This window comes from Cetorhinus maximus, chromosome 1, assembly GCF_964194155.1.
Source record: "Cetorhinus maximus chromosome 1, sCetMax3.hap1.1, whole genome shotgun sequence".
Lineage (NCBI taxonomy): Eukaryota > Metazoa > Chordata > Chondrichthyes > Lamniformes > Cetorhinidae > Cetorhinus > Cetorhinus maximus.
In genome coordinates, this window is record NC_135879.1 from 239,930,652 (window position 1) to 240,002,740 (window position 72,089).

A 72,089-nucleotide genomic window follows, 5' to 3' on the forward strand; every position below is an offset into this window, starting at 1 on the left:
ACATTCCTTCAGTGTGCAATACATTCCTTCAGTTTGCAAAACATTCCTTCAGTCTGCTGTCGTTCCATCAATGTGCTGACAGTCCTTCAGCGTCCTGACATTCCTTCAGTGTGCTGACATTCCTTCAGTATGCAAGACATTCCTTCAGCTTTCATGACGTTCCTTCGGCGTGCATGACATTCCTACTGTGTGCTGACATTACTTCAATGGACTGACATTCCTTCAGTGTGCATGACAATTCTTCAGTGTGCACGGCATTCCTTCAGTGTCCTGACATTCGTTTACTGTGTTGACATTCCTTCAGTGTGCAGAGGACTCCATCAGTGTGAATGACATTCCTTCAGGGTCCTGTCGTTCCTTCATGTGCATAACATTCTTTCAGTGTGCTGATATTCCTTCATTGCACATGACACTCCTTCAGTGGGCTTGACATTCCTTCAGTGTACTGAAATTCCTTCATTGCACATGACATTGCTTCAGTGTGCCTGACATTCCATCAGTGTGATGAATTTCCTTCAGTGTGCTGACATTCCTTCGGAGTACATTACATTCATTCAGTGTGCATGTCATTCCTTCAGTGTCCTGACATTCCTTCTGTGCGCAAAACATTCCTTCAGTGTGCATGACATTCCTTCATTGCACATGACATTCCTGCAGTGAGCTCACATTCCTTCAGTATGCTCACATTCCTTCTGTGCGCTGACATTCCTTCAGTGTACCGACATTTCTTCAGTTTGCATGACATTCCGTCAGTGTGCTGACATTACTTCAATGGGCTGACATTCCTTCAACGTGCAATACAATTCTTCAGTGTGCAAGCTGAAGTGTCCTGACATTTCTTCAGCGTGCTGACATTCCTTCAATGCCTGACATTCCTTCAGCGTGCTGACATTCCTTCAGTGTGCTGACATTCCTTCAGCGTGCTGACATTTCTTCAGTGTGCTGACATTCCTTCAGCGTGCTGACATTCCTTCAATGCCTGACATTCCTTCAGTGTGCATGATATTCCTTCAGTGTGCATGACATTCCTTCAGTGTGCATGATATTCCTTCAGTGTACATGTTATTCCTTCAGTGTGATGATATTCCTTCAATGTGCTGACATTCCTTTAGTGTGCAGACATTCCTTCAGTGTACATGTTATTCCTTCAGTGTGCATGTTATTCCTTCAGTGTGATGATATTCCTTCAATGTGCTGACATTCCTTTAGTGTGCATAACATTCCTTCAGAGTGCTGTCGTTCCTTCAATGTTCTGACAGTCCTTCAGTGTTCATCACATTTCTTCAGTTTGCATGACTTTCCTTCAGTGTCCTGACATTCCCTCAGTGTGCTGACATTCCTTCAGTGTGCAAGACATTCCTTCAGCGTTCATGAGGTTCCTTCTGCGTGCATGACGTTGCTACTCTGTGCAGGACATTCCATCAGTGTGCTGACATTACTTTAATGGGCTGACATTCCTTTAGTGTACATGACAATTCTTCAGTGTGCACGACATTCCTTCAGTGTAAATGACATTCCTTCAGTGTGCTGACATTCCCTCAGTGAGCATGACATTCCTTCAGTGAGCATGACATTCCTTCAGTGTGCTGACATTTCTTCAGTTTGCATGACATTCCATCAGTGCACTGACATTCTTTAAGTGTCATTTTTAAGTGACATTCCCTCAGTGAGCATGATATTCCTTCAGTGTGCATGTTATTCCTTCAGTGTTCTGACATTCCTTCAGTGTGCTGACATTTCTTCAGTTTGCATGACATTCCATCAGTGCACTGACATTCTTTAAGTGTCCATTATTTTCCTTTAGTGTGATGATATTCCTTCAATGTGCTGACACTCCTTCAGTGTGCATGACATTTTTTTCAGTTCGCACAACATTCCTTCAGTGTCCTGCCTTTCCTTCAGCGTTCATGACATTCCTTCGGCATGCATGACATTCCTACTGTGTGCATGACATTCCATCGGTGTGCTGACATTACTTTAATGGGCTGACATTCCTTCAGTGTGCATGATATTCCTTTAGTGTGATGATATTCCTTCAATGTGCTGACATTTCTTCAGTGTGCAATACATTCCTTCAGTTTGCAAAACATTCCTACAGTGTGCTGTCGTTCCATCAATGTACTGACATTCCTTCAGCGTCCTGACATTCCTTCAGTGTGCTGACATTCCTACTGTGTGCATGACATTCTATCAGTGTGCTGACATTACTTCAATGGGCTGACATTCCTTCAGTGTGCATGACAATTCTTCAGTGTGCACGGCATTCCTTCAGTGTCCTGACATTCCTTTAGTGTGTTGACATTCCTTCAGTGTGCAGAGGACTCCATCATTGTGAATGACATTCCTTCAGGGTCCTGTCGTTCCTTCATGTGCATGCCATTCCTTCATTGTGCATGACCTTCCATCAGTGTGTTCACATTCCTTCAGTGTGCTGACATTTCTTCATTGTGCCTGACAATCTTTCAGTATACTTACATTCCTTCAGTGTGCATGACATTATTTCAGTGTGCCTTACATCCATTCAGTGTGCTGACATTTCTTCAGTGTGCATGACCTTTCTTCAGTGTGCATGACATTCCTTCAGTGTGCATGACATTCCTTCAGTATGCAAGACATTCCTTCAGTGTCCATGATATTCCTTCAGTGTGCTGTCATTCCATCAATGTGCAGACATTCCCTCAGTGTGCATGACAATTCTTCAGTGTGCTGACATTCCTTCAATGTGCTGACATTCCTTCAGTGTGAATGACATTCATTCAGTGAGCTAACATTACTTCAGTCTGTATGACATTCCTTCAGTGTGCATGACATTCCTTCAGATGACATTCCATCTGTGTGCTCACATTCCTTCAGGTTGCATGATATTCCTTTATTGTTAATACATTCTTTCAATGTGCTGACATTACTCCACCTTGCAAGACTTTCCTTCAGCATGCATGACATTCCTTCAGCGTGCATAACATTCCATCAGTGTGCATGACAATTCTTCAATGTGCAGAGCACTCCTTCATTGTGCCTGACATTCTTTCAGTGTAAATGACATTCCTGCAGTGAGCTGACATTCCTTCAGTGTGCATGAAATTATTTCAGTGTGCATTACATTAATTCAGTGAGCTGACATTGCTTCAGTCTGCATGACATTCCTTCAGTGTGACTGACATTCCTTCAAAGTGCTGACATTACATCAGTTTGCAAGACTTTCCTTCAGTGTGCTGTCATTCCTTCAACGTGCTGACATTTCTTCAGTGTGTATGTTATTCCTTCAGCATGCTGACATTACTTCATTGTGCCCTACAATCTTTCAGTGTGCTGACATTCCTTCAGCGTGCTGACATTTCTTCACTTTCCATGACATTCCATGAGTGTGTTGACATTCCTTCAGTGTTCATGATATTCCTTTAGTGTGATGACATTCCTTCAGTGTGCTGTCATTCCCTCAGTGTGCATGACAATTCTTCAGTGTGCAAGACATTCCTTCAGTGTCCTGACATTCCTTCAGATGGCATTCCATCTGTGTGCTCACATTCCTTCAGGTTGCACGATATTCCTTTATTGTTAATACATTCTTTCAATGTGCTGACATTACTCCACCTTGCAAGACTTTCCTTCAGTGTGCTGTCGTTCCTTCAACGTGCTGACATTTCTTCAGTGTGTATGTTATTCCTTCATTGTGTTGACATTCCTTCAGTGTGCATGACATTCCTTCAGTGTGCATGACATTCCTTCAGTGTGCATGACATTCCATCAGTGTGCATGACATTCCTTCTGTGTACATGACATTCCTTCAGTGTGCATGACATTCCATCAGTGTGCATGACATTCCTTCTGTGTACATGACATTCCTTCAGTGTGCATGACATTCCATCAGTGTGCTTGACATTACTTCAGTGTACCGACATTTCTTCAGTGTGCTGAAATTCCTTCATTGCACATGACATTCCATCAGTGTGCTCACATTCCTTCAGTGTGATGAATTTCCTTCAATGTGCTGACAGTCCTTCAGCATGCATGAAATTCCTTCAGCATGCATAACATTCCATCAGTGTGCTGATGATTACTTCAGTGTGCATGACATTCCTTCAGTGTGAATGACATTCATTCAGTGAGCTAACATTCCTTCAGTCTGCATGACATTCCTTCTGTGTGCTGACATTTCTTCAGTGTGCAAGACATTCCTTCAGTGTGAATGACTTTCCTTCAATGTGCATGACATTATTGCTGTACATTCCTTCAGTGTGCATAACATTCCTTCAGTGTGCATGACATTATTTCAGTGTGCATTACATTCATTCTGTGTGCTGACATTTCTTCAGGGTGCATGACATTCCTTCAGTGTGCATGACATTATTTCAGTGTGCATTACATTCATTCTGTGTGCTGACATTTCTTCAGGGTGCATGACATTCCTTCAGTGTGCATGACATTATTTCAGTGTGCATTACATTCATTCTGTGTGCTGACATTCCATCAGTCTGCATGACATTTCTTCAGTGTGCATGACATTCCTTCAGTCTGCATGACATTCCTTCAGTGTGATTGACATTCCATCAGTGTGCTCACATTCCTTCAAGGTGCATGATATTCCTTTATTGTGAATACATTCCTTCACTGTGCTGACATTCCTTCACAGTGCTGACATTACTTCAGTTTGCAAGACTTTCCTTCAGTGTGCTGACATGCCTTCAACGTGCTGACATTTCTTCAGTTTGCACTACATTCCATCAGTGTGCTGACATTCCTTCACTGTCCATGACATTCCTTTAGTGTGATGATATTCCTTCAGTGTGCTGACATTTCTTCAGTGTGCATGACATTCCTTCTGTGTACATGACATTCCTTCAGTGTGCATGACATTCCATCAGTGTGCATGACATTCCTTCTGTGTACATGACATTCCTTCAGTGTGCATGACATTCCATCAGTGTGCTTGACATTACTTCAGTGTACCGACATTTCTTCAGTGTGCTGAAATTCCTTCATTGCACATGACATTCCATCAGTGTGCTTACATTCCTTCAGTGTGATGAATTTCCTTCAATGTGCTGACAGTCCTTCAGCATGCATGAAATTCCTTCAGCATGCATAACATTCCATCAGTGTGCTGATGATTACTTCAGTGTGCATGACATTCCTTCAGTGTGAATGACATTCATTCAGTGAGCTAACATTCCTTCAGTCTGCATGACATTCCTTCTGTGTGCTGACATTTCTTCAGTGTGCAAGACATTCCTTCAGTGTGAATGACATTCATTCAGTGAGCTAACATTCCTTCAGTCTGCATGACATTCCTTCTGTGTGCTGACATTTCTTCAGTGTGCAAGACATTCCTTCAGTGTGAATGACTTTCCTTCAATGTGCATGACATTATTGCTGTACATTCCTTCAGTGTGCATAACATTCCTTCAGTGTGCATGACATTATTTCAGTGTGCATTACATTCATTCTGTGCGCTGACATTTCTTCAGGGTGCATGACATTCCTAAAGTGTGCATGACATTATTTCAGTGTGCATTAGATTCATTCTGTGCGCTGACATTTCTTCAGGGTGCATGACATTCCTTAAGTGTGCTGACATTCCATCAGTCTGCATGACATTTCTTCAGTGTGCATGACATTCCTTCAGTCTGCATGACATTCCTTCAGTGTGATTGACATTCCATCAGTGTGCTCACATTCCTTCAAGGTGCATGATATTCCTTTATTGTGAATACATTCCTTCACTGTGCTGACATTCCTTCACAGTGCTGACATTACTTCAGTTTGCAAGACTTTCCTTCAGTGTGCTGACATGCCTTCAACGTGCTGACATTTCTTCAGTTTGCACTACATTCCATCAGTGTGCTGACATTCCTTCACTGTCCATGACATTCCTTTAGTGTGATGATATTCCTTCAGTGTGCTGACATTTCTTCAGTGTGCATGACATTCCTTCTGTGTACATGACATTCCTTCAGTGTGCATGACATTCCATCAGTGTGCATGACATTCCTTCTGTGTACATGACATTCCTTCAGTGTGCATGACATTCCATCAGTGTGCTTGACATTACTTCAGTGTACCGACATTTCTTCAGTGTGCTGAAATTCCTTCATTGCACATGACATTCCATCAGTGTGCTTACATTCCTTCAGTGTGATGAATTTCCTTCAATGTGCTGACAGTCCTTCAGCATGCATGAAATTCCTTCAGCATGCATAACATTCCATCAGTGTGCTGATGATTACTTCAGTGTGCATGACATTCCTTCAGTGTGAATGACATTCATTCAGTGAGCTAACATTCCTTCAGTCTGCATGACATTCCTTCTGTGTGCTGACATTTCTTCAGTGTGCAAGACATTCCTTCAGTGTGAATGACATTCATTCAGTGAGCTAACATTCCTTCAGTCTGCATGACATTCCTTCTGTGTGCTGACATTTCTTCAGTGTGCAAGACATTCCTTCAGTGTGAATGACTTTCCTTCAATGTGCATGACATTATTGCTGTACATTCCTTCAGTGTGCATAACATTCCTTCAGTGTGCATGACATTATTTCAGTGTGCATTACATTCATTCTGTGCGCTGACATTTCTTCAGGGTGCATGACATTCCTAAAGTGTGCATGACATTATTTCAGTGTGCATTAGATTCATTCTGTGCGCTGACATTTCTTCAGGGTGCATGACATTCCTTAAGTGTGCTGACATTCCATCAGTCTGCATGACATTTCTTCAGTGTGCATGACATTCCTTCAGTCTGCATGACATTCCTTCAGTGTGATTGACATTCCATCAGTGTGCTCACATTCCTTCAAGGTGCATGATATTCCTTTATTGTGAATACATTCCTTCACTGTGCTGACATTCCTTCACAGTGCTGACATTACTTCAGTTTGCAAGACTTTCCTTCAGTGTGCTGACATGCCTTCAACGTGCTGACATTTCTTCAGTTTGCATTACATTCCATCAGTGTGCTGACATTCCTTCACTGTCCATGACATTCCTTTAGTGTGATGATATTCCTTCAGTGTGCTGACATTTCTTCAGTTTGCATGACAATCCATCAGTGCGCTGACATTCCTTAAGTGTCCATGATATTCCTTTAGTGTGATGGTATTCCTTGAATGGGCTGACATTTCTTCAGTGTGCAAGGCATTCCTTCAGTGTGCAAAACATTCCTTTAGTGTGCTGTCGTTCCTTCAATGTGCTGACAGTCCATCTGTGTGCAAGACATTTCTTCAGTTTGCACGACATTCCTTCAGTGTGCTGACATTCCTTCAGTGTGAATGACATTCATTCAGTGAGCTAACATTCCTTCAGTCTGCATGACATTCCTTCTGTGTGCTGACATTTCTTCAGTGTGCAAGACATTCCTTCAGTGTGAATGACTTTCCTTCAATGTGCATGACATTATTGCTGTACATTCCTTCAGCATGCATAACATTCCATCAGTGTGCTGATGATTACTTCAGTGTGCATGACATTCCTTCAGTGTGAATGACATTCATTCAGTGAGCTAACATTCCTTCAGTCTGCATGACATTCCTTCTGTGTGCTGACATTTCTTCAGTGTGCAAGACATTCCTTCAGTGTGAATGACTTTCCTTCAATGTGCATGACATTATTGCTGTACATTCCTTCAGTGTGCATAACATTCCTTCAGTGTGCATGACATTATTTCAGTGTGCATTACATTCATTCTGTGCGCTGACATTTCTTCAGGGTGCATGACATTCCTTCAGTGTGCATGACATTATTTCAGTGTGCATTACATTCATTCTGTGCGCTGACATTTCTTCAGGGTGCATGACATTCCTTAAGTGTGCTGACATTCCATCAGTCTGCATGACATTTCTTCAGTGTGCATGACATTCCTTCAGTCTGCATGACATTCCTTCAGTGTGATTGACATTCCATCAGTGTGCTCACATTCCTTCAAGGTGCATGATATTACTTTATTGTGAATACATTCCTTCACTGTGCTGACATTCCTTCACAGTGCTGACATTACTTCAGTTTGCAAGACTTTCCTTCACTGTGCTGACATTCCTTCACAGTGCTGACATTACTTCAGTTTGCAAGACTTTCCTTCAGTGTGCTGACATGCCTTCAACGTGCTGACATTTCTTCAGTTTGCACTACATTCCATCAGTGTGCTGACATTCCTTCACTGTCCATGACATTCCTTTAGTGTGATGATATTCCTTCAGTGTGCTGACATTTCTTCAGTTTGCATGACAATCCATCAGTGCGCTGACATTCCTTAAGTGTCCATGATATTCCTTTAGTGTGATGGTATTCCTTGAATGGGCTGACATTTCTTCAGTGTGCAAGGCATTCCTTCAGTGTGCAAAACATTCCTTCAGTGTGCTGTCGTTCCTTCAATGTGCTGACAGTCCATCTGTGTGCAAGACATTTCTTCAGTTTGCACGACATTCCTTCAGTGTGCTGACATTCCTTCAGTGTGCAAGACATTCCATCAGCGTTCATGACGTTCCTTCGGCATGCATGACATTCCTACTCTGTGCATGACATTCCAGCAGTGAGCTGACATTGCGTCAATGGGCTGACATTCCTTCAGTGTGCATGACAATTCTACAGTGTTCTGACATTCCTTCAGTGTGCAGAACACTCCTTCAGTGTGAATGACAATCCTTCAGGATGCTGACATTCCTTCATGTGCATGACATTCTTTCAGTCTGCCCAAATTCCTTCATTGCACATAACATTGCTTCAGTTTGCCTGATATTCCTTCAGTGTGCATATCATTCCTTCAGCGTGCATGACATTCCTTCAGCATTCCTGACATTCCATCAGTGTGCTGACATTATTTCAATGGGCTGACATTCCTTCAGTGTGAATGACATTCCTTCACTGTGCTGACATTCCTTCATGTGCATGACATTCCTTCAGCGTGCTGACATTCCTTCATGTGCATGACATTCATTCAGTGTGCTGACATTCCTTCATTGCACATGACATTCCCTCAGTGTGCATGTTATTCCTTCAGTGTGCTTGAAATTCCTTCAGTGTACTGTCATTTCTTCAGTGTGCTGAAATTCCTTCATTGCACATGACATTGCTTCAGTGTTCCTGAAATTCGTTCAGTGTGCATGACATTTTTTCAGTTTGCATTACGTTCCATCAGTGTGCTCACACTCCTTCAGGGTGATGAATTTCCTTCAACGTGCTGACATTCCTTCAGCGTGCATGACATTCCTTCAGCATGCATTACATTCCATCAGTGTGCTGACATTACTTCAATGGGCTGACATTCCTTCAGTGTGCTGACATTCCTTCAGTGTCCTGACATTCCTTCACTGTGCTGACATTCCTTCAGCGTGCAGAACACTCCTTCATTGTGCATGACATTCCTTCAGGGTACTGACGTTCCTTCATGTCCATGATATTCTTTCAGTCTGCTGACTTTCCTTCATTGCACATGACATTCCTTCAGTGTGCATGACATTCCTTCAGTGTGCTTGATATTACTTGAGTGTACTTCACATTTCTTCAGTGTGCTGAAATTCCTTCATTGCACATGACATTCCTTCATTGTGCATGACATTCCTTCAGTGTGATGAATTTCCTTCAATGTGCTGACAGTCCTTCACCATGCATGAAATTCCTTCAGCATGTATAACATTGCATCAGTGTGCTGACATTACTTCAATGGGCTAACATTCCTTCAGTGTGCTGACATTTCTTCAGTGTGCTGACATTCCTTCATTGCACATGACATTGCTTCAGTGTGCCTGAAATTCGTTCAGTGTGCAGAACACTCCTTCATTGTGCATGACATTCCTTCAGGGTACTGACGTTCCTTCATGTCCATGATATTCTTTCAGTCTGCTGACTTTACTTCATTGCACATGACATTCCTTCAGTGTGCATGTCATTCCTTCAGTGTGAATGACATTTTTTCAGTTTGCATTACGTTCCATCAGTGTGCTCACACTCCTTCAGGGTGATGAATTTCCTTCAGCGTGCATGACATTCCTTCAGCATGCATGACATACCATCAGTGTGCTGACATTACTTCAATGGGCTGACATTCCTTCAGTGTGAATGACATTCCTTCAGTGTGCTGAAATTCCTTCAGTGTCCTGACATTCCTTCACTATGCTGACATTCTTTCAGTGTGAATGACATTCCTTCAGTGTGCATGACATTCCTTCAGTGTCCTGACATTCCTTCACTGTGCTGACATTCTTTCAGTGTGAATGACATTCCTTCAGTGTCCTGACATTCCTTCACTGTGCTGACATTCCTTCAGTGTGCAGAACACTCCTTCAGTGTGAATGACATTCCTTCAGGGTACTGACATTCCTTCATGTCCATGATATTCTTTCAGTCTGCTGACTTTCCTTCATTGCACATGACATTCCCTCAGTGAGCATGACATTCCTTCAGTGTGCATGACATTCCTTCAGTGTGCTTGATATTACTTGAGTGTACTGACATTTCTTCAGTGTGCTGAAATTCCTTCATTGCACATGCCATTCCTTCATTGTGCATGACATTCCTTCAGTGTGATGAATTTCCTTCAATGTGCTGACAGTCCTTCACCATGCATGAAATTCCTTCAGCGTGTATAACATTCCATCAGTTTGCTGACATTACTTCAGTGTACTGAAATTCCTTCATTGCACATGACATTGCTTCAGTGTGCCTGAAATTCATTCAGTGTGTATGTCATTCCTTCAGTGTGCATGACATTTTTTCAGTTTGCATTACGTTCCATCAGTGTGCTCACACTCCTTCAGGGTGATGAATTTCCTTCAACGTGCTGACAGTCCTTCAGCGTGCATGACATTCCATCAGTGTGCTGACATTACTTCAATGGGCTAACATTCCTTCAGTGTGCTGACATTCCTTCAATGTCCTGACATTCCTTCACTGTGCTGACATTCCTTCAGTGTGCATGACATTCCTTCAGTTTGCACGACATTCCTTCAGTGTGCAAGACATTCCTTCAGTGTACTGAAATTCCTTCATTGCACATGACATTGCTTCAGTGTGCCTGAAATTCATTCAGTGTGCATGTCATTCCTTCAGTGTGAATTACATTTTTTCAGTTTGCATTACGTTCCATCAGTGTGCTCACTCTCCTTCAGGGTGATGAATTTCCTTCAATGTGCTGACAGTCCTTCAGCGTGCATGACATTCCTTCAGCATGCATGACATTCCATCAGTGTGCTGACATTACTTCAATGGGCTGACATTCCTTCAGTGTGAATGACATTCCTTCGGTGTGCTGACATTCCTTCAGTGTCCTGACATTCCTTCACTGTGCTGACATTCCTTCAGTGTGAATGACATTCCTTCAGTGTGCATGACATTCCTTCAGTGTCCTGACATTGCTTCTGTGTCCTGACATTCCTTCAGTGTCCTGACATTCCTTCACTGTGCTGACATTCCTTCAGCGTGCTGACATTCCATCAGTGTGCTGACATTACTTCAATGGGCTGACATTCCTTCAGTGTGCTGACATTCCTTCAATGTCCTGACATTCCTTCACTGTGCTGACATTCCTTCAGTGTGCATGACATTCCTTCAGTTTGCACGACATTCCTTCAGTGTGCAAGACATTCCTTCAGTGTACTGAAATTCCTTCATTGCACATGACATTGCTTCAGTGTGCCTGAAATTCATTCAGTGTGCATGTCATTCCTTCAGTGTGAATTACATTTTTTCAGTTTGCATTACGTTCCATCAGTGTGCTCACTCTCCTTCAGGGTGATGAATTTCCTTCAATGTGCTGACAGTCCTTCAGCGTGCATGACATTCCTTCAGCATGCATGACATTCCATCAGTGTGCTGACATTACTTCAATGGGCTGACATTCCTTCAGTGTGAATGACATTCCTTCGGTGTGCTGACATTCCTTCAGTGTCCTGACATTCCTTCACTGTGCTGACATTCCTTCAGTGTGAATGACATTCCTTCAGTGTGCATGACATTCCTTCAGTGTCCTGACATTGCTTCTGTGTCCTGACATTCCTTCAGTGTCCTGACATTCCTTCACTGTGCTGACATTCCTTCAGCGTGCAGAACACTCCTTCAGTGTGAATGACATTCCTTCAGGGTACTTCATGTCCATGATATTCTATCAGTCTGCTGACATTCCTTCATTGCACATGAAATTCGCTCAGTGAGCATGACATTCCTTCAGTGTGCATGACATTCCTTCACTGTGCATGACATTTTTTCAGTTTGCATGAGGTTCCATCAGTGTGATGAATTTCCTTCAATGTGCTGACAGTCCTTCACCATGCATGAAATTCCGTCAGCATGTATAACTTTCCATCAGTGTGCTGATATTACTTCAATGGGCTGACATTCCTTCAGTGTGCATGTTATTCCTTCAGTGTGCTTGACATTCCTTCAGTGTCCTGACATTCCTTCAGTGTCCTGACATTCCTTCAGTGTGCATGACATTTTTTCAGTTTGCATTACGTTCCATCAGTGTGCTCACACTCCTTCAGGGTGATGAATTTCCTTCAACGTGCTGACATTCCTTCAGCATGCATGGCATTCCATCAGTGTGAATGACATTCCTTCAGCATGCATGACATTCCATCAGTGTGCATGACATTCCTTCAGTATGAATGACATTCCTTCAGCATGCATGACATTCCATCAGTGTGAATGACATTCCTTCAGCATGCATGACATTCCATCAGTGTGCATGACATTCCTTCAGTGTGAATGACATTCCTTCAGCATGCATGACATTCCATCAGTGTGCTGACATTACTTCAATGGGCTGACATTGCTTCAGTGTGAATGACATTCCTTCAGCATGCATGACATTCCATCAGTGTGCTGACATTACTTCAATGGGCTGACATTGCTTCAGTGTGAATGACATTCCTTCAGTGTGCTGACATTCCTTCAGTGTCCTGACATTCCTTCACTGTGCTGACATTCCTTCAGTGTGCAGAACACTCCTTCAGTGTGAATGACATTCCTTCAGGGTACTGACGTTCCTTCATGTCCATGATATTCTTTCAGCCTGCTGACATTCCTTCATTGCACATGACATTCCCTCAGTGAGCATGACATTCCTTCAGTGTGCATGACATTCCTTCAGTGTGCATGACATTCCATCAGTGTGCTTGACATTACTTCAGTGTACTGACATTTCTTCAGTGTGCTGAAATTCCTTCATTGCACATGACATTCCTTCAGTGTGCATGACGTTTTTTCAGTTTGCATGGCGTTCCATCAGTGTGCTCACATTCCTTCAGTGTGATGAATTTCCTTCAATGTGCTGACAGTCCTTCAGCATGCATGAGTTCCTTCAGCATGCATAACATTCCATCAGTGTGCTGACATTACTTCAATGGGCTGACATTCCTTCAGTTTGAATGACATTCCTTCAGTGTGCATGACATTCATTCAGTGAGCTAACATTCCTTCAGTCTGCATGACATTCCTTCTGTGTGCTGACATTTCTTCAGTGTGCTGACATTCCTTCAGTGTGAATGACTTTCCTTCAATGTGTATGACATTATTGCTGTACATTCCTTCAGTGTGCATAACATTCCTTCAGTGTGCCTGACATTCTTTCAGTGTGCATGACATTCCTTCAGTGTGCATTACATTCCATCATTGAGCTGACATTTCTTCAGGATGCATGACATTCCTTCAGTGTGCACGACATTCCTTCAGTCTGCATGACATTCCTTCAGTGTGCATGACATTCCACCATTGAGCTGACATTTCTTCAGGGTGCATGACATTCCTTCAGTCTACATGACATTCCTTCAGTGTGCATGACATTCCTTCAGTCTGCATGACATTCCTTCAGTGTGCATGACATTCCTTCAGGGTGCATGATAATCCTTCAGTATGAAGGCATTCCTTCAAAGTGCTGACATTTCTTCAGTGTGCAAGACATTCCTTCAGTTTGCACGACATTCCTTCAGTGTGCTGACATTCCATCAGTGCGCAAGACATTCCATCAGTGTACATGACGTTCCTTCGGCATGCATGACATTCCTACTCTGTGCATGACATTCCAGCAGTGAGCTGACATTACGTCAATGGGCTGACATTCCTTCAGTGTGCATGACAATTCTACAGTGTGCTGACATTCCTTCATGTGCATGACATTCATTCAGTGTGCTGACATTCCTTCATTGCACATGACATTCCCTCAGTGTGCATGTTATTCCTTCAGTGTGCTGAAATTCCTTCATTGCACATGACATTGCTTCAGTGTTCCTGAAATTCGTTCAGTGTGCATGACATTTTTTCAGTTTGCATTACGTTCCATCAGTGTGCTCACACTCCTTCAGGGTGATGAATTTCCTTCAACGTGCTGACATTCCTTCAGCATGCATTACATTCCATCAGTGTGCTGACATTACTTCAATGGGCTGACATTCCTTCAGTGTGAATGACATTCCTTCAGTGTCCTGACATTCCTTCAGTGTCCTGACATTCCTTCAGTGTGCTGACATTCCTTCAGTGTCCTGACATTCCTTCACTGTGCTGACATTCCTTCACTGTGCTGACATTCTTTCAGCATGCAGAACACTCCTTCATTGTGCATGACATTCCTTCAGGGTACTGACGTTCCTTCATGTCCATGATATTCTTTCAGTCTGCTGACTTTCCTTCATTGCACATGACATTCCTTCATTGTGCATGACATTCCTTCAGTGTGATGAATTTCCTTCAATGTGCTGACAGTCCTTCACCATGCATGAAATTCCTTCAGCATGTATAACATTCCATCAGTGTGCTGACATTACTTCAATGGGCTGACATTCCTTCAGTGTGAATGACATTCCTTCTGTGTGCTGACATTTCTTCAGTGTGCAAGACATTCCTTCAGTGTGCTGACATTTCTTCAGTGTACTGAAATTCCTTCATTGCACATGACATTGCTTCAGTGTGCCTGAAATTCATTCAGTGTGCATGTCATTCCTTCAGTGTGAATTACATTTTTTCAGTTTGCATTACGTTCCATCAGTGTGCTCACTCTCCTTCAGGGTGATGAATTTCCTTCAACGTGCTGACATTCCTTCAGCGTGCATGACATTCCATCAGTGTGCTGACATTACTTCAATGGGCTGACATTCCTTCAGTGTGAATGACATTCCTTCAGTGTGCTGAAATTCCTTCAGTGTCCTGAAATTGCTTCAGTGTCCTGACATTCCTTCACTGTGCTGACATTCTTTCAGTGTGAATGACATTCCTTCAGTGTGCATGACATTCCTTCAGTGTCCTGACATTCCTTCACTGTGCTGACATTCCTTCACTGTGCTGACATTCCTTCAGCGTGCAGAACACTCCTTCAGTGTGAATGACATTCCTTCAGGGTACTGACGTTCCTTCATGTCCATGATATTCTATCAGTCTGCTGACATTCCTTCATTGCACATGAAATTCGCTCAGTGAGCATGACATTCCTTCAGTGTGCATGACATTCCTTCACTGTGCATGACATTTTTTCAGTTTGCATGAGGTTCCATCAGTGTGATGAATTTCCTTCAATGTGCTGACAGTCCTTCACCATGCATGAAATTCCGTCAGCATGTATAACATTCCATCAGTGTGCTGACATTACTTCAATGGACTGACATTCCTTCAGTCTGCATGACATTCCTTCTGTGTGCTGACATTTCTTCAGTGTGAATGACTTTCCTTCAATGTGCATGACAATTGTGCTGTACATTCCTTCAGTGTGCATGACATTCCATCCTTGAGCTGATATTCCTTTATTGTGCCTGACAATCTTTCAGTGTCCTTACATTCCTTCAGTGTGATTGACATTCCATCTGTGTGCTCACATTCCTTCAGGGTGCATGATATTCCTTCAGTGTGAAGACATTCCTTCAAAGTGCTGACATTACATCAGTTTGCAAGACTTTCCTTCAGTGTGCTGTCGTTCCTTCAACGTTCAGACAGTCCTTCAGTGTACATGTCCTTCCTTCAGTGTGCATGACATTCACACTCTGTGCATGACATTCCATTAGTGTGCTGACATTTCTTTAATGAGCTGACATTCCTTCAGTGTGCATGACAATTCTACAGTGTGCACGACATTCCTAGAGTGTCCTGACATTCCTTCAGTGTGAATGACATTCCTTCAATGTGCTGACATTTCTTCCGTTTGCATGACATTCCATCTGTGTGCTCACATTCCTTCAATGTGCATGATATTCCTTTATTGTGAAGACATTCCTTCAAAGTTCTGACATTACTTCAGTTTGCAAGACTTTCCTTCAACGTGCTGACTGTCCTTCAGCGTGCATGTCATTACTTCAGTGTGATGACATTACTTCATTGTGCCCTACGATCTTTCATTGTGCTGACATTCCTTCAGTGTCCATGATATTCATTTAGTGTAATGATATTCCTTCAATGTGCTGACCCTCCTTCAGTATGCTGACATTCCTTCAGTGTACATGACATTCCTTCAGTGTGCATGACATTCCATCAGTGTGCCGACATTCCTTCAGTGTCCATGATATTCCTTTAGTGTGCTGACATTTCTTCATTGTGCAAAACATTCCTTCAGTGTGAATGACAATGCTTCAGTGGGCATGATATTCTTTAAGTGTGATGATATTCCTTCAATGTGCTGACAGTCCTTCAGTGTGCATGACATTTTTTCAGTTTGCACGACATTCCTTCAGTTTCCTGACATTCCTTCAGTGTGCTGACATGCCTTCTGTGTGCAAGACATTCCTTCAGCATTCATGACGTTCCTTCCGCGTGCATGACATTCCTTCAGTGTGCTGACATTACTTCAGTATGAATGACGTTCCTTCAGTGTGCTGACATTCCTTCAGTGGGCAAGACATTCCTTCAGTAGGCAAGACATTCCTCTGGTGTGCACGACATTCCTTTAGTGCGAATGACATTCCTTCAGTGTGCATGACAATTGTGCTTTACATTCTGCACACTCCTTCCGTTTGCTGACATTCCTTCAGTGTGCTGACATTCCATCATTGTTCCTGACATTCTTTCAATGTGCTGACATTCCTTCAGTATGCTCACATTCCTTCAGGGTGGATGATATTCCTTCGATGTGAAGACATTCCTTCAATGTGCTGACATTAATTAAATGTGCTGACATTCCTCTAGTTTGCAAGACTTTCCTTCAGTGTGCTGTCAGTCCTTCAGTGGGTATGACATTCCTCTAGTGTGCACGAAGTTCTTTCAGTATGAATGACATTACTTCAGTGTGCAGAAATTGCTTCAATTTGCATGACATCCCTTCATTGTGCTCACGTTCCTTCAGTGTGATGATATTCCTTCAATCTGCTGACATTTCTTCATTGTGCATGACATTCCTTCATTGCACATGACATTCCTTCAGCGAGCATGACATTAATTCATTGCCACAGAAGGCTGTGGAAGCCAGGTCATTGAGTGTATTTACGTCTTGATTGGTAAGTGGATCAAAGGTTACGGGGAGAAGGCGGGAGAATGGGTTTGAGAAACCAATGAGCCTTGATTGAATGGCGGAGCAGAATCAATGGGCCAAATGGCCCAATTTCTGCTCCTATGTCTTATGGTCTTATCACATTCCTTCAGTGTGCTGACATTTTGTCAGTGAGCATGATATTTCTTCATTGTGCATGACGTGTGAATTACCTTCATTCAGAGTCCAGAAATTTCTTGTGTGCATGATATTCCTTCAGTGTGCAAGGCATTCCTTCAGTGGGCATGACATTCCTTCAGTGCGCATGATATTCCTTCAGTGTGATGATATTCCTTCAAGGTGCTGACATTTCTTCAGTGTGCAAGACATTCCTTGCGTGTGAATGACATTCCTTCGGAGTGCATTACATTCATTCAGTGTGCATGACATTTCTTCAGTGTGCTGATATTCCTCCAGTGTGCATGACATTCCTTCAGTGTACATAACATTCCTTGAGTGTGCATAACATTCCTTCAGTGTGCAGGACATTTATTTGTCTGCACTGTGCTGCAAGTTCCAAGGATGTGCATTGCATTGCTTTATGTACTTCATTCTTTATATAATATAAAATAATCTAAAATCTTTATATAAACCTTCATTCATACTTCATTCATGCATACATACATTCCTTCAGGGTTCCTTCCATACTTTCAGTGCATTTTCTATTCCTTCACTGTTGCTAAAATTCTTTCAGTGTCCCTTACATTCCTCCACTGAGCCTCCCATTCCTACACTGTGCAGTTCACTCATCCATTGTGCAGTACAGCCCTTCAGTGTAATGGATATTTCAGAGTAATGTTCGGTCTTGTTTGCCTTTGCTCAGTGCCTCGTATTTTCCTTTAGTATGCTTCACAATCCGAGAGTATGCAGTAAATCCCAAAGTGTGAAGTGCAATCCTTAAAATCCTTTCCATTTCTCCAGACTGCAGTACATTTCTTCCACGTGTGCAGTGCATTGCTTCAGACCACAGTACATTCTTTCTATCTTCCTTTACATTCATTGAATGTGCTCCACTGACCTTCAGAGTGCTTAACCTTCCTCCTGTATGCAGTATCTACCTTCAGTATGCAATACTTTCCTTTCGTGTGCAGTATGTTTCTTCATTGTGCAGTACAATCCTTCAGTCTCCAGTACATCCCTTCAACATACTCTACTTTTCAAAATGGTTCAGTATATTACTTCAGTGTACAGTACAATCCTTTGATGTGCTTTACTGTACATTATTTCAGTGGGCTGTACATTTATTCATTGTCTTTTACATCCCATCAGTAATGCACCTTCTGTGCACTTCATTGTCTTAAAGTATGTAGTACATTCCCTCAGTGTGCGGTATATTACTTCAATGTACAGTAGATTCCTTATTTTCCTTTTACATTCCTTCAGAATGCAGCACATTTCGTCAACACGTAGTATCTTCTTTCAACTTGCAGGACATTCTTTTAGTCTGCGGGACATTCCTTCAATGTAAAGTGTATTCCTTCATTCTGCTTTACATACTTCAATCTGCTGTACGTTCTTTCAATGTGCCTTACATTCCATCAATGTACTGTGCATTCCCCTTTACCTACTTAGACTTCGTTTCTCTGGACCCTGCGGGACAATGGGCAGCAAAACTCCGCCACCAAACGAAGTCCTTCACAATCTCTTTCGCTGCAGCTCAGGTAGTGTCCCACTCATGCGGGGAGTACATCCAGGAGGTGAAATATGAGTGATTCCAGCCTCAGTCGTCTCTCCATCACGATGTCCCACTGGCACCTCTGGCCAGTCCTCTGTAGCACCTCATCATTGGTGATTCTGTCTCTCCATGTGATACCCAGGATCTTACGTAAGCAGTGCTGGTGAAAGACATCCAAATTATGTGATGCCTTTGTTATTCTCTTCCATGTTTCACTGACATAGATTATGGTTGGTATTGCTAAGGATATGTAGTTTCACAGCTTTATGGCTGTGTTGATGGTGTGTATGCCCAGACCATGTGGAGCCACTGAAAGAACAATGCTGCTTTGCCGATTTGTGTGTGGACATGGGTTTCTACATCACCCTCCCAGGAGATGTTGCTTCCTAGGTAGGGAAGTAGTCCATATCCTTGATGTTCTGTTGCCCAATGGTGATGGGAGGGCCTTGTTACCATCCAGTCATCATTGTCTTGGTCTTCTCACAGCTGATGTATAGACCAACCTAGGCGCCGCTACTCTCAAGACTGGTGGCCATGACTTAAAACACATAGGATTCTTTGGCCAGCAAGGCGAAGTTGTCTGCAAAATCCAGGTCTGTGGACCGGTGGTGATGTCACAGAGTGCCAAAGTCTGCACCCACCATCGTCTTCCTCATGATGAAATCAATACCAAGAGGACAATGAACGGGGAGAGTATGCAACCTTGTTGTACTCTGTGATGATGTTGAAGAAGTCGATGGTTTCTGTGTTGACCTTCTGGCTGCAGCTGGAGTCACAGTATAAAGCAACCAAGATGTTAATATATCACTCCAGGTGCCATACTATCTTGCAATGTTCCAGTGTGGCAGCTGGATGCTATCAAAAGCCTTCTTGCAATCAAAGAAGTTGACAACAAGAGGCTTCTGATACTCTAGGCTCTTCCTGTCTGTAGTACATTCCTCAAGCCTGCAATACACTCCACCAGTCTGCAATACACTCCACCAGTCTGCAATACACTCCACCAGTCTGCAATACACTCCACCAGTCTGCAATACACTCCTCCAGTCTGTAGCATACTCCTCTGGTCACCAGTACGCTCCTCCAGTGTGCAATGTATTCCGCCAGTGTGCAGTGCACTCCTCCACTCTGCAGTACATTCTTCCAGCCTGCAGTACGCACCTCCAGTTTGCAGTACATTCTCCAGTCTGTAGCGCACTCCTCCAATCTGCAGTACATTCTTCCAATCTGCAGTACATCCCTCCAGTCGGCAGTACACTCCTCCAGCCAGCAGTACATTCCTCCAGACTGTAGTACATTTTTCCTTTCTGCAGCACAATCCTTGAGTCTGCAGTACATTCTTGAGTCTGCAGTACACTCTTCCAGTCCACTGTACACAACTCCAGTCGGCAGTACACTCCTCCAGCCAGCAGTACATACCTCCAGCCTGCAGTAAACTCCTCCAGCCTGCAGTACACTCCTTCAATCTGCAGTACATTTCTCAAATCTGCGGGACACTCCTCCAGTCTGCTGTACACTTCTCCAGACTGCAGTACATTCATCCAGTCTGCTGTATACTGCTCCATTCTGCTGTACACACCTCCAGTCCACAGTACAGTGAAGACAAATGTAGGTCTCTTACAGTCTGAAACAGGGGAATTTAAAATGGGGAACAAAGAAATGTCTGACCAACTATATACATACTGTGGTCCTGTCTTCACAAAGGAGGACACAAATAACATACCAGAAATGTTGGGGAACACAGGGTTTAGTGAGAGGGAGGAACTGAAAGAAATCTGTATTAGTAGGGAAATGGTGTTGGAGAAATTGAAGGGATTGAAGGCCAATAAATCCCCAGGGCCTGATAATCTTCATCCCAGAGTATTTAGGGAAGTGGCCCTAGAAATAGTGGATGCATTGGTGGTCATCTTCCGAGATTATATAGACTCTGAAACAGTTCCTACAGATTGGAGGGTAGCTAATGTAACCCCCACTATTTAAAAAGGGAGGTAGAGAGAAAACAGGGAATTATAGACCAGTCAGCCTGATGTCGGTAGTGGGGAAAATTCTAGAGTCCATTCTAAAAGATTTAATAGCCGAGCACATGGAAAACAGTGGCAGAATCGGACAGAGTCAGCATGGATTTACGAAAGGGAAATCATGCTTGACAAATCTACTGGAAATTTTTGAGGATGTAACTAGTAGAGTTGATGAGGGGGAGCCAATGGATGTGGTTTATTTGGACTTTCAGAAGGCTTTCGACAAAGTCCCACATAAAAGATTAGCGTGTAAAATTAAAGCACATGGGATTGGGGGTAGTGTATTGAGATGGATAGAAAACTGGTTGGCAGACAGGAAACAAAGAGTAGGAATAAACGGATCTTTTTCCGAATGGCAGGCAGTGACTAGTGGGGTACCGCAGGGATCAGTGCTGGGACCCCAGTTATTCACAATATATATTAATGATTTAGATAGGGAGCTAAATGTAATATCTCCAGATTTGCAGGTGACACAAAGCTGGGTGGGGGGCGGTGAGCTGTGAAGAGGATGCAGAGATGCTTCAGTGTGATTTAGACAAGCTGAGTGAGTGGGCAAATGCATGGCAGATGCAGTATAATGTGGATAAATGTGAGGTTATACACTTTGGTAGCAAAAACAGGAAGGCAGATTATTATCTGAATGGCTATAAATTGAGAGAGGGGAATATGCAACAAGACCTGGGTGTCCTTGTACACCAGTTGCTGAAGGTAAGCATGCAGGTGCAGCAGGCAGTAAAGAAGGCAATTGGTATGTTGGCCTTAATAGCGAGAGGATTCGAGTACAGGAGCAGGGATGTCTTGCTGCAATTATACAGGGCCTTGGTGAGACCACACCTGGAATATTGTGTGCAGTTTTGGTCTCCTTATCTGAGGAAGGATATTCTTACAATAGAGGGAGTGCAGCGAAGGTTTACCAGACCGATTACTGGGATGGCGGGACTGACATATGAGGAGAGATTGAGTTGGTTAGGATTATATTTGCTGGAGTTCAGAAGAATGAGGGGGGATCTCATAGAAACCTATAAAATTCTAACAGGACTAGACAGGGTAGATGCAGGAAGGATGTTCCCGATGGTGGGGGAGTCCAGAACCAGGGATCACAGTCTGAGGATATGGGGTAGACCATTTAGAACTGAGATGAGGAGAAATTTCTTCACCCAGAGAGTGGTGAACCTGTGGAATTCACTACCACAGAAAGTAGTTGAGGCAAAAACATCTTGGGGTGAAAGGGATCAAAGGATATGGGGAGAAAGCGGGAGCAGGCTATTCAGTTGTATGATCAGCCATGATCATAATGAATGGCGGAGCAGGCTCAAAGGGCCGAATGGGCTACTCCTGATCCTATTTTCTATGTTCCTATGAAGTCTGAGGTACACTCCTCCCGTTGGCAGTACACTCCTCAGTCTTCAGTACACTCCTCCAGTCTGCAGTACACTCCTCAGTCTTCAGTACACTCCTCCAGTCTGCAGTACACTCCTCAGTCTTCAGTACACTCCTCCAGTCTGCAGTACACTCCTCAGTCTTCAGTACACTCCACCAGGCTGCAGTACATTTCTCCAGTCTGCAGTACACTCCTCCAAACTGCAGTGCATTCTGCAGTCTGCAGTACATGCCACCAGGTAGCAGTGCATTCCTCCAGTCTGCGGTACATTAGTTCAATCTCCAGTACATTCCTTAACTCTGCGATACACTCCTCCAATCTGCAGCACAATCCCCCAGTCAGCAATACATTCTTACAGTCTGCAGTACACTTCTCCAGTCTGCAGCACATCCCTCCAGTTTGCAGTACATTCTCCATTCTGCAGTACATTCTCCAGTCTGCAGTACATTCCATCAGTCTGCAGTCCATTCTTCCAGTTAGCAATAAAATCCTCAAGCCTGCAGTATACTCCTCCAGTCTGCAGTACACTCTTCCACTCCGCAGTGCATTCTCCAGTCTGCAGTAAACGCCTTCAGTCTGCATTACATTCCCCCAGTCTGCAGTTAATCCTTGAGTCTGCAGTGCACTACTCCAATCTCCAGTACATTCCTTAACTCTGTGATACACTCCTCCAATCTGCAGCACACTCCTCTAGTCCTTACAGTCTGCAGTACACAGCACCCGTCTGCGGTGCATTCCTCCAGTATGCAGGATATTCCTCCAGTCTATAGTACATTCCTAAAGTCTGCAGTATATCCCTCCACACTGCAGTATACTCCTCTCATCTGCAGTACACATCTCCAGCCTGCTGTACGTGCCTCCAGCCGGCAGTACATCCCTCCAGTCTGCGGGACATTCCTCAGTCTGCAGTATGCTCCTCCAGTCTGCAGTACGCTCCTCCAGCCTGCAGTACACTCCTCCAGTCTGCAGTACCCTCCTGCAGTCAGCAGTACGCTCCTCCAGTCTGCAGTATCCTCCTCCAGTCTGCAGTACACTCTTCCAGTCTGCAGTACGCTCCTCCAGTCTGCAGTACACTCCTCCAGACTGCAGTACACTCCTCCAGTCTGCAGTACCCTCCTCCAGTCTGCAGTACACTCTTCCAGTCTGCAGTACCCTCCTCCAGTCTGCAGAACACTCTTCCAGTCTGCAGTACCCTCCTCCAGTCAGCAGTACACTCCTCCAGTCTGCTGTACACTCCTCCAGTCTGCAGTACCCTCCTCCAGACTGCAGTACGCTCCTTCAGTCTGCAGTACACTCCTCCAGACTGCAGTACACTCCCCCAGTCTGCAGTACCCACCTCCAGTCTGCAGTACACTCCTCCATTCTGCAGTACCCACCTCCAGTCTGCAGTACACTCCTCCAGTCAGCTGTACACTCCTCCAATCTGCTGTACACTCCTCCAGTCTGCAGTACCCTCCTCCAGACTGCAGTACACTCCTTCAGTCTGCAGTACACTCCTCCAGTCTGCAGTACACTCGTCCGGTCTGCAGTACACTCCTCCAGTCTGCTGTACACTCCTCCAGTCTGCAGTACCCTCCTCCAGTCTGCAGTACACTCCTTCAGTCTGCAGTACACTCATCCAGTCTGCAGTGCATCCCTCCAGTCTGCAGCACACTCGTCCGGTCTGCAGTACACTCCTCCAGTCTGCAGTGCATCCCTCCAGTGTGCAGTACATTCTTACAGTCTGCAGTACTCTCCTCCAGTCTGCGGGACATTCCTCAGTCTGCAGTACCCTCCTCCAGTCTGCAGTACCCTCCTCCAGTCTGCAGTGCCCTCCTCCAGTCTGCAGTACCCTCCTCCAGTTTGCTGTACAATCTCCAGTCTAAAATACATTTCTCCAGTCGGCGGTACATTCTTCCAATCAGCAATACATCCTTCCAGTCTGCAGTACAATCTCCAGCCTGCAGTACCCTCCTCCACTCTGCAGTACACTCCTTCAGTCTGCAGTACACTCATCCAGTCTGCAGTACATCCCTCCAGTCTGCAGTACACTCGTCCGGTCTGCAGTACACTCCTCCAGTCTGCAGTGCACTCCTCCAGTCTGCAGTACACACCTCCAGTCTGCAGTGCACTCCTCCAGTCTGCAGTACCCTCCTCCACTCTGCAGTACACTCCTTCAGTCTGCAGTACACTCATCCAGTCTGCAGTACATCCCTCCAGTCTGCAGTACACTCGTCCGGTCTGCAGTACACTCCTCCAGTCTGCAGTACATCCCTCCAGTGTGCAGTACATTCTTACAGTCTGCAGTACTCTCCTCCAGTCTGCGGGACATTCCTCAGTCTGCAGTACCCTCCTCCAGTCTGCAGTACCCTCCTCCAGTCTGCAGTGCCCTCCTCCAGTCTGCAGTACCCTCCTCCAGTTTGCTGTACAATCTCCAGTCTAAAATACATTTCTCCAGTCGGCGGTACATTCTTCCAATCAGCAATACATCCTTCCAGTCTGCAGTACAATCTCCAGCCTGCAGTACCCTCCTCCAGTCTGCAGTACACTCTGCAGCCTGCAGTACAATCTCCAGCCTGTGTTACATTCCCCCAGTGTGCAGTGCACACCACCAGTCTGCAGTACACTCCTCCAGTCTGCAGTACTCTCCTCAAGTCTGTGGTAAACTCCTCCTGTGCGCAGCAGACTCCTCCTGTCTGCCGTACACTGCTCCTGTCTGAAGTACACTCTTCAGTCTCAAGTAGAATCCTCCAATCTGCAGTACACTCCCCCAGTCAGCAATACATTCTCCAGTCTGCAGTACACTTCTCCAATCTGCAGCACATCCCTCCAGTCTGCAGTACATTCTTGCAGTCCAGGGTACACTGCTCCAGTCTGCAGTACACTCCGCCAAACTGCAGTCCATTCTTCCAGTTAGCAGTAAAATCCTTGAGCCTGCAGTATACTCCTCCAGTCTGCAGTACACTCTTCCACTCCGCAGTACATTCTCCAGTCTGAAGTACATGCCTTCAGTCTGCATTACATTCCTCCAGTCTGCATTAAATACTTGAGTCTGCAGTGCACTACTCCAATCTCCAGTACATTCCTTAACTCTGCGATACACTCCTCCAATCTATAGCACACTCCTCTAGTCCTTACAGTCTGCAGTACACAGTACCAGTCTGCGGTGCATTCCTCCAGTATGTAGGATATTCCTCCAGTCTATAGTACATTCCTAAAGTGTGTAGTATATCCCTCCACACTGCAGTATACTCCTCTCGTCTGCAGTACACATCTCCAGCCTGCTGTACGTGCCTCCAGCCGGCAGTACATCCTTCCAGTCTGCGGGACATTCCTCAGTCTGCAGTATGCTCCTCCAGTCTGCAGTACGCTCCTCCAGTCTGCAGTACACTCCTCCAGTCTGCAGTATTCTTACAGTCTGCCATACACTATTCCAGTCTGCAGTACCCTCCTCCAGTCTGCAGTATTCTTACAGTCTGCAATCCACTCTTCCAGCCTGCAGTATACTCCTCCAGTCTGCAGTATTCTTACAGTCTGCAATACACTATTCCAGTCTGCAGTACACTCCTCCAGTCTGCAGTATTCTTCCAGCCTGCGGTGCACTCCTCCAGTCTGCAGTACCCTCCTCCAGTCTGCAGTACACTCCTCCAGTTTGCTGTACAATCTCCAGTCTAAAATACATTTCTCCAGTCGGCGGTACATTCTTCCAATCAGCAATACATCCTTCCAGTCTGCAGTACACTCTGCAGCCTGCAGTATAATCTCCAGCCTGTGTTACATTCCCCCAGTGTGCAGTACACACCACCAGTCTGCAGTACTCTCCTGAAGTCTGTGGTAAACTCCTCCTGTGTGCAGCAGACTCCTCCTGTCTGCCGTACACTGCTCCTGTCTGATGTACACTCCTCCATTCTTCAGTCTCGAGTAGAATCCTCCAGCCTGCAGTACCGTCTTCCAGCCAGCAATACACTCCTCCTGTCTGCAGTACACTCCTCCAGTCAGCAGTACATTCTTCCAGTCTGCGGTGCACTCCTCCAGTATGCACTTTATTCCTCCAGTCTATAGTTCATTCCTAAAGTCTGCAGTATATCCCTACACACTGCAGTATACTCCTCTCGTCTGCAGTACACGTCTCCAGCCTGCTGTACGTGCTTCCAGCCAGCAGTACATCCCTCCAGTCTGCGGGATATTCCTCAGTCTGCAGTACATTCTTACAGTCTGCAGTACCCTCCTCCAGTCTGCAGTACCCTCCTCCAGTCTGCAGTACCCTCCTCCAGTCTGCAGTACACTCCTTCAGTCTGCAGTACACTCCTCCAGTCAGCAGTACACTCTTCCAGTCTGCAGTACACTCCTTCAGTCTGCAGTACACTCTTCCAGTCTGCAGTACACTCTTCCAGTCTGCAGTACACTCCTCCAGTCAGCAGTACACTCTTCCAGTCTGCGGTACATTACTCCAATCTCCAGTACATTCCTTAACTCTGCGATACACTCCTCCAATCTGCAGCACACTCCCCCAGTCAGCAATACATTCTTACAGTCTGCAGCACATCCCTCCAGTTTGCAGTACATTCTCCAGTCTGCAGTACACTCTTCCAGTCTCCGGTGGACTCCTCCAGTCTGCAGTACATCCCTCCAGTCTGCAGTACATTCCATCAGTCTGCAGTACATTCTCCAGTCTGCAGTACATTCCATCAGTCTGCAGTACATTCTCCAGTCTGCAGTACATTCCATCAGTCTGCAGTACATTCTCGCAGTCCAGGGTACACTGCTCCAGTCTGCAGTACAGTCCGCCAAACTGCAGTCCATTCTTCCAGTTAGCAGTAAAATCCTCGAGCCTGCAGTATACTCCTCCAGTCTGCAGTACACTCTTCCACTCCGCAGTGCATTCTCCAGTCTGAAGTACACGCCTTCAGTCTGCATTAAATTCCTCCACTCTGCAGTTAATACTTGAGTCTGCAGTGCACTACTCCAATCTCCAGTACATTCCTTAACTCTGCGATACACTCCTCCAATCTGCAGCACACTCCTCTAGTCCTTACAGTCTGCAGTACACTCCTCCAGACAGCAGTACATCCCCCCAGTCTGCAGTACACTCCTCCAGTCTGCAGTACAATCTCCAGCCTGTGTTACATTCCCCCAGTGTGCAGTACACGCCACCAGTCTGCAGTAGACTCCTCCAGTCTGCAGTACTCTCCTCAAGTCTGTGGTAAACTCCTCCTGTGTGCAGCAGACTCCTCCTGGCTGCCGTACACTGCTCCTGTCTGAAGTACACTCTTCAGTCTCGAGTAGAATCCTCCAATCTGCAGTACACTCCCCCAGTCAGCAATACATTCTTACAGTCTGCAGTACACTTCTCCAATCTGCAGCACATCCCTCCAGTCTGCAGTACATTCTCCAGTCTGCAGTACACTTCTCCAGTTTGCAGTACATTTTCCAGTCTGCAGTACATTCCATCAGTCTGCAGTACATTCTTGCAGTCCAGGGTACACTGCTCCAGTCTGCAGTACACTCCGCCAAACTGCAGTCCATTCTTCCAGTTAGCAGTAAAATCCTCGAGCCTGCAGTATACTCCTCCAGTCTGCAATACACTCTTCCACTCCGCAGTACGCTCCTCCAGTCTGCAGTACCCTCCTCCAGTCTGCAGTACACTCCTCCAGTCTGCAGTACACTCCTCCAGTCTGCAGTACCCTCCTCCAGTCTGCAGTACACTCCTCCAGTCTGCAGTACGCTCCTCCAGTCTGCAGTACCCTCCTCCAGTCTGCAGTACACTCCTCCAGTCTGCAGTACACTCCTCCAGTCTGCAGTACCCTCCTCCAGTCTGCAGTACACTCCTCCAGTTTGCTGTACAATCTCCAGTCTAAAATACATTTCTCCAGTCGGCGGTACATTCTTCCAATCAGCAATACATCCTTCCAGTCTGCAGTACACGCTGCAGCCTGCAGTACCCTCCTCCAGTCTGCAGTACACTCTGCAGTCTGCAGTACAATCTCCAGCCTGTGTTACATTCCCCCAGTGTGCAGTACACACCACCAGTCTGCAGTAGACTCCTCCAGTCTGCAGTACTCTCCTCAAGTCTGTGGTAAACTCCTCCTGTGTGCAGCAGGCTCCTCCTGTCTGCCGTACACCGCTCCTGTCTGAAGTACACTCCTCCTGTCTGCAGTATATTCTTCAGTCTCGAGTAGAATCCTGCAGCCTGCTGTACACGCCACCAGCCAACAGTACACTCCCCCAGTCAGCAGTACACTCTTCCAGTCTGCGGTGCACTCCTCCAGTCTGCAGCACACTCCCCCAGTCAGCAATACATTCTTACAGTCTGCAGTACACCTCTCCAATCTGCAGCACATCCCTCCAGTCTGCAGCACATCCCTCCAGTCTGCAGTACATTCTCCAGTCTGCAGTACATTCCATCAGTCTGCAGTACATTCTTGCAGTCCAGGGTACACTGCTCCAGTCTGCAGTACACTCCGCCAAACTGCAGTCCATTCTTCCAGTTAGCAGTAAAATCCTCCAGTCTGCAGTACACTCTTCCACTCCGCAGTACATTATCCAGTCTGCAGTACACGCCTTCAGTCTGCATTACATTCCTCCAGTCTGCAGTTAATACTTGAGTCTGCAGTGCACTATTCCAATCTCCAGTACATTCCTTAACTCTGCGATACACTCCTCCAATCTGCAGCACACTCCTCTAGTCCTTACAGTCTGCAGTACACTCCTCCAGACAGCAGTACATCCCCCCAGTCTGCAGTACACTCCTCCAGTCTGCAGTACACTCCTCCAGTTTGCTGTACAATCTCCAGTCTAAAATACATTTCTCCAGTCGGCGGTACATTCTTCCAATCAGCAATACATCCTTCCAGTCTGCAGTACACTCTGCAGTCTGCAGTACAATCTCCAGCCTGTGTTACATTCCCCCAGTGTGCAGTACACACCACCAGTCTGCAGTAGACTCCTCCAGTCTGCAGTACTATCCTCAAGTCTGTGGTAAACTCCTCCTGTGTGCAGCAGACTCCTCCTGGCTGCCGTACACTGCTCCTGTCTGAAGTACACTCTTCAGTCTCGAGTAGAATCCTCCAGCCTGCGATACACTCTTCCAATCTGCAGTACACTCCCCCAGTCAGCAATACATTCTTACAGTCTGCAGTACACTTCTCCAATCTGCAGCACATCCCTCCACTCCGCAGTACATTCTTGCAGTCCAGGGTACACTGCTCCAGTCTGCAGTACACTCCGCCAAACTGCAGTCCATTCTTCCAGTTAGCAGTAAAATCCTCGAGCCTGCAGTATACTCTTCCAGTCTGCAGTACACTCTTCCACTCCGCAGTACATTCTCCAGTCTGCAGTACACGCCTTCAGTCTGCATTACATTCCCACCAGTCTGCAGTTAATCCTTGAGTCTGCAGTGCACTACTCCAATCTCCAGTACATTCCTTAACTCTGCGATACACTCCTCCAATCTATAGCACACTCCTCTAGTCCTTACAGTCTGCAGTACACAGCACCAGTCTGCGGTGCACTCCTCCAGTATGCAGTATATTCCTCCAGTCTATAGTACATTCCTAAAGTCTGCAGTATATCCCTCCACACTGCAGTATACTCCTCTCGTCTGCAGTACACATCTCCAGCCTGCTGTACGTGCCTCCAGCCGGCAGTACATCCCTCCAGTCTGCGGGACATTCCTCAGTCTGCAGTATGCTCCTCCAGTCTGCAGTACGCTCCTCCAGTCTGCAGTACACTCCTCCAGTCTAAAATACATTTCTCCAGTCGGCGGTACATTCTTCCAATCAGCAATACATCCTTCCAGTCTGCAGTACAATCTCCAGCCTGTGTTACATTCCCCCAGTGTGCAGTACACACCACCAGTCTGCAGTACTCTCCTCAAGTCTGTGGTAAACTCCTCCTGTGTGCAGCAGACTCCTCCTGTCTGCTGTACACTGCTCCTGTCTGAAGTACACTCCTCCAGTCTGCAGTACACTCTTCCAGTATGCAGTACCCTCCTCCAGTCTGCAGTACACTCCTCCAGTTTGCTGTACAATCTCCTGTCTAAAATACATTTCTCCAGTCGGCGGTATATCTTCCAATCAGCAATACATCCTTCCAGTCTGCAGTACAATCTCCAGCCTGTGTTACATTCCCCCAGTGTGCAGTACACACCACCAGTCTGCAGTAGACTCCTCCAGTCTGCAGTGCTCTCCTCAAGTCTGTGGTAAAATCCTCCTGTGTGCAGCAGACTCCTCCTGTCTGCCGTACACTGCCCCTGTCTGATGTACACTCCTCCATTCTTCAGTCTCGAGTAGAATCCTCCAGCCTGCTGTGCCCTCTTCCAGCCAGCAATACACTCCTCCTGTCTGCAGTACATTCTCAAGTCAGAGGACACACCTCTAGTGTGCAATAGTCCAGTACTCCAGTCTGAACTACCCCCTCTGTCAGCAGCACACTCTTCCAGTCTGCAGTACTCTCCTTCAGTAAGCAGTACATTCCTCCAGTCTGCAGTAGACTCCTCCAGTCTGCAGTACTCTCCTCAAGTCTGTGGTAAACTCCTCCCATGTGCAGTAGACTCCTCCAGTCTGAAGTACACTCCTCTGTCAGCAGTATACTCTTCCAGTCTGCAGTACACTCCATCAGTCTGCAGCACATTCCTCTAGTTTGAAGTACGTTCATCCAGACTGCAGTACACTTTTCCACTGTGCAGTACACTCCTCCAGTCTGCATTACGCTCCTCCAGTCTGCATTACGCTCCTCCAGTCTGCATTACGCTCCACCAGTCTACTGTGCACTCCTACTTTCTGAAGTTCATTCCTCCAGTCTGCAGCAATCTCCAGTCTGCAGTAGATTCCTCCAGTCCGCATTACACTCCTACCATCTGCAGTACACTCGTCCCGTCTGCAGAAGATTCCTCCAGTCCGCATTACACTCGTCCAGTCTGCAGTACACTCGTCCAGTCTGCAGTACACTCATCCCGTCTGCAGTACACTCGTCCAGTCTGCAGTACACTCGTCCCGTCTGCAGTACACTTGTCCAGTCTGCAGTACACTCATCCAGTCTGCAGTACACTCGTCCAGTCTGCAGTACATTCGTCCCGTCTGCAGTACGCTCCTCCAGTCTGCAGTACATGCCTCCAGTCTTTAGTCCAAACCTCCAGTCTTCAATTAACTCCTCAAGTCTGCAGTAATCTTCTCCAGTCTGCAGTACGTTCTTCAAGTACACCCTCCAGTCTACATTACACTCCTCCAGACTGCAGTGAACTTCTCCATTCTGAAATACACACCTCCAGTCTGCCGTATACCCTCCAGTGTGCAGTACGTTCCTCCACATTCTTCCAGCCTGCAGGACATTCATCCAGACTGCAGTACAATTTTCCACTGTGCAGTACATTCTTCCAGCCTGTATTACATTTCTCCTGCCTGCAGTACACCCCCCAAGTCTGCAGTACATTACTTCAGTATGCAATATATCCCTCCATTCTGAAGTACACTCCTCCTGTCTGCATTACACCCCTCCAGCCTGCAGTATATTCCTTCAGTATGCAGTCCACTTCTTGTGTCTGCAGTACATTCCTCCAGTCTGCAGTACATTCCTCCAGACTGCAGTACATTCCTCCAGTCTGCAGTACATTCCTCCAGACTGCAGTACATTCCTCCAGTCTGCAGTACATTCCTCCAGACTGCAGTACATTCCTCCAGACTGCAGTAGATTCCTCCAGATAGCAGTACACTCCTGCAGTCAGCAGTATATTCTCCATTCGGAGTAGACTCCTCCAGTGTTCAGTAGACTCCTCTAGCCTGCAGTAAACTCCTCCATTCTGCAGTACATTCCTCAAGTCTGCAATACACTCCTCCAGTCTGCAACACGTTCCCCAACTCTGCAGTAGATTCCTCCAGACGGCAGACAGTCCTCCTGTCTGCAGTACATTCTCCAGTTGGAGTAGACTCCTCCAGTGCACAGTACACTCCGCCAGTCTGCAGTAAACTCCTCCAGTGCACAGTACACTCCGCCAGTCTGCAGTAAACTCCTACAGTGCACAGTACACTCCGCCAGTCTGCAGTAAACTCCTACAGTGCACAGTACACTCCGCCAGTCTGCAGTAAACTCCTACAGTGCACAGTACACTCCGCCAGTCTGCAGTAAACTCCTACAGTGCACAGTACACTCCGCCAGTCTGCAGTAAACTCCTCCAGTGCACAGTACACTCCGCCAGTCTGCAGTAAACTCCTACAGTGCACAGTACACTCCGCCAGTCTGCAGTAAACTCCTACAGTGCACAGTACACTCCGCCAGTCTGCAGTAAACTCCTCCAGTGCACAGTACACTCCGCCAGTCTGCAGTAAACTCCTACAGTGCACAGTACACTCCGCCAGTCTGCAGTAAACTCCTACAGTGCACAGTACACTCCGCCAGTCTGCAGTAAACTCCTCCAGTGCACAGTACACTCCGCCAGTCTGCAGTAAACTCCTACAGTGCACAGTACACTCCGCCAGTCTGCAGTAAACTCCTACAGTGCACAGTACACTCCGCCAGTCTGCAGTAAACTCCTACAGTGCACAGTACACTCGTCCACTCTGCAGTAAACTCCTCCTGTCTGCGGTACTCTCCTCCAATCTTCACTACACTCCTGAAGGCTGTAGTACAATCCACCAGTCTGTAGTACACTCCTCCATTCTGCAGTACACTCTTCCAGTCTGCAGTACACTTCTCCACTATGCTGGATATTCTTCCAGTCTGCAGTGTATTTTTTTACTCTGCAGTAAACTCCTCCAGTCTGCTGTACATTCTTCCAGTTGTGGGGAGGTGGTGGTGTAGTGGTACTGTCTCTGGAGTGATAACATTGTGACCCAGAGTAATGTTCTGGGGGTACCTGGGTTCAAATCAAATCCCACCACAGCACGTGGTGAAATTTGAATTCAATAATGCCTGGAATTAAGAGTCTAATGATGACCATGAAATCATTATCCCATCTGGTTCGTGAACGTCTTTTAGGGAAGGGAATCTGTTGTTCTGACCTGGCCTACATGTGACTCCCGACCCACAAAAATGCCCTCTGAACAAGGGCAATGGGCAAGAAATGCTGGCCTAGCCAGTGATGCCCACATCCCAGGAACGAATATATGAAAACAAAGTCTGCACAGTGCAATCCTGCAGTCTGCTGTACATTCCCCCAGGTCTGTGCTATATTTTTTAATTGCCCTTCAGTGTGCTATAAATTTCTTCAATGCCCTCATGGAAAAATCAGGCGCCGCCAATTCTAAAATCCAACCAGGCACAACTGACTTCCATTGGACCAGTTTCCTCTGGAGTAACTGGAGATTATAACTAGACACCAGCTGTTATCCCTAATTGTCCTGTTGGATGGAACAGAGTAAATGGAATTTTGTTGGAGCCAGTTGACTTTTTCGCTGGTTTAACTGCATGCAACTGGAGTAACTGGCACGTTTCTTGGAAAACATATTTTGATTCCAGTTGCCTTCGAATGTAACTGTTTGAATCTTATTTTCACCAGTTGGAGTCTCCTGGAACAAGTTGGCAGGCAAACTGCAACAAGTTGGATGTAAGCGGAGCCAGGTGCCTTGTAGCTGCTTCAATGATTTTTTTTTACTGGAAGCTATACCAGTTGAAGCCAAATGGAGTGACTTAAAAGACTGCCTGAAGGCTTTAGGTGTGTCAGTGCACATTTTCACTAGTGCAGTACACTCCTGAAGCCTGTTTTTTTTTAATATTTCATGGATTGTGGGTGGCGCTATCAAAGCCAGCAATTGTTTCCCATCTATTATTGCCCTTGAGAAAGGTGGTGGTGAGCCACCTCCTCCAACCGCTAGTGTCCATGTGATGTAGGTACACCCACAGTGCTGTTAGGGAGGGAGTTCCTGGATTTTGACCCAGTGACAGTGAAGGAACGGCGATATAGTTCCAAGTCAGGATGATGAGTGACTTGGAGGGGAACTTGCAGATGGTGGTGTTCCCATCTATCTGCTGCCCTTGTCCTTTGAAGTAATAGAAAAGATTCTAAATCTGAGACGACTCCAGGCAAAGACCAAGGTCTCCAAGAGCATATTTCATGTTATCCTGTTTGCTGATGACTGAGCATGTAGTAATTGTAACTTTAAAGAATGTAGTTGCTATAGCTTTAAGACTTATTATGTTGTATAGTATCATGTGACAGTGTGAACGAGTCAGCTCTAAGCAATCTAAGCGCGGGGAACCTTAGAGCGGGAATTCTCCACCTAGTTGTAGAGCTTGATTGAAACATATAACTGCTGCTGCAGCCTGTAAGTAAAGTTCGATGTTTCTAATGAGAAACCTGCCTGGAAAATCAAGTCCATAACAAACTGGCGACGAGGATAAATCAGGTCCGGCATTGTCTTTCACCCAACGTATCTTATGTGAGTATCTTATTTAAACAGAAGAAAAGGAAGATATACTCACCAGGTATGCCACATTTTGGCAGGATTGACCCCTTCAAACCATTCACAGAGGATTGGTGTCAATATATAGAATGCCTCAGATTCTATTTCTGGGCAAGTGAAATAACGGGGAAGGAAAAGAGGAGAGCAATTCTTCTAAGTGTTAAAACCTATAATTTAATCCAAAGTTTGACAGCGCCAAACACCCCCAATTTGAAGACCTTCAGTGAATTGGTAGGCTTCATTAATGGACACCTTCAACTCAAACCCTCAGTCACCATACAGAGGTTCAGGTTTAATTCGAGGGTTAGAGCCCAGGGGAGACCATTTTTTATTCATTCATGGGATGTAGGCTTCGCTGGCTGGGCCAGCATTTATTGCGCATTCCTAGTTGCCCTTGAGAAGGTGGTAGTGAGTTGCCTTCTTGAACCGCTGCAGTCCATGTGGTGTAGGTACACCCACAGTGCTGTTAGGGAGGGAGTTCCAGGACTTTGACCCAGCGACAGTGAAGGAATGGCGATATATTTCCAAGTCAGGATGGTGAGTGACTTGGAGGGGAACTTCCAGGCGGTGGTGTTCCCATCTATCTGCTGCCCTTGTCCTTCTCGCTACATATGTGGCGAAATTGAAACAACTGACTGGACACTGTGATTTCCGGGAGACCATAAGCGATGTGCTCAGGGGTCATTTTGTCTGCGGTGTGCAGGATGCTGCCGTTCGAAGGTGATTATCAACCGAAGGAAAACTCGATTTTAAAAAAGCATTGGGAATAGTGCTCACGATGGAAAGCGCTGAATGGGACATACAGGATATACAAAATCCACAAAATGGCGCCGTTTTCCTGTTGGGGCGGGAATGGACCAGCCGGGTGTGGTGCAAAAAGCCAGGACTCCTCCGCAAAGCGGCAGACTGTCTCTGCTACCCCAAAATTTAAAATAAATACCGGAAACAACTCAGCAGCAAATCTGAAAATGAATTGTGACCGATGTGGAAGCAATCATACTCCTGAAACTTGCCGTTTTAAAGAGGTGGGGTGCTATTTTTGCCATAAGTGAGGGCACATACTGAAGCATTGTAAAGCAAGATTGAGACAGACCCGCAGGCAGCAAACTAAGTTAATCGAAGTACATAATGCGGAAGAATCAGAAACCGCCAATTCTGATATTTACTTCCTATTTAATGTAAAAGACATAGCCAATCACTGTTACTCTGCAGGTGAAGGTTATTACCACTTTACCTGTTTGTTATAACCACCAAACAGCACAACTCCCAGGTGAGGATGGTAGATTTCCTTCTGTTGTAGAGTGGCCAAGTTGCACTTTTAATGAAAGAATTGATCTGCAGACACTTCTTGGGTGGAAGCTTTAACTCTATCCTTAGTGGTACAACTCGGTCATCCGACAACAGAAGGAAATCTGGCATCCTCGCCTGACCTGGCCTACATGTGACTCCAGACCCACAGCAATGTGTTGACTCTTAACTGCCTTCTGAAATGGTACAGCAAGCCACTCAGTTCAAGGGTAATAAATACTGGCCTTGCCAGCAAAGTCCACATCCTGTGAAAGGATAAATTTTAATAATTGGACCAAGTCCATATTTTGTTAAAATCGGGAAGCACTTTTATCCATGTAGGGCGACGGAAGTGTGGAACTCACAGTTCCCTGAAAAGGCTTCTGAGGCTGGGGTCTATTGAAAACCTTCAATGCTGAGTCAAGATGTTCTCATTAGGCAAGGAAGTCAAGGAAAATGGAGCCATGGCAGGAAAATGGAGCTGAGGTTCAGATCAGCCAGCATCTATTTAAGTGAAGGAACAGCCTCTAGAAGCTGAAAAATACGTATAATAAGTGATCAAAAATAATGATTACCTTTTAATTATTAACAAAAGAAAGTTAATACTCAGGATTTCAGTAAAATAAAAGCACAATACTGCGGATGGTGGAAATTTGATATAAAAACAGAAAGTGCTGGAAATACTCAGCAGATCTGGCAGCATCTGTGGAGAGAGGAACAGAGTTAACATTTCAGGTTGTGACCTTTCGTCAAATCTGGGAAAAGTTGGAATAGCACCAGGGCCAAAGTTATCATGTGACATTGCATGTCCAGCTCTGAACTGGCAGTTAGTGCACTGTTGTGCACTTGATTTTCCAGAGAAGTTTCTCATTATAAACATCAAACTTTATTTACAGTCTGCAGCAGCAGTTCTTTCTGAAGTACATTGCCTTGTCCCTTTCCCAATTCCGAAACTCTTCCTGCTTCCTTTTGAAATCTCGCTGACCAATCAAGGTTAATTTCCCTCAACCAATTGCGACCTAGAAGGCTTGGTCCTTTGCCTTGTACTGCTATCACAGGGAGTTGTGCTGTTTGGTGCTTATAATAAACCGATAGAGTGGTAATAACCTTCACTTGGATAGCTTTGCCAGTGTAAGTGCAATTTGGCTGAAGTCTGCTCCAAATTCAATTGTTGAATGTGCTTGTTTAAATATTTGAAGTTGTGCTCTCCCACTACAGTGATTGAAGCACCAGATTCCACTTCAATCATTCAAAGTTTTCCATTTACCTGCAGAGTAACAGTGATTAGCTTTGTCTTCCCTACTTTTACATTAAATAGGAAGTAAATATCAGAATTGGCGGTTTCTGATTCTTCCGCATTATGTACTTCGATTAACTTAGTTTGCTGCCTGCGGGTCTGTCTCAATCTTGCTTTACAATGCTTCAGTATGTGCCCTCATTTATGGCAAAAATAGCACTCTTTAAAACAGCAAGTTTCAGGAGTATGATTGCTTCCACATCGGTCACAATTCATTTTCAGATTTGTTGCTGAGCTGTTTCCTGTATTTATTTTAAATTTTGGGGTAGCAGAGACAGTCTGCCGCTTTTCGGAGGAGTCCCGGCTTTTTGCACCACACCCGGCTGTCCATTCCCGCCCCAACAGGAAAACGGCGCCATTTTGTGCACTTTGTATATCCTGTGTGTCCTGTTCAGCGCTTTCCATCGTGAGCACTATTTCCAATGCTTTTTTGAAATCGAGGCTTGCTCCAGTTAACAATCACTGTCGAATGGCAGCATCCTGCACACCACAGACCAAACGATCCCAGAGCATATCGCTTAGGATCTCCCCAAAATCACAGTTGTTCAATTTCGCCACTTATGTAGCGAGAAGGACAAGGGCAGCAGATAGATGGGAACACCACCGCCTGGAAGTTCCCCTCCAAGTCACTCACCATCCTGACTTGGAAATATGTCTCCGTTCCTTCACTGTCGCTGGGTCAAAATCCTGGAACTCCCTTTCTAACAGCACTATGGGTGTATCTACACCACATGGACTGCAGCAGTTCAAGAAGGCAACTCACCACCACCTTCTCAAGGGCAATTAGGAATGCGCAATCATGCTGGCCCAGCCAGTGAAGCCCACATCCCACGAATGAATAAAAAATGGTCTCCACTGGGCTCTAACCCTCGAATTAAACCTGAACCTCTGCATGGTGACTGAGGGTTTGAGTTGAAAGTGTCCCTTAAGGAGGCCTACCAATTCACTGAAGGTCTTCAAATTGGGGGCATTCGGGGCTGTCAAGCCTCGGATTAAATTACAGGCTTTAATGCTTAGAATAATTGCTCTCCTCTTTTCCTCCCCCGTTATTTTGTTTGCCTGGAAATAGAATCTGAAGCATTTTACATATTGACACCAATCCTCTGTGGATGGTTCGAAAGGGTCAGTCCTGCCAAAATGTGGCATACCTGATGAGTATATCTTCCTTTTCTTCTGTTTAACCAAGATACTCACAGTCGCTGGGTGAAGGACAATGCCGGACCTGATTTATCCTCGTCACCAGTTTGTTATGGACTTGATTTTCCAGACACGTTCCTCATTAGAAACATCGAACTTTATTTACAGGCTGCAGCAGCAGTTACATACTTCAATCAAGCTCCACAACGAGAAGAAGGACTCCCACTCCAAGGTTCCCTGCACTTAGAGCTGACTCGTTCACACTGTCACGTGATACTATAAAACACAATCAGTCTTAAAGCTACAGCCACTACATCCCTTAAAGTTACAATTACCACATGCACAATCATCGGCAAACAGGATATGGCAGTTGTTTCTTCTAAACTTAATTGATGTTCACCATTATTCAAATATTTGAAGGTATATTCTCGAATTACTATAGTGGAAGCTCCTGTGTCCGCTAGGTTTGTCAAGTATTCTTTTTCTGTGAACCCAGTTATCAGTATATCGTCCAGGTAGACCACAACCTGAGGTAGTCCCTGTAGTAAGCTCTCCATTGTCCTCTGAAACTGGCACAGGCTGAGGAAACACCGAAGGGCAGGCGTGTATATTGGTATAACCCTTTGTGGGTATTTATGGTTACGAATTCCTGGGAGGCATCTTTCAGCTCCAGTTGCTGATATGCATGACTCATGTCAAGCTTTGTATAGATTGTCCGTCCTGCTAGTTTGGTATATAGGTCTTTAATCTTGGGAATAGGGTACCTGTCCAGTTTGGCTGCTCTGTTGACCGTTAGTTTATGGCCCCCACAGATCCAGGTGGCTTGGTCTGGTTTAAGGACAGGGACTATGGGTGCTGCCCACTCTGACAACTGAACCGCTTTTATGACAGCCAGCCTCTCAGTCGGTTCAGCTCAGCGTCAACCTTCTCTCTCAGGGCGTATGGCACCGGTCTTGCTTTCAAGAAGTGAGGGGTTGTTTCTGGGCCCATGTAAATCTTCGTCTGTAGGCCTTGGATTTTTCCCAGTTCATCTTTGAAGACGGTGTCATTTTTTTTTTAGCAGCTCTGGTAGTCCCCCTGCTCGCAACTGGAAGATTTCAGACCAGTTTAATTTAATCTCCTTCAACCTATCACACCCTAGAAGGCTTGGCCCTTCACCTTCAGAGGTGTCAGCTGTGGCTCAGTTCATAGCACCCTCGCCTTTGAATCAGAGGGTTGTGGGTTCATGTCCCACTCCCGGAAACCAAGAACTGTGATTGTACTCGAAAGAGTTGCAATTTGTGACTGTTGATAACTCGAAAGAGTTTCCACCACCATCACTGGTAGCTGTGCCGATTGCTGTCTATAATGAACAGTTGCTCTGGTGATACCTTTTACTAGGATTTCTTCACCTGTGCACGTTTTCAACTTGGCAGATGTTTGTTCCAAATTTAATTATTGATCACTTTTATTTAAATATCTGAAAGTGTGATCTCCTATTACAGTGATAGAAGCACCCTTGCCTTAATTCCAATGGTTTACCATTCACTTGCACTGTGACACATATTGGCTCTGTCTTCCCAACTTTCATGTTGAATAATGAATAAATGTCAGAATTGGTGGTTTTTGGCTCCTCTACACTATAGCCTTCATTAAATCTTTGTATGTTGTTTGGAGGCCTGTTTAAATCTCACTTTGCACTGTCTCATTATGTGTCCACTTCTGTGACAAAAATAACATTCTACTTTTATAAATTGCCAATCGCTAGTAGACTGATTTGTTTACACGTTGTTGAAAGTTATTTTTGATTTAGTTGCTAAGCTGTCTCCTCTCATTTTTTGGTTAGCAGGGGCTGTTTCCCACTTTGTGGTGGAGTCCCTGCTTTTGGCACCACTTTCGGTTGACTGCTCCTGCCCGACGAGGAGAAAGGCGCCATTTTGTGCCCCTTGAATTGCTTGTGAATTCCTTAAAGCGCTTTCCATCGCCAGCGCTATTTCTAACGCTTTCTTAAAATCAAGATTCACTTCAGCCAGCAATCTTCGCTATATAGTGTCTTCCCGCACGCCACGTACTAAACGATCTCTGAGCATGTCATTCAGGGTTTCACCAAAATCACAATATTCCATTTGTTGTTTTAATTTTGCCACATAGGTTGCAATTGTCTCCCCCAGGCTCTATTCCGTGAATTGTACCTAAACCTCTGCACTGTGACTGAGGGCTTGGGTTGAAAATGTCCCTTAATGAGGTCTCCTAATTCACTGAAAGCCTTAAAATCTGGGGCACTGGGGGTGGTCAAGCTTCGAATTAAACTGTAGATCTTCCTCCCACAAATACTCAGGAGAATCGCTCGCCTCTTTTCCTCCCCCCCACCCGATTTCATTTGCTTGAAAGAAGATTGCAAGGCGTTCTATATATTGAGGCCAATTGTCTGTGGCTGGCTCAAAGAGATCGATTCTGCCAAACTGTGGCATTTTGGATGAATATATCTTCTTTTATTTTTAACGAACTTAGATACTCACAATCACTGAGCAAGGTACAGCACCGAATCTGATTTATCCTCATGGCCAGTTTGTTATAGAGTTGATCTTCAGACAACTTTTACTAGTGGAAACATTTACTTTATTCACAAGACAGCAGCAGCAGCAGCAACACACGTGCATCAAACTCCGAAACTAAAGAACTCCCCTTGAAGAGGTTCCCCCCGCTGTTAAAACATTAGTTTACACAGATCATGTGATCTTACAACACAGGATTATTCTTAAAGCTACAGTCCTACATTGCCCAAAACTATAATTACTACAGTCACTCAACTCCCAGAGATGGTTCAGGGAAGTGTCAGCAAATTGATCCTTGGCATCAGGAGATTGAACACAAGAACAGGGGAGGTGATGGTGTAATGGTATTGTCATTGGTCTAGTAATCCCCTGACCCAGGGTAATGCTCTGGGAACCCTGGCTCAAATCCTGTCACAGCAGATGGTGGAATTTGAATTCAATAAAAATCTGGAATTTAAAAAAATAAATTTATAAAATGTCTAATGATGACCATGAAACCATTGCTGATTGCTGTAAAAAGCCCATCTGGTTCACTAATGTCCTTTAGGGAAGGAAATCTGCTGCCCCTAATGGGCAGATGTGGCCTCAGTTTGATGTCTCCTGTGACAGACGATACTTTCTACACAAAAGGCCAATGCCTAAAGGAATGCTTGAAAAAACCTGAAATTTTAACAGATATTCATCGAGTATGAATTCAGATTGGACAGTAGCTTAAAAACAAGCCATAGCAAATCGGGAGCCTAGTCTGCATTCCATTTATACCCCATCATCTCATGTCTTAAATTCAACCAGGGTGAAATATCTCCAGATAAATATGCCTTCAAATGATGGTGGGAATGTGAAGCAAGAGACCCAACCAGATTAAGATGAGTTACTTAAGGAAGGGGGAGGGTAGACTCACTTGTGAAGTAATTGGCAAGAGATTGGGGTTAAGAAGACAGAGCTGCCATCATTAACCGAATGGTACAGCAGAGACAATGGGCCAAACAGCTCGTCTTGTTCCCATCTTCATACCTGGGTTACAAAATGGACACCATGGATGGGAGAAGGGACTGATGTCAATCGTTTTAGTGCAAAAGTCTTTTAGTATTGACAGAAAGAACTTTTCCCTCAGACTCCACTTGAGACCTGCCCACTACCAAAAAAGATCTATGTAAAAATGTCCACACTAATCCTGGTTCCCCTCTTTAGGAATGATGTAAACTTGCATGTGAACACTAAACATCAGTAGGGAGGGGATAGAGAGAGAGAAAGACAGAGACTGCAAGACACATCTTCAGTTGTGTTTGCCAGAATTTCCCATGAGCAATTCCAGAACAGTGCCAGATGTGGCTGAGTGGGTAGCACTCTGTCCTCTGAGTCAGAACATTACAAGTTGAAATCCCACTCCAGGGACTTGAGCACATAATTAAGGCTGACGCTTCCAGTGCTGCACTATTGGAGGCACCATCCTTCAAATGAGAAACTAAAGTGAAGACTTGTTGGATCAATGTAAAAGATCCCACTGCACTATTTAAAAAAGGGCACAGGGGGATTCTCCTAGTCTCCAGACTGACATTTATCCCTCAGCCAAGATCATTGAAATGTCATCACTTTGCTGTTGGGATCTTGCTGTGCATAAACTGGCTGCTGCTTTTCCTATCTTACAACAGTGACTACACTTCATTGGCAGTCTAGTGCTTTGGGACATCATGAGGCTGTGAGAGGCACTATATGAATGTAAATTGCTTCTTTCATTTGTTAGGGGTTTTCTGTTGACAGTGCGAATCGGTGCAAGTAATTCTCTACTGTGGTCATGCTGTGTCGGCTAAGCTGTCCCGGGACACAGTGAATGATCAGTAACTAGGCTCACCACCCCTGTTATCAGGTTCCCATGATTTGGAGCTTTTTTGGGGGGCTGGAGTGGTCAGAGTCAGACTAGACTGTTTTGTACACCGCATGATTTTATGGAGCACCAATACCCTGTGGGTCAAATTGGTGGTGACCCAAAATGGCTGATAGAGAATTGCCAGCCAGTGGGAAAGGATAGTAATGATTTAGACAAAGAGACTGAGAATAATATATCTAAGTTTGCTGATGATACAAAACTAGATGGGAATGTAAGCTGTGAGGAAGATAGAAAGAGGGTGCAGTGCAATATAGACAGGTAAAGTGAGTGGGCAACAAGGTGGCAAATAGAGTATAATGTGGGGGAGGTTATTCACTTTGATCGTAAGAATAATAAAACAGAATATTTTTTAAAAGGTGTGAAACTTGTAAATGTTGATGTATGCAAGGTGTTGTAATATGCCTTTGATGGATAGCATCATGACATCACTAGAAGGGATGTGTGTCATGCAGTCCAGTCTTGGTTTCACTTTTGCCTTTGAGCAGAGCACACACACACACACATACTGCTGATGTCTTCAAGCTTTCTACCTACATATAAATATTCTCATATGCCTAGCCTAAATTAATGAACCCACAACTCATTTACACAATCCCTTATGAATGATTGATGCCTTCATATCATTACAACAACACAACACAAGGGACTTGTGTGTACTCATACAAGGAGCATAGAAAGTTAGCATGCAGGTGCAGCAAGCGATTAGGAAGGCAAATGGCTTGTTGGCCTTAATTGCAAGGAGATTGAAGTATAAGATTAAAGAAGTTTTGCTACAATTGTTCAAGCCTTTGGTGAGACTACACCTGGAATACTGTGTACAGTTTTGGTCTCCACATTAGAGGCAGTACAGCAAAGGTTCACTAGATAGGTCCCTGAGGTGAGAGCATTGTACTATAATGAGAAGTTGAGCAAATTGGGACTATTTTCTCTAGAGTTTAGAAGAATGAGTGGTGATCTCATTGAAACATACAAGGGGTTTTGACACAGTGGACACTTGGAGATTGTTTCCCCTGGCTGGAGAAATCTAGAACATGGGGGCACAGTCTTAGGATAGGAAGCCAATCATTTAGGACTGAGATAAAGAGAAATTTCTTCACTCAGAGGGTTATGAATATTTACCCCAGAGAGCTGTGGATGCTCCATTGTTAAATATATTTAAGGCTGGTTTTCCCATTCTCAAGGGCTGAAGAGATATGGGGAATAGGTTGAAGCTGAAGATCAGCCATGATCGTATTGAATGTTGGAGCAGGCTCAATGGGCTATATGGTCTTCTCCTGCTCCTTTTTCTTATGTTCAGGGCGCGTCAAGACCAGAATCGCTCCAAACCAGAGGGGTGGCCACTTTATAAAACTGGGTATGGACACCAGGGGCAAGGCTAACATTTATTGCCCACCCCTCACTGCACCAGGGTAGACCTTATTCAAGCAAGTGGCTCACTAGGGCCACTTCATAAGACAGGTGTGAGTTCAGAGCAACGGACACATAACCTCAAAATTAGCACTCGCCGGTTCAGGGGTGAAATCAGGGAGCACTTCTTCCCACAGAGGGACATGGAACACTGAACTGAGGCTGGGGTCAATTGAAAATTTCAAAACCAAGGTTGCTAGGCCAGGGATATGGAACCATGTTGTGTAGATGGCGTTAGGATACAGATCAGCCATGGCCTAACTGAAATTCGGATGAGACATTAAACCGAAACTTTGTCTGGCCTTTCAGTTGGATACGAAAGATCCCGTGGCACTATTTCAAAGAGCGGCAGTGAAGCTGTCCCTGGTTTCCTGGCCAGCGTTTATTCCTCAATTAACAGCACTAAAGAAAGATTATCTGGTCATTATCACATTGCTGTTTGTGGGAGCTTGCTGTGCACAAATTGGCTGCCGCGTTTCCTACTGCAAGAGTGACTACACTTAATAAGTACTTCATTGACTGGAAAGGGCTTTGGGACGTCCTGAGGCCATGGAAGGTACTGTAGAAATACAAGTATTTTCTTTAACAGGCTCAGAGGGTGCTGAGTGGACTACCCCTGTTCTTATCCAGACCCAATCCAGGTAAAGATGGGCATGTTTCCTTCACCTAACGGGAACTTACTGAACTAGTGGAGTTTTTAAATGGCAGACCCGACAGTGTCATAGCCATTTCTACTGCTCCTTTGACTCTTGGGTCGGCCAGTCTGCTGCTGGTTCCCCCCGAGGTGGGCCGGCGGGGTTAGGACAAGGGGGTGGGGTGGGGGGGGGGAGAAAACAGAAAGTGGGGAGTGGGCTGAGGCACAATATTTCAACACTGAATATGGAAGATCAGGCCAGCAAAGGAGTTAATTCATTCTGACTGCTCATGCATATAAAATAGAGCAGAATATAAAAAAAAAAACCCTGTGTGTAGCAGACACCAATGAAATAAAATTGCTTTATCAATTTTTCCACCCCACATCAACTGACAAATTGATTTGCAACCACAGCAGATCTGGACCCTTGCATTTCATTTCAGAAAAGTGACACCCAGCTCCTCAAAGCAGGATAATCCAATTTAGGCCTCAAACAAGTGTTTAATTTCTTCCGCAGCCCCTCCAGACAGTGGTGGCCGGGAGTTATTACTGAGACGAGATTCTTGTGTTTCAATCTGTGCTGAGGGGAAAGCCGCCAAATTCAAGGACATCAAATGGAGATTCATTGATCTAAGGCCCCTCTCTCCCTGCCTTGGGTCACATAATTCATTAACCTGCCTGACACAGAGGAAAGAATTACAGCATCGCACAAAGTAAAGGTTAATTAAAAATAAAAGTTCTGGTAAATATGCCAAGGGAAAACGTAATAAGTTGAAACACACGAGGAGCCCCGAGTCAGCCAGGAACGTTTGCTCTTTGTCTCAGTGAAGTCATCGGGAGTACAAGTGACAATTTCTCCAGACTTAATCGTATCACAAAGCACAATCAACAGCTTCTTCACAAGGCGGCTGAGGGACCTGTCAGGATGTCAGTGCTGTTACTGAAGCTTAACCCCTTTAGTGATGTTCCCCAGTGCGAATCAAGCTTTCATTCTATTGGCATCAAAGATGGAGAATCGCAACTTAGCAACGTGAAAGGAGGGAACGAAGTTTCATTAATATTTTCTTTTATTCTTTCATGGGATGTGGGCGTCGCTGGCGAGGCCAGCATTTCTTGCCCACCCCTAATTGCCCTTGAACTGAGTGGCTTCCCACGCCATTTCAGAGTCAACCTCATTGCTGTGGGTCAGGAGTCACATGTAGGCCAGACCAGGTAAGGGCAACAGATTTCCTTCCCTAGAGGACATTAGTGAACCAAATGAGTTTTTACTTCAATAATAGTCACCATTACTGAGACTAGCTTTTAATTTCATATTTTTTTATTAACTGAATTTAAATGTTACTGTTATGTTGGGATTTGAGCCTGTGTCCCCTGGGCACTAGCCTGGGCCCCTGGATTCAGTGACATTACCACCACACCACCTCAATATCAATTTAAAGGAAGCGTCCCACATTGAGCCTCAATCTCAGTTCTCCTTAAAGAAAGCGTCTCATCATCAGCTCCCCTAGAGAGACGCTCACCACTTTCCCCTTGAAGAGGGTATCTCATCAACAGTCCTCCCTCCCTCACATGGACTACAGCGGTTCAAGAAGGCAGCTCACCACCACCTTCTCAAGAGTAATTAGGGATGGGCAATAAATGCTGGCCTGGCCAGTGAAGCCCAAATCATGTGAATGAATAGAAGGAAAGCTCCCCTTAAATAGGGAGTGTCACCATCAGTTCCCCTTAAAAAGGTATCTAACCAACAAAACCTCTTAAACAAGACATGTCACAAACATGACACGTAAAATGAAATGAAGGTGACGTGATCGATTGGGAGAACTTGTTTGGATAGTCAGTGTGTAAAGTGTACCAACCTAAAACCAACTTCAAAAGATGGAAAGAAGAGGCTAGAAATCTTTTGATGCAGGAGTTGCTGGGATGTGCGGTTATCAACCATCTTTTGGAAAATGAAAAGGATGTGTGGATAGGGCACAGGAATAGGACTAAATGGATAGCTTATGAAAGGAGTTGGATAGGGGTGTTTGACAGGACAGTGTAGAGGGAGCTTTACTCTGTATCTAACCCCGTGCTGTACCTGCCCTGCGAGTGTTTGATGGGGTCAGTGTAGAGGGAGCTTTACTCTGTATCTAACCCCGTGCTGTACCTGTCCTGGGTGTGTTTGATGGGGATAGTGTAGAGGGAGCTTTACTCTGTGTCTAACCCCGTGCTGTACCTGTCCTGGGAGTGTTTGATGGGGACAGTGTAGAGGGAGCTTTACTCTGTATCTAACCCCATGCTGTACCTGCCCTGGGAGTGTTTGATGGGGACAGTGTAGAGGGAGCTTTACTCTGTATCTAACCCGTGCTGTACCTGTCCTGGGAGTGTCTCATGCAACAGTGTAGAGGGAGCTTTACTCTGTTTCTAACAAGTGCTGTACCTGGGTTGCTGCTAGCAGCAAACTAAAGGGAGCTTTGTTCTGCAATGAACCATCCTTCTTACCGCTGGGTTTCCTTTGTCTAGCCAGTCCTCTTTCTTCTGCCTATCTATCTATTTTTCTATCTACCTTTCCACCTTCTCTTGACCCTCTCCGCTGCTCACTGTGTCAGCAGAGGACTGAACTAAAATGAAAGAATGAATAAGGACAGAATGAAATAATCTCATTGCAATAAGAATTCATTTGATGAGTCATTTATCCTGATAGGTAACGCCAGTAAATCTCGCAGCATCCGTTTCAAAATAGAAGATGGGGGAAATAACTAAAAGAAGGAAAGTAAGAACCTGCATCTGTATATTTCACAACCTCAGAACATCCCAAAAGGCTTCACTGTCAATGCAGTAGTTTCAATGTGTAGACACAGTTGTTATGTAGGATACATGACAGCCAATTTGCACACAGGAGGCTCCCACAAACAGCAACGGCCAACCAACCTATGATTAGTGATGCTGGTTGAGGGATTAAGACAGAACATCAGATATCAATCCAAATTTCTTCTTGCATCCATGGCTCTCCCAGTGGGTAAACGCACCATCCACTGTGGAACAGGCCAAAACAGAAAGCTTCGAGGTTTGATTCCAAATCTGTTCCGCTATTGGGCTAAAAAAGCCTCAAACTCTGGAATTCCAATGCGGGGATGCAAGGCTTCCTTGTTCCTGCTCACGGAGACTCCTGTGGAGCTCGCGGGGCAACCAAATCGGGCTGAGCTATGATGGTTTCTGTAGTGGAATAGCCTACCGACGCTCAGCGCTTGGATTCTGAATCAGGCAGAATTTTTACCATGCCCTGGCCATCTGTGCCCCAAACAAGAATCATCACCTACCCAAGGGGGTACGAGAAGATCCGTCGTGTCATTGGGGGAACGTAACCCAAGCTCGTTTTGCAAATCACAAAAACTGCTTTATGTAATATGCACAATTTGTTGTTGCATTGCGAGTATTATTTGAGCACATGACACCAGTATGAGTGCACTTGTCGAGCAGCCTGTACCAATGGTTGTGTGCAGCATTGAGGGAGCGACTGAATAATGGATGAGGCTTCAATACAATAAAAAAAAAAGCTGGGTTTCATTTTTGAAAATTATATGCTGAATATGCCCTTAAAGCAATTTCCTCTGTTATTGAAATGTCGAGACAGTTTTTTTTCAGCTATTTTGTTCAAACTAATTGCAACAGCTCTTAATAAAATGGTTCTACTGATCTGCTTTAATCTCAGGCTCCTGAATTATTAAACTGCCGAACTACCCAGACAGAATTTACTATCATCACTCTAGTCAGCAGCTTCTGATTCAAAATTGAAATCTGATAGTATTAAAAAAAAAAGTTGGAGATAGTTGGTCCCTGTTCACTGTTGGGTTTTGCTGGGAACCGAAATGCTTAGTGGGAAAAAAAAAACCTGAAGAGCAGGATTCAGAACTGGGTTGAGAGGGCAACCTCCTGTACTTGGTCTGAGACTTAACTCTTTCAAAGAGCTGGCACAAGCAGGATGGGCTGAGTGGCCTCCTCTTCTGTGCTGTATTCATTCTACCGTTCTGTGAGACCCCCTTGGAAACTATCGCATGATTCCTTAAGGGACAAAGTATTTGAGGAAAGGCCACCCTTAACTGTGGAAATGCCTGACGAGGAGATGATGAGGATGCCCAGGCCTCGGAAGAGGTGCATTTAGGTAGCGCCTCAGGATGTGCCAAAATGCTTTACAATTACAAGTACTTTTGGAGTGTAGTTAGTCACGGTTGTAATGTCGGGAATGCAGCAGACAATAGGCACAGCGCAAGCTCCCACAAACAGCAATGCAAAAAATGCTCAGATAAACTGTCAGCAGGGATGTTGATTGGGGGATAAATATTGGTCAGGAGGCCATGGAGAACTCCTCTGCATGTCTTCCTGGATCATTTACCTCCACCTGAGAGGGCAGAGGGGGCCTTGGCTTAACATCTCATCCGAAAGATTGCAGTGCGGTCCGACAGTGCAGTGCTCCCTCAGTGCTGACACTGGCCAGAGTGTGCTTCCATTTCATGCTCAAACCTCTGGAGTGGGATTTGAACCCACAACCTTGTCACTCATTGGTGAGAGCAGTACCAGGGGTGAGGGACTTCATTTATGTGGTGAGACTGGAGAAGCTGGGATTGTTTTTCTTGGAGTAGATATGCTATAACTGGAGATTTAATAGAGTGTTCAAAATTATCAGAGCTCATGATAGAGATGCCAGGGAGGGTCAGTAACCAGAGACCATTGAATTAAGACAAAATAGCAATTGAGAGAACGAGGAGTTTTTTTTACGTATTGTGTTGTGATCTGCAAAGGGTGGTGGAAACAGATTCACTAGTGTCTTTCAAACAGAATTGGATAAATATGTATAAAGGAAAGAAATTCAGGGCAGAGGAATTGAAGCAGGGGAGAGGAAATCTCTTTCAGAGAGTCAGCACAGGCATGATGGGCTGAATGGCCTCCTTTCGTCTAGTGTAATTGTGATTCTAAGGGTTGGGCATCCATGTCACATCACCTGCATATGGGATGAGTGTGGCTGATGAATGGTCTTTTATCACTCCAGACCCTCTTACGTTCTCATGTTCATGTTGAGGAGGGAGAGCCAGACGTCACAACCATTTGTGCAAGACTGCTGCCCTCTGAGGCATTGCAAGGTCACGGTGTTCCAATTCCTCCTTGACCTCACCCCTCCTTATCTTTGTAACTTTCTGCAGCCCTGCAGCCCTCCGAGATACCTGTGCTCCTCTCATTCTGGCCTCTTGTGCATCCCAGATTTTAATTGCTCTGCCACTGGTGGCTGTATCTTCCGGAATTCCCTCCCTAAACCTCTCGGCATTTCTACCATTCCCTCCTCCTTCGTGAAGCTGCTTTTGGCCCACCTCTTCGACCAAGCTTTTGGACACATGTCCTCATATCTCATATGGTTCGGTGTCTCTTTATTTGGTGACGCTCCAGTGAAGAGCTTCAGAATGTTTCACTACTGCTAGGCCCTGTAGTCCTCAGAACTCCAAAATAAATTACACTTTCAACAGAAATTCTGAAGGCTACGTCGTGTATAATTTCTTATGTTGTTTCATGTGTAGCGGAACAATATAATGTGTGTTTGGTACAGATTGTAGTGCAGTAGTGAGTGATGTGGCATTAAAGATACACATGCACATGAAACCAATGTAGATTCCAAATCCCAAATCATTTTGGAATTATGTAACGTTAGTGGCGCAAGCTGTTGCTTTTTGTGGCATAATGAGTCTTCTCAAGGTGCATTTATTTAATTTGTTCTCAAATTTCTTGGAAACATCTCAAAGCACAGTACTTACACGATCAATTTGAAATGTCACTGTCATTGTTACTCAGGCAAGCACGATGTCTGTGTCTTTTATTGGCATAAGACCATAAGATGTAGGAGCAGAAGTAGGCCATTCAGCCCATCGAGTCTGCTCCACCATTCAGTGAGGTCATGGTTGACCTGATAATCCTCAACTCCACTTTCCTGCCTTTTCGCCATAACCCTTGATTCCCTTCCTTAATAAAAATCTGTCTATCTCAGCCTTGAATATACTTAACAACCCAGCCCCTACAGCCCTCTGCGGTAAAGAATTCCACAGATTCACTACCCTCTGAGAGAAGAAATTCCTCCTCATCTCTGTCTTAAATGGGCACTCTCTTACTCTGAGATTATGCCCTCTGGTCCTAGGCTCTCCATCAAGGGGAAACAACCTCTCAGCATCAACCCTGTCAAGCCGCCTAAGAATCTTCTATGTTTCAATAAGGTCGCCTCTCATTCTTTTAAACTCCAATGAGTACAGGCCCAACCTACTCAACCTCTCCTCCTAAGAAAATCCCTCCATACCCAGGATCAGCCTCGTGAACTCTGGACTGCCTCCAATGCCAGTATATCTTTCCTTAGATAAGGGGACCAAAACTGTTCACAGGTGTGGTCTAACTAGTGCCTTGTATAGTTTTAGCAAAACTTCCTTATTTTTGTACTCCATCCCCTCTGAAATAAAGGCCAACATTCCATTTGCCTTCCCCATTGCCTGTTGAACTTGTATGCTAGCTTTTTGTGATTCATGCACGAGGACTCCCAAATCCCTCTGTGCTGCAGCTTTCTGCAGTCTTTCTCCATTTAAATAATATTCAGCTCCTCTATTCTTCCTGTCAAAGCACATAACCTGACCTTTTCCCATATTATATTCCATCTGCCAAGTTTTTGCCCACTCACTTAACCTGTCTATATCCATCTGTAGACTCTTTGTGTCATCCTCACCACTTGCCTTCCCACCTATTTTTCTGTATTCCGCAAACCTGGCGCTAGTACATTTACTTCCCTCATCTAAGTCATTAATATATATATATTGTAAATAACTGGCCCCAGCACTGATCCCTGCGGCACTCCACTAGTTACAGGTTGCCATTCTGAAAATGCCCCCCCCACCTTATCCCAACTCTCTATCTTCTATTAGTTAGCCAGTCCTCTATCCATGCTAATATACTACCCCCAACACCATGGGCTCTTACCTTATTGAGTAGCCTTATGTGCGGTACCTTATCGAACGCCCTTTAAAAATCCAAATATATTGCATCTACCGGTTCCCCTTTATCTATCCAGCTTGTTACTTCCTCAAAGAATTCTAATAAATTTGTCAGACATGATTTCCTCTTCATGAAGCCATGCTGACTCTGCTTGATTATATTATGTATTTCTAGATGCTCTGATATTACATCCTTTATAATAAACTCTAACATTTTCCTAATGACAGATGTTGGGCTAACTTGCCTCTCGTAACATGTTTGTTGTCTCCCTTTTTGGATTAGGTGTTACATTGACAGTTTTCTAATCCTCTGGGATTTTTCCAGAATCCAAGGATTCTTGCAAGATTATTACCTCTCTAGTGGGTAGCATCACCTGCGGGAAGCAGCTGGTTGTGTGCCACTCTGGGCTCTCCTAGTTAGTGCCCTCTTTCAGGCCATTGGCCAACATTATCCCCCTCCCATCGGTGGGGAAGAGCGGGAGCGGACGCGGGCAGGCAGGCCTCTGATTGGCGCACTTGGTCGGGGGCGCGCCGCCATTTTACGTGGGCGGGACAATTAAGGCCCGCCCAGCGTGACGTCTGCCAGGAAGCGCTATGCGCTCCCTGTGGGGGCGGGGTGGGGGGTGGGATTCCCTCAGCCGGGAGTGCGGTCTTTCGCTGCCTCAGGGAGATCGTCTCCGATTTAAAACTTTAAATGAAGAGGCTTTAAACATTTCCCTGTCACATGAGTTGGGACATGTCCATAACTTTGATTGAAACCTTTTGTAAAAATTTAAAGACCCTCATGAAACGTCATCCCGCCTGTGGATGAGGTTCCAGCTTTTCCCGAGGCCCGCCTGGGCTCCCGGCCTGCCCACCAACCCTTAAGGCTGGACGGGCAGGTGCATCAATGAGGTTAATGAGTTTTTTAATGGCCTAAATAGACCGTTGACAGTTCGGCGGGAACGCAGCCGAACTGAAAATCTAAATGACGCGGGGTGACGTCGGGACACACGCGCCAAGTATCCCCGCGTCACTTTACGCATCAGCGAACGGGCCCTGCCCTCGCTCACCGACTGGAGAATCCTGACCCACGATTCTGTTGGCCCTCCCTGTGGCTGCAGGTCTCTCTCTATCTCCCTCTCTCTGATGCTCTTCTTCACTCGAGGTCTCAAAGCTTGAGCAAACGAGGCCCATGCTAAATAGCTGCAAACAGGTTCCCTGGACCTCCCACCACCACCAGCAGCCCTGCCCCCAACCCCCAAACCTCCCCGCACCCCCCACCCCACCCCCCCCAACCCCCCCAACCCCACCCCTGCTCTGTATATACAAGCCAGAGAAGATACTCAAATGGAATGTCCCTGCTTTGCTGCTTTGTCTGGCACTCTTCCCAATTGCTATTGCAGTTCTTGATCAAGTTCCACCCTGCCTACCAGGTCCATATTACTTCCTACAATGGCTGCCCACTGCGGCCAACACTGACCTTCCACTGTGTCTCCACTGCCTTGCAGCTGGCAAGTCTCTGAAGCTCTGTTGCTCCTGTGTCCCTCTCATAAAATGATAAAAACCTGTTAAAATTGCCGTCAATTTTGTTTAACAGGCTTCGTTGCTTTCCTGCTGTATTCCAGTGCGACCTCCACCAGCTCTCTTTGGTAATATCCGTTTGCGATGTAAAGATGTCGGGCTTCCCTCCTGACTCCTTTTACTGTCATTTTACCACACCCCTCCATGCCTCAAAGCCTGCCTCCAAAGGGCCGCTAAAGTTCCAGCGTGTGTTGAGTGTGTTTTTTTTTTAATTCATTCACGGGATGTGGGCTTCTCTGGCTGGCCCAGCATTTATTGCCCATCCCTAGTTACACTTGAGAAGGGTGAGCTGCCTTCTTGAACCATTGCAGTCCATGTGGTGTAGGTACATCCACAGTGCTGTTAGGGAGAGAGTTCCAGGATTTTGACCCAGCGACAGTGAAGGAACGGTGATATATTTCTAAGTCAGGATGATGGAGTGACTTGGAGGGGTACTTACAGGTGGTGGTGTTCCCATCTATATGCTGCCCTTGTCCTTCTAGATGGTTGTGGTCATGGGTTTGGAAGGTGCTGGCTCAGGAGCCTTGGTGAATCTCTGCAGCGCATCTTGTAGATGGTACACACTGCTGCTATCCTGCGTCGGTGGTGGAGGGAGTGAATGTTTGTGGGTGTGATGCCAATCAAGCAGGCTGCTTTGCCCTAGACAGTGTCAAGCTTCATGACTGTTGTGGGAGCTGCACTTATCCAGGCAAGTGGGAAGTATTCCATCACACTCCTAACTTGTGCTTTTAGATGGTGGACAGGCTTTGGGTCAGGAGGTGGGTTAGTCATCGTACGATTCCTAGCCTCTGACCTGCTCTTGTAGCCACAGCATTTATATGGCTAGTCCAGTTCAGTTCTGGTTAATGGTAACCCCCAGGATGTTGATAGTGGGGGATTCAGTGATGTTATGTCATTGAACATCAAGGGGCGATAGTTGAATTCGCTCTTGTTGGAGATAGTCATTGCCTGACTCATGTGTGACGCAAATGTTACTTTCCTTTTGTCAGCCCAAGCCTGGATATTGTCCAGGTCTTGCTGCATATGGACATGGACTGCTTCAGTATCTTAGGAGTCGAGAATGGTGCTAAACATTGTGCAATCGTCAGTGAACATCCCCACTTCTGACCTTATGATGGAAGGAAGGTCATTGAAGATGGTTGGGCCAAGGACACTACCCTGAGGAACTCCTGCAGTGATGTCCTGGAGCTGAGATGACTGACCTCCAACAAGCATAACAGTCTTCCTTTGTGCTAGATATGACTCCAACCAGCGGAGAGTTTTCCCCCGATTCCCATTGACTCCCAGTTTTGCTAGGGCTCCTTGATGCCACACTCGGTCAAATGCTGCCTTGATGTCAAGGGTAGTCAATCTCACTTCACCTCGGGAGTTCAGCTCTTTTGTCCATGTTTGAACCAAGGCTGTAATGAGGTCAGGAGCTGAGTGGCCCTGACGGAACCCAAACTGGGCATCAGTGAGCAGGTTATTGCTAAGCAAGTGCTGCTTGATAGCACTGTAGATGACCTCTTCCATTACTTAACTGATAATGGAGAGGAGACTGATGGGGCGGTAATTGGCCGGGTTGGATTTGTCCTGCTTTTTGTCTTCAGGACACACCTGGGCAATTTTCCACATAGTCGGGTAGATGGCAGTGTTGTAGCTGTGCTGGAACAACTTGGCTAGGGGCACAGCAAGTTCTGGAGCACAAGTCTTCAGTGCTATTGCTGGAATATTGTCAGGGCCCATAGCCTTTGCAGCATCCAGTGCCTTCAGCCAGTTCTTGTAATCATGTGGAGCGTATCAAATTGGCTGAAGACTGGCTTCTGTGATGCTGGGGACCCCCGGAGGAGGCTGAGATGGATCATCTACTCGTCACTCCTGGCTGAAGATCATTGCAAATGTTTCAGCCTTATCTTTTGTACTGATGTGCTGGGCTGCTCCATCATTGAGGATGGGGATATTTGTGGAGCCTCCTCCTCTAGTGAATTGTTTAATTGTCCACTACCACTCACGACTGGATGTGGCAGGACTGCAGAGCTTAGATCTGATCTGTTGGTTGTGGGATCGCTTAGCTCTGTCTATCACTTGCTGCTTATGGTGTTTGGCATGCAAGTAGTCCTGTTTTATAGCTTCACCAGGTTGACACCTAATTTTTAGGTATGCCTGGTGCTGTTCCTGGCATGCCCTCCTGCACTCTTCATTGAAGAAGGGTTGATCCATTGGCTTGATGGTAATGGTAGAGTGGGGAATATGCCGGGTAATGAGTTTACGGATTGTGTTAAAATACAATTCTGCTGCTGCCGATGGCCCACAGCGCCTCATGGATGCCCAGTCTTGAGTTGCTAGATCTGTTCAAAATCTATCCCATTTAGCATGGTGGTAGTGCCACACAACACGATGGAGGGTATTCTCAATGTGAAGGCAGGACTTCATCTCCACAATGACTGTGCGGCGGTAACTCCTACCAATACTGTCATGAACAGATCCATCTGCGACAGGCAGGTTGGTGAGGATGAGATCAAGTATGTTTTTCCCTCTTGTTGGTTCCCTCACCACCTGCCACAGACCCAGACTAGCAGCTATGTCCTTTAGGACTCAGCCAGCTCAGTCAGCAGTGGTACTATCGAGCCATTCTTGGTGATGGACATTGAAGTCCCCCATCCAGAGTACATTCTGCACCTTTGCCACCCTCAGTGCTTCCTCCAAGTGGTGTTCGACATGGAGAAGCACTGATTCATTACCTTAGGAGGGCAGTACATGGTAATCAGCAGGAGGCTTCCTTGCCCTCTCAGGTGGGTAATCTCATCTGCACGCAAGAGACTGCATTAGAAGCCTGGGAGCACCCTCAGAAGACATTCCTCAGTTACCTCATAGCCAAGTGGCAGCAAAATATGCTAGTACTGTATTAAAACAGTGAGTACACTTTGAAAGTACTTCATTGGCTGTAAATGCCTTTGGGACATTCGGAAGCTGCTATAAGTTGTATAGTTGAGGCAATAATATAGCTGCATTTAAGGGAAGTTTGATAGACATATGAGGGGGAAAGGAATAGAGGATTCTGCAGATCGAAATAGCTGAGGAAGGATGGCAGGAGACTTGCGTGGACCATCAACTGGTTGGAGCATGGACTGGTAAGGCCAAATGGCCGGTTCCTGTGCTGCATATGTGATCTAATTCCATCTTTAAGTACAATTTTTTCCTTCCCTTCATAGAAGAAAAAACAAAAGTGGAGATAGTTCAGACTCTTAATCACCTCCCACAACCCTGCTGAAAAGCTCTTATCATGTTCAATTGTTCTGTGTTTGATTATGTGTGTCTGTTTATTATTGATGTTCACTGTGCTTGATTAGTTAAGCCTGGATGTGGAGTCAGACAGAAAAACGAACAAACTGTCGTTGGAACTGGAAGCCAGAGCTGTAAGCATGGAGTAGACATTTTAAAGCATCTTTAAATAAAGTCCCTTCACACATAGAAACTATCTCCATCTCTACATAGATCCAAGATATAAAATAGACAACAGGGTCTATGGTATCACAGACTTGGAACTGAAATGGAACAGAGGTCTGAGGCCACCCATCCCCCAGCTGGGGTCAGCACCCCCACCTCCCAACCTGGGGTCATATACACCTCCTGCTCCTTCCACCTCAAGTCAACACAATGCCGTCACCCCGACAATCACCCACCTAGGGCCTGGTTTTCTATTTGTGGATGGGAACTGGATGCCTGTAACAGTTCGGGTCCCCAACCAACAACCACGTCTGCCCAGCTGCCATGACGCTGTCTTTAAATGGAGATCCCCTAGTTAGGCCCGAAGTGAGGTCGGTGCTCAGTTTGTAGCGTTAAGCGCTGCCAGGAGGAGTGCATTCCTCAGAAGCAGATAGCAGCTATGACTGGGCTTGCAGATTAGAGTAAGGGGGCTGGCAGCCTCATGGTGGAGACAAGAGGCCAAACAAGCAATGAGAAGGTAGTAGATGCTCCCTGAGAGAAGCCCACCAGAAATTTTTGTTCAGCAGAACATGACTTAAGAGCTCCCCATATTGCACCCGACATCTGTGCATGAACATGCACCATTCTGTGTGGATTTGGCCATCTGCGATTTGAAAATCACCTTCTGGCCCTCCTCAGGCTGTCAATAATCTCCTCAAAAAGCTTAACAGGGAGATAATTGGAGGCAGGTGGATTGCTGCACCCCCCCACCCCTCCTCCCCTGCCCGTGCTTTGAAAATAGCAGCGCACTGAGACACTGACACACCATCCAGGGAATGCGATTTGCAAAATCGCACCCACGGCCTGGCCTAATCCCCACAGGCGACCGAATGCCTGGTGTCTGGTACCTGGCTTCAGACAGGAAGCAGGACCTCTCGGGTGAGGCCCCTGTCTATTCACCATGGAACTGCACCCCAACCCAAAGCAGGCGGTGCAGGGATGGAATTGGGAAGCAGCAAACAAATAGAGGAAACAAAGGGGTAAATTTTGCACTGACACTGTGATGATGCTGGTTTGGCAATGGGATGTAACCGTGCCAGTCTCCGACATTACACCAGGTGAGCGGCAGCATAAATCGGAAGCCTGCCTGCCATTTCTAAATCACTAACTAACAAACGACTGAGCTTGTTAAAAAGCCAATTACGTGGAGGTTTTCAGGGCCTAGTGCATTTTCCGGGCGTCAGACAGATAAAGTTTGGGTAAAAGCAAAATAGTGCGGATGCTGGAAATCTGAAACAAAAACAAAAATAGCTGGAAAAACTCAGCAGGTCTGGCAGCATCTGCGGAGAGGAACACAGTTAACGTTTCGAGTCCGCGTGACTCTTCACCTGATGAAGAGTCATACGGACTCGAAACGTTAACTGTATTCCTCTCCGCAGATGCTGTCAGATAAAGTTTGGGATTGTTTTAAGGCAGCAATAACAAGATGGCACAAAGTGCAGAAGAAAAGGCCTGCCAGGGGCCAGGGTGGCATGTTAGCAGCAGACTCTGCTGGTGAAAGTGGCAGCAGCCGGACGATTTTTGAGTTCATTTTTTTTTACTTTTTTTGAGCCTTCAATAAATAACAAAGGCAGGTTCAGAGAGCAGGGGGCCTTTAAGTTTGTAGCTGTGACTGAGCTCCTGTCCACAGCATTGCCTCTCTGCTGCATGACGCCCCAGCCTGGACTCCTGATTGGGCATGGAGCCCCCCATTTCACACCTTCCTGCTGGATGGCTACCAATTGGCCATTGGACGCCTCACTCGACGAGCTGAGATGGCAGGGGCGGGAGCAGAGCAGACTGCTCACTTTCAGCTCCACCTCCCGCATGTCAGCGAGAAACATAAAACCCAGCCCAAAATGTTTTTTAAGTTTCAGACGAGGGTTTAATAATAGCCTACCCATCATCGGAGAGGCTATAACTAGGCTTTGTGGAATCTCCAAAACCTGATGCTCAATCTGCCTCCAATACAAGTGATGAGGGAGCAAGGCCGGACTGGCAAAGGATGAAAAGATGACTTCTGGAATGTTCTTTGCAATCAGCTTTTCCAGAAGGAACTTTGGGTTCCAATAAAAGAACATAAAAGCTGCTCCTTGGACATGCTCCACGAAGAAGCGAGGGATATTGTATTTTCCCAAATCAAATTGGAGCCCTACCTCCATAACTTTGAAAAAGGGGATAGGGGATCCAATGAGACATTTTTTTTTCAATGTCTGATTTCCCCCCACCATCCCAGCCCTGCAAAAATACAAAGTGTCCCTGCTTTCCCGACTATAAGAGATTCGCAGAGATGCTTCCACTGCCAATTCAGAGACGCTGTTGCTCATTGAGATTATGTCGTGCATCAGAAAAGGTCAGGCAAGATCAAATCAATAAACTCCTGTTACTGTAAAAACTGAATTATAGAAAAAGTTGTTAAGGACCGAGGGAGCGGGGAAAAAAAAAACAGCTCATGCACAGAACCAACAACTAATTCCTCCTGCGATTTTTGGAGTTTAACTTTCCTCTTAAATGTCAGAAGAGTGGCTTTGATTACCACAGTGAAAGGTCAAGCAATAATAAAGACTATTGGGAACTTTTCCCAAAGAAAGTTTTATTGTATCAGAGCACCTGCATCCGAGTCTAAAATTCCAGCGAGGCTTATTATAAAAAAACACATGTTAACCTTTAAAAGCCATCGACCTGCTTTCCTCTCGTGTTCAGAACTGATCTCTTATTGATCTTTTCTCCTGTTTGATTAAAGAAGCTTTCTTGGCTTATACGTTCTCTGCCATGAGCTCTTGCCCAGAATTAAGTACCTTGGATCCATGATTCTGTTCTCCCCACTTCAACATGCTTACCCCAATTAGGAGATCAGGAAAGCGAGAAGCTTCTTTAGACAAAGGAGTCAGCCATGGCTCAGTAGTTTTGCTCGATGGTCTCTGTGTCAGAGGAACAAAAGAGTATGAGAAATAAGAGCTGGAAGAGGCCATTTGACCCCTAAAGTCTGTTCTGCCACTCAATAAAATCTTGGCAGAATTTCTGCCTCAGCTCTGCTCTCCCACACCCTGCCCAGGTAACCTGTTTTTTTTTTAATTCATTCATGGGATGTGGGCGTTTGTTGCCCATCCCTAGTTGCCCTTGAGAAGGTGGTGGTGAGCCGCCTTCTTGAACCGCTGCAGTCCATGTGGTGTAGGTACACCCACCGTGCTCTTAGGGAGGGAGTTCCAGGATTTTGACCCAGCGACAGTGAAGGAACAGCGATATATTTCGAAGTCAGGACGGTGTGTGGCTTGGAGGGGAACTTCCAGGTGGTGGTGTTCCCATGTGTCTGCTGCCCTTGTCCTTCTAGATAGATGTTTGGAAGGTGCTGTCAAAGCAGCCTTGGTGAGTTCCTGCAGTGCATCTTGTAGACGGTGCACACTGCTGCCACTGTGCGTAGGCGGTGGAGGGAGTGAATGTTTGTGGATGGGGTGCCAATCAAGTGGGCTGCTTTGTTCTAGATGGTGCTGAGCTTCTTGAGTGTTGTTGGGAGTGAAGTGTAATTCATTACTCTCCTGACCTGTAGATGGTGTGCAGACTTTGGGATTCAGGAGGTGACCAACTCACTGCAGAATTCCCAGTCTCTGACCTGCTCTTGTTGCACAATATTTATGTGGCTAGTCTATTTAAGTTTCTGATCAGTCATAGCCCCCAGGAAGTTGATGGTCAGGGATTCAGTGACAGTAACGCATTTGAATACCAAGTTGGCATGGTTGGATTCTCTCTTGATGGAGATGTTGATTGCTAGGCACTTGTGTGGTGCAAATGTTACTCACCACTTATCAACCCAAACCTAAATGTTGTCCAGGTCTTGCTTAAAGGGGGGATAGATGGCTTCAGCATCTGAGGAGTTGCAAATGGTGCTGAACGTTGTGCAATCATCAACAAAGCTCCCCAATTCTGACCTTATGATGGAGAGAAGGTCATTGATGAAGCAGCTGAAGATGGTTGGGCTGAGGACACTACCCTCAGGAACTTTCAACTCCCTAGCCAAAGGAAACGGCCTTTCAACATCTACCTTGTCATTTTTCAATGAGATCACCTCTCATTCTTTGAAATTCCATAGAACATAGACTCAATTTATTCAATCTATTGTAGTGTGGGTTGAATCTCCATCCAGAGACTTGGGGCAGGATCTTTCAAATGGCGGGGTTTCCCGCCCACCACCTGAAGAGTCTGCAGGGAACGCATCCCCGCCAATCCTGGCTGCCCAGGGGCCACTTAAAGCCCCAAGGAGCATTAAATGGCTGGAGATGGGACTTCTGCCCTCACTCAGGGGAATGTTTCCCCGGAGATAGCTGCCAGTCAATGCGATTGGCTGGGAGCTCTGTAGTCAGCAGCGTCAGTGGCAGCATTGGCCAAGCTGTCTCCATATCCTTGCTGCTGGTGTCCAGGACCAGGCAAGTGTCAGGTGGGGCGGGGAGACATTCTCTCAGCAAGGAGGGGAGGTGAGGCCCAAGGGACAGGGGGAGAGGACCGTGGAAGTCTTCATGAAGATGCTGGTGAGGAGGGAGCACCCCAGGTTTGGGGGGTGTGGGGGGCTAGGGTGGGAAGATCTTGGGGAAGCATCCCCTGTTTCCCACCCAAGCCTTGAACAGGGTGATCTGCCAGGCACCCATCCCCCTGCTCCTGAACTCCTCCTGTCGGCCTCAAAATTGAGGCCGGAGGGGTAAATCGACCCTTAAGTGACCAGCAATTGGCCACTTAAGGGCCTCAGTTTGGGCGAGACTAGGCAAGCCACCCTAAGCCTCGCACCCCCCCAATAAAACTGCTGACAGGTTGGGGTGGGCAGGAGGATGATGGGAGGGTGCGCTGGAGAATCTGATGTATCTTCCCCACCCGCAAACTCACTGGCAGGGGACTGTGAAATTCTGCTCTTGAGCATGAAATCCAGGAGTGCAACACTGCTGGCAGTGCTCTCTTACAGATGAGATGTTAAAACGATGCCACACCTTCCTTCTTAGGCGTAGGCAAAGTAACCTGTAATACGATCTGAAGAAGAGCAGGGGAGTTCTCAGTGTCCCCACTATCATCAACCCCTTAACTAACATCATTAAGGCAAACCGTCAGCTCATTTATTTCATTGCTGACTGTCGGATCTTTCTGAGCACAAACTGGTTGCCACATTTCCTACAACAGTGACTACATTTGAAAGGTGCTTCATTGGGACAGCCTGAGGTCATGAAAGACACTATAGAACTGTAACACATTGATATATCACAGAATCACAGAATTGTTACAGTGCAGAGGGGGTCATTTAGTCCATCATGTCTGCACCAGCTCTCCGAATGAGCAGCTCACTTTGTGCTATTCTCCCTTTTACCTGCATTTTCTTCCTTTTCAGATAACAGTCTAATTCCCTTCTGAATGCTTCAGTTGAACCTGCCTCCACCACACTCTCAGGCAGTGCAGTCCAGACCCCAAACACTCGCTCCGTGAATTTTCTTTTCTCATGTCACTTTTGCTTCTACTTTAAGCCTGTGATTCTCGATCCTTTCATGAGTGGGAGCAGTTTCTCACTATCTACTCCGTCCAGACCCCCCCATGATTTTGAATTCTTCTATCAAATCTCCTCTAAGCCTTCTCTTCTCCAAGAAAAACAGTCCTAATTTTACCAATTTATCTTCATAACTTCCTCATCCCTGGAATCATTTTCATGAATCTTTCCTGCATCCTCTCTAATGCCGTCACACCTTTCCTAAACACCCAGCACTGGGCACAATACTCCAGCTGAGGCTAAACTAGTTCAACATGACCTCCTTGCTCTTGTACTCTATGCCCCCATTAATAAAGTCCAGAATACTATATACTTTATTAAACGCTCTCCCAAACTATCCTGCCAATTTCAATGACTTATGCACATATACACCCAGGGCCCTCTGCTCCTGCACCCTCTTTAGAGTTGTACCCTTTTTTTTATATTATCTTTCCACATTCTTCCTACCAATATATTCCTTGCATTGAACTTCATTTGCCACCTTTCCGCCCATTCCGTCAACACGTTCATGTCCTTTTGAAGTTCTACACTATCCTCCTCACGGTTCACATTGCTTCCAAATTTCGTATTGTCCGCAAATTTTGAAACAGTGCCCTGTACACCAATGTCTATGTCTTTAATATATATGTGTTTGGTCGTACAGAACTTGAGTATTGCTGAGAAAAGACACATGTTGTCGAAGCTTTTCATCTTGTATTCATCAGGACAATTCACAAGAATAACAAATTGTGAAGGGAACAACAATTTATACTAAATGAGAAGAGAGTGCTGACTGGTTGGCAAGCAGACTCTGATTGATAAAGGTGTTGCAATGGAGAATGCCACTGTTAATTGATAGCTGACAGTTAACTGGCAAATAACTGCCCAGCTTTGTTTAAATTCAAACCAGGCAGGTTGACTCTGATTGGTTAAGGCATTGCCCTGGGGAATGAACCAGGGAATGGCTGTTGCCTATTTTGTTTCGTTGCAAAAGTCGCAATGTGTGTATACATTCTTTCTGTCTGCAAAGGACATGGCCCTGTGTATGAATATATTTAGTATCTAGAACGGGTAAGTGAACCACACTGAGAGTCCAACTGATAATCTTAAATTAGTTGTCAGTGTAATTCTTAGCACAGTCAGGATTGTTTAGCAAGTGCTTTCCAATTGCGGAATCATATCTAATGTTGGACACTGTGTTTTGGGTTTTACAAGCACGGGCTGGTTGGGTGCGGCCTGTACCTTGCCCATTGCGAACAGCGGCTGGGACATGCTGTTTGATACGATCCGCCAGTCTTTGGGATGTACGGCCTACATACCGAGCATCGCACTGGCACTGAGACCCATATACCACATTACTCATTTGTGTGATAGGCTGAAGGTCTTTTTGGCCGGGCTGCAGCATCCTGTTAGTGGAGAATACCCCTCGTGTTGCGTGAAACGGCAAGCTTTGCCTGTTACTAAAACATTTTGAGATACCTCACTCTTCCTAGGTAATCTGAGGTAGGCTGGGCACTTTTCAGGGCTGAACCTGGCGGCCTTAGGCCCATTCATGAGTTTGCACAATATACAGCGAGCGATGACCTGATCAGGATAGCCATTATCCCGCAGGATGCCTTTGATTCAACCTATCTCGGCATCAAGTTTGCACGGTGAGCAAATAGCTCAGGCCCTATTTCTGAGGTTTCCAGGTTATCAGCCTGTAAATGGTCCCGCCAGGCGAGGATATTCCATGCCCAGAAAATTGACGCCTTTAACATTGGTTCTCACTCCCCAGCTGCTGTCGGAGCGGCTGGATATTTCCAGAGTTTTCTGTTTTTATTTCAGATTTCCAGCACCTGCAGTATTTTGCTCTAGTGTGAATTAAAGCTTGTCTTTACAGACACTGGCAGGTCGGCTTTCTCCAGCTTTGGTAACTGGTTTTTAAAAATATATTTTTACTTCGAGGATTAATTTCGGCAGCTCCACTTGCTGCTAAGGAAAGGAAAGAGAAGGACTTGCATTTCCATAGCACATTTCACAGCCTCAAAACTCTTTACAGCTAATAAAATACTTTTGAAATGCAGTCACTGTTGTATTGTAGGAAAAATAAGACCATTAGACCATAAGACATAGGAGCAGAAATTAGGCCATTCAGCCCATCGAGTCTGCTCCGCCATTCAATCATGGCTGATAAGTTTCTCAACCCCATTCTCCCGCCTTCTCCCCGTAACCTTTAATCCCCTTACCAATCAAGAACCTATCTATCTCGGTCTTAAATACACTCAATGACCTGGCCTCCACAGCCTTCTGTGGCAATGAATTCCATAGATTCACCACTCTCTGGCTAAAGAAGTTTCTCCTCATCTCTGTTCTAAAAGGTCTTCCCTTTACTCTGAGGCTGTGCCCTCGGGTCCTAGTGTCGCCTACTAATGGAAACATCTTCCCCACGTCCACTCTATCCAGGCCTTTCAGTATTCTGTAAGTTTCAATCAGATCCCCCCTCATCCTTCTAAACTCCATCGAGTATCGACCCAGAGTCCTCAAACGTTCCTCATATGTTAAGCCTTTCATTCCTGGGAAAAATGGCAGCCAATTTGTGCGCGACAAGTGCCCTCAAACAGCAATGTCATAACGACCAGATAACCTGTTTTAGATATAAAAACAGAAAATGCTGGAAAAAACTCAGCAGGTCTGGCAGCATCCATGGGGGGCGGGGAAGGAACAGAGTTAACGTTTCACGTCCGTGTGACTCTTCTTCAGAAAGGACTCGAAATCTTAACTCTGTTTTTCTCTCTCCACGGATGCCGCCAGGACCTGCTGAGTTTTTCCCAGGGGCAGGATTCTCGGGTCGTCGGGGCGGGCGCGGTGGGCGGGAGTAACGGGTGGGCCCCGGGAGCAGCCGGGAAACGGTCCGCCAGCCGCGATTGGCCCCCCCCCGGCCGCGGTTTCGCACTCGCAGGCGAATTGACGGCCGGCCAGCGCGAAACGTGCGCTGAGAACCTCAGCGCTGCCCGGGTGGGGGTGGGGGGGGCGAGAGGAGCGCAAGCGGAAAAGCCTGCGCATGCGAGGGGGGAGCGCGCACTGAAAGCTCCCTGAAGCCAGGGATTCTAAAATGCAAAAAAAATAAAGACTTTTAAAATCTGAGAAACATGTCCCCGACATGGGGCTCACAATAACTTCAGCAGAAGAAAAATTCTGCCCGAAAATTGATATTTGATTTTTTATTGAATTGTGGAAACCGTCATCCCGCCCCCGGGTGGAGTTCCCCAAAAAAAATCAAAAGGCTGCCCGGGCCGATTCGCCCGCCCGCCAACCAAAATACCGCGCAGACGCGCGATGACGTTGAGACGCTAGCGCCCGACGTCACCGTGCACTGGTTTTACTCCCGATCGGGTCGGGCATGTGCCAGCCCTCAGGATGTAAAACCCTGTCCCAGCATCTTCTAGTTTTTATTTCAGATTTCCAGCATCCGCAGTATTTTGCTTTTAATCTGCTTCAGATGTTGGCTTGAGGGGTCAATATTGACCAGAACACCAGAAAGGACCCCTGCTCTTCTTCAAGCCGTGCTTTGGGATATTTTACATACACCTGACGGGCTGAAGGGGCTCGGTTCAACATCCCAGCTGAACAAAAGCACCACAGATAGTGCAGCACTCCCTGAGTATGGCAATGGAGTGTCAGTCTTCATTAGGTCTGTGTATTGGAGGGTTGAATCATTGACTAGGAGTGGGAGTCGGCCATAAAGTCTCTCAAGCCTATCCCATCATTCAATTAGATCATGTTAAGATGTTAGATATTGGGGTGAGAACGGATTGGGCCCAGATAACTTGGAATCAAAGATTAGCAGGCAAAACTGTACCTTTGAAGAAAAGATAGTTCGAGTACAGTACATTCCCATGAGGGGGAAAGGTAGGGCAAACAAATCCAGAGCTCCCTGGGTGATGAAAGAGAGAGAGAGTGAGCGAGAATCAGGCTGAAAATAAAAAATTCAGAGGGGAAGTGAGAAAACAAACAAGAGAAGCAAAGAGAGAGGATGAGAAGAGACTAGCAGCCAACACAGAAGGGAATCCAAAAGCCTACCATCTGGATTTCAATAGTAAGAAGGTGGTAGGAGGGGAGCCAATTATGGACCTAAACAGATGGAGGCAGGTGAGGTACTAAATGAATACTTTCCATCTGAACATATCCTGGTGAGAGAGAAGGCAGTTGAAACATTTGGGGCAGAATTTTGACAATGGCGTGCGGGGGTGGGCCCGACAGGCCGATGTGTAAAAAGACGCACAGTGACCTCGGGCGTGCGTCCCCACATCACTGCGCGTCATTTAGATCTTTCGTTCGGCGGCTACACACCCGCCAAACCGTCAAAGGCCTGTGAAGGCCATTAAAAAACCAATGAAAGCACTTATCAATGCTGCCCGTCCAACCTTAAGGCTGGTGAGCAGGAGGAGAGCCTTTGCATTTTTAAGGAAACCTCATCCACAGGCGGGATGAGGTTTCCTGAAGGTTTTATTAAATAACTAAATAATTTTGGGGCAATTCACAAACACGTCCCAGCTCACGTGACACTGCCACAGGAGGGGACATGTGTAAATCATTTTTATGTTTCGTTATTTAAAAACCTCAACATGTACTTCATGTCCCTGAGGCGACTTCTGCGCTGTCTCACGCGCATGCGCGAAATAGCGCAGGCTCCGACTCTCCCTCTTCCCCCGCCCGCACGGGTTTGCGCTGAGCGCTACCGGCCGTGCATCACGCTGGGCGGGGCCTTCATTGGCCCGCCAACGTAAAATGGCGGCGTGGAGCCAATCGCGGGCAGCCATCGGCCATGTGCCCGTCCGTGCCCACTCCTGACTGGCTTCCGCCCCTGAAGAGTTTAAAGTTGGTACAGAGATAGGCCGCCTGTACTTAAATTAAAAACAGAAAGTGCAGTAACAACTCAAACAAACCTGGCAGGATGGAACTGCAGTTGGTGTGGGGTAAGTCGGAGCTGGAGATAGTCACTGAGGAAGGAGGTGCGGCTGTGAAAGCAACTTTTGGTCAGCACCTTATCAAACACCAGGAGGGAACTGAAAGGTGAACGTGGTGAAAGAGACAAATGGAAATCCTGTTGGAGAGATGAGCAGTACTTCTTCACGATCAGCGCTCCTGGAAGAGAAGCGGCAGTGAACTGAACACCAAAATAAATGCAAAATACTGCAAAACCTGGCAACTCAAAACAGAAACAGAATTAACATTTCGAGCCCAATTGGCTGCTTCGTCGGAACCTCACGTCTGTACTAAAAGTTGATAAGTCACCAGAACCAGACGAAAGACATCCAAGGGTACTGAGGGGAGTAAGGGTGGGAATTGCAGGGACACTGGCAGTGAATTTCCAATCCTCTTTAGTTACAGGGCTATGAGGAAAAGGCAGGACAGTGGAATTGAAGGAATTGTTATAGCAGAGAGCAGGCACAAGAACAAATGGTTGATTGGCCTCCTGCTGTGCTGTAACCGTTTTAAGATTCAATGGGTTGCATTCAATGGGTTCCCCCACCCCACCCTGGCTAAAAATTCGGAGGATAGCCCACTCCCGCTCCAGACGGATGCCCCGCAGCCGTTTAGCCACCGACTGGCCATTAACTGGCTTGAGGTGGGACTTCAGCACCCCCTCCTCAGCAACAGGAAGTGAGCCAATCAGAGGCCAGCAGCTATCTGGTACTGTCAGCAGTGGCCAGTGCTGATACTGCAGTGTCTGATGGGCCCAGGGGCCTGTTAAGTCGGAAACCCCTCCTCGTATCCCCTCCCCACCACCTGCCACCAGCCCAGGTAGGGAAAGGTGCCAGGCTGGACACTAGGCATGAGCCTCCCTCACAGCCAGTTCGGTCTCAGAGGTGAGATGAAGCATTTAAGTGGACACTAATTGGCCACTTAAGAGGCTCACTTGGCCCAAGGCCATTCAGGCCACCCAATGTCGCCACCCCTCCCCCCCCCACCCCCCCCCCCCCCCCCCCCACCCCCCCCCCCCACCCCCACCCTCCCCACCGATCGCCACTGGTAAAGTTGCAGTGTGAACAGAGTGAGCAGGTAAGTGGCGGGCATGATACCCACTGGATTTTATGTGCCCCCCCCCACCATTTTGAAACCCGTGGGTGTTTTCTAACCAGTCCTGCTATTGGAAGGCTGATTTGGACCTCAACCCCATTTGCTCACCTTTGATCCATATCCCTAGATACCCAAACCTAACAAAATTCTGCTGATCTAAGAGTCGCCAGGGAAGTTTTTCACCATGATCGGACTTTATGACATTGTCTTCCTAATCCGCCAGGGAATTGCTCAGTTCCTTGTCTCTCTATTGTATTGAACATCAGAGAATCATAAGGCTGCACAGCCAACAGGCAGAGAGCTTCTGATATTATTGTGTTAATAACCAGTGCCCCAGGGCTTTTTGATTTCTGTGATGCGGGAGCTGAGAGTTGATTGAAATACAAGGATTTAATCTGATCAAGATCTGTCTATTCCTGCATAAACCAACGCTGCAATATTCATTAAGTGTGTTCGGAGATCAATTAAACAGCACATTGAAAATAAATTTAATATAGGTCTTCAAAATGATGCCGGGATTTTGACAGAGCGGCCAAGACGAAATGGTTTCCACTGGCAGGAGGGTCAGTGACCAGAGCTAGAAGAATCAGAGAGGATAGGAGAAGATTTTTTTTTCATGCAATGAGTTATATGTGATCTTGAATAATTTGCCCGAAAGGGTGGTGGAGGCATATTCAATGTTGATTTTCAAAAGAGAATTGGATATATACTTGAAAAGGGAAAAACATTGCGGGGCCACGCAAGGTAGATTGCGACTAACTGAATAGCTCGTCCAAAGAGCTGACATAGGCACAATGGGTCGAATGGCCTCCTTCTGTGCCATAAGATTCTGTGAAGTGGCCCAGATAATTAATAGCCGCTGCAGGCTGGGATCTCTGAATTAGGAGGTTCCAGCTAATTACATCACCGCCTATTGCTTTGTTCCTTTAACCAGTTCTTTGTCACCTCTCGCACTTCCCTGCCCACTCAGTCATACACTCCTGCATCCCTGTGTTTTAATTAGCTCTGTGTCCCTGATACCAGTGTATGGATCACTCTGTCGTACATTCCACACTGCTGTTCAGTTTATTGGCATTAATCAGCCCCCTGTCCCCTGCTGCACAGGAAGGTGTATTCAGTCACAACCTGGAATTGCTCCCTGAGTTATTGCCCACTGTGGGTTTTTTTAAATCGGCTGTCTGTCCCTGATTTATTTTATTTGTAAAGTATTTTTACCTTGTCTCTCAAAGACTCCAGATGTCCCATAGCACTTTACAACCAATGGCTTGTTTCGAAGTGTAGTCACTGTTGCAATGTAGGAAATATGACAGCCAATATGCGCACAGCAAGCTCCCACAAACAGATAATCTGTTTTGATGGGTTTTGATTGATGGATAAATGTTATCAGTGATGGGATTGTGTGGTAACTTCATTCTGGTTAATTTAACGAGCTCACAAAGCCCTTCCACTTTGGTAATAATGGTACAGGAAACATTCAAAAGGGCAGCTCCCCTTCCCTTCTTCAAAGAGAGCAGTGAAAGCTTTGTTGTGCACTTGAGGGGGTAGACACGGCCTTGGTGTAATGATTCACTTGCCAGCTCGTCAACCACTCCAACTGCGCAGCACTCCCTCAATACAGCGCTGGCACTGTCAGCCTGGATTATGTCACTTCTGACAGTGCAGCACTCCCTCAGTACTGCACTGGGAGTGTCAGCCTGGATTAGGCCACTTCTGATAGTTCAGCACTCCCTCAGCGCCACACTGGGAGAGTCATCTTGAATGATGTCACCTCTGACAGTGCAGCACTCCCTCAATGCTGCACTGAGTGTGCCAACTTGGATTATACCTTCTGATTCTGAGGTGAGTGTGCTTCCAACTGAGCTCCAGCTGACACCTATTCTGCTACCCAGTCATGCAGTGTAGAGAATGTCAGGAAGTTTTCTGTTCACTATTAAACTCGCCTTCTCTCAGAAGTAAAGTCAGCAGTTCTCCACCACCTCATTCAACTAGTCATTTATCTGTGTGTTCCGGGACTGTGAGTGGGATGGTGCCATTTAACTGTGATGGGCAGCACACCTGAGCCAGATCACTCTTTGGCCTGACATCCTCACATAATTCCCAGCCGAGCAATCAGGAGCCAGAACCCAGGGAAGCTTTGCTTGGCTCCCTCGCTCAGGGTTCAGTCTGATCAACCAAGAGCTGCTCTGGTGGACCTGGTGCTTCACTGTTGGAAGGAGAGCCAATAGTGGCAGTAACCTTGTTGTTCACCGCAGTTAAAGATATCTCAGGTCACATTGGGATTTGAATCTTGCCCAGGTTTCTCCAACTGCAGCTCACAAATCCAGCATTTCCATGGACGAGGGCAGCAGGTGCACACGTGCATCACCTCCTCATCCCTCTCAGAGTAACACACCAACCCTTACTGACATTTATTGCCTGGTCCTTCATCGTCACTGGATCAAAATCCTGGAACCCCGTATCTAACAGCGCAATGGATGTATCTTCACCACAAGGACAGCAGGGTTCAAGAAGAAGGCCCAACATCACCTCCTCAAGAGCAATTAGGGACAGGCAACAAATAGGAAGACTTGCATTTCTATAGCACCTTTCACCACCTCAGGACATCAATGAAGTACTTTGGAAACATCGTCACTGTTGTAATGTAAGCAACACAGCAGCCAGTTTGCGCATAGCCAGCTCCCACAAACAGCAAGGAGATAATGACTAGATAAACTGTTTTTAATTCTTTATTCATTGACTTGGGCACCACTGGCAAGGTCAGCATTTTTTGCCCTTGAACTGAGTGGCTTGCTAGGCCATTTCACCACATTCCTGTAGAGCTGTATTCACATGTAGGCCGGACCAGGTAAAGACAGCAGATTTCCTTCCCCTGAGGACATTAGTGAACCGGATGGATTTTTACCACAATCAATTCATGGTCACCATTATTGAGGCTAGCTTTATATTCCTGATTTTATTAATTCAGTTTAAATCCCACCCACTGCTGTTGTGGAGGAATTTGAATCTATGTCCCCAAAGCATTAGCTTGGGTTTTAGGATTATGAGCTGAGTGACATAACCACTCTACCACCATCTCCCCAACATCGCTTTGGTGGTGTTGATTGAAGGATAAATATTGGCCAGGACACCAGGGAGAACTCCCCTGCTCTTCTTGAAAACAGTGCAATGGAACATTTTGCATTCACATAAGAGCGCAAATGGGCCCTCAAGCCTTTAATGTCTCATTCAAAAGACAGCATCTCCAACAGTGCAGCACCCCCTTAGTACTGCAATGGAGGGTCAGCCATGATCTTTGTTGTGCTTAAGTCTCTCAAGACCCTTTGAACCCACAGCTTTTGCCTTAGAAGAGAGAGTGCTAACCTATAGCTGGCACAGTGCTTGTCTTGTTAGTGATGTCGAAATCTCTATAGAATGATTTTTTAAAAAAGAATGGGGATCCTGGATGACTGAAATTTTTGTTGTCTTAATCTGAG